This window comes from Enhydra lutris, unplaced genomic scaffold, assembly GCF_002288905.1.
Source record: "Enhydra lutris kenyoni isolate GAN:26980312 unplaced genomic scaffold, ASM228890v2 scaffoldscaffold16, whole genome shotgun sequence".
NCBI classification, from domain to species: Eukaryota; Metazoa; Chordata; class Mammalia; order Carnivora; family Mustelidae; genus Enhydra; species Enhydra lutris.
Window position 1 is genome coordinate 36,125,407 of NW_019154100.1, and position 72,089 is coordinate 36,197,495.

Here is a 72,089-nt window from a genome sequence, read left to right on the forward strand (position 1 = left end):
GTTTAAAGAGAAAGTAAAAAACTAAGATCATGCAGTCCTATTCTCTGGGAATCCGTTAATTTAAGGACAAGGGTATTGAATTGTAGGTCACTCTAAGGGACATGGTGATGCCAGGGCTTTAGGAAATTTTCATGACTTTGGGATTTTAAAGCAGGTGTTGGGCTCCTTGGAAGATAAATCAAAACATCTATTAAAGGTATGTATTTATCACAACCGTAATGTTTTCAGGTCTTCTGTGTTAGCCATTTACATGTATAGCTTGCCCAAGATTGAATGCTTTTAATTTCTTGAGCATATAGACCATAAATATTATGTGAACCTTATGACATGTTAGTCAATGACCTATAATCTCAAATTGAAAACTGTGCTGATCTGGCATGCTGTAAGAAATTTTCATCTCCCTGGTATTATCAAAATCCTGACATGCTTTTAAAAATGTGTTAAAATTAACTACGACACTTGCTTTAGTATACACATTGCCTTATAATTTACAATGTATTTGCCATGCTGAAAGATTGATTTCAGATAGGGCTAGCTTGTCTGGCTGGGGAAAAAAAATTGTCATTCTGTTTTATAGAATAAAACAAGACTCCACAAGACACATTCAGTTAAAATGAAGCAAAATCTGTGTTGTTTGAGAATGGTAATGCCTTGTGTTATCTGGATTTATTGATCAAAATAAAATCAGTGTTCCATTTCAGATCTGCCTGCAGCAGCATGCTCTTTTCAACAGCCGCATTTTTTTTTAAAGCTTCCCACTAAACTCTCCACCCCCCACCTACCTCTTTTCAGCATAAAAGTCTCACAGAATTGCATACTAACTGGAAGATTAATAAGTTGTTTCCTATAGTGTTAAGGTAGAAATAACCTAATGAATTAAAAACCCATAGGGAGGGGAGCTTTTGAAAAGTGCTTTCTTAGCACCTGAAATTACTAGAAGTTTCTATTGAAACCAACAGGTTAGATTTGAATAAAAACCTAATCTTAACATTAAAAAGTATAGCCTGAGAGACTGTGGAAAATATTCTCTTATAAAGTCTTAAAACTTTTTCTTTTGTGAGGAATTAAGTACATAGGGTGTTAATTTTTAACTCAACTAAACAAGAGAGAAAAATCTATTCCTGAGAACTACCCCAAAACTTAATGTCTAAAACAACAATTTTATTTAATCTCAAAATTCTATGGATCTGGAATTCAGGCAGAGCTTGGCTGGGTGATTTTTCCGCTTCTCCATTGTCTTAATGGGGATAACTTAGTGGTACTCAGCTGGCAGTGAACTGGTCAGCAGTTTCCCAGGTGTTTTCACTTGACATCCCTGGTGTGGCTGGTTGGAAGACTGGGCTCCTTGAGTCTCCAACTTTTAATGGAAGTAATTGTAAAAAAAAATTGCAGCAGATTTTAACACAGCAAACTCTGTTTTGGGTCTTTGGAGAAGCCAAGATGGGATTAGATTGGCAGGAGAGTTCTTGAGGGTAAACATCTGTGAAGAATAAAGAGAGAGGGAGCAGAATCATCAGAGCCTTCACACCGCAATGAAGGTCTGACATCTATGAAAGGAAAGAGGGAAAGTAGAAGGATAGTAAAAGGTAGTAGAAGGGTAGTAGAAGGTAGTATAAGACTCAAACTTTGATGGAATCCTGGCAAGTCTCAGCCTGGAGCAAAAGTTGCCCATTGGAGGAGTCCATGGCAGGCGAAAATGAGCTGAGTCTAATAACACATTGTGCTAAGTCGTTGGCTGGAAGCGTACTGAGAAAAATAATTGCCCAGTGAATCCAAAGGGATAATAGCCATACTTCCCACAGTAGGTTCTGTTAAATGGCAATGTAAAACAGCTCCATGGCTCCCATATTGACCCAGGTAAGCATTCCATAAATAAAACTGGGAAGATGTGATATGGAAATAAGTAATTAGGCTTATAAGAATAAGTAAACACCAATGTCTGAGCCATCTCCTAAAGAGTAAATGATCAGAGAACTACCATCTTGATTAGCCGACTTTGAGAAAGTCTGAGGAATTGTGCTTCTCCCTCAACCAAAAAAGAAAATAGCTGTAGTCTGGCTGTAGGCACTCAAGTCTTTGGCCAGGTTTATGTTCTGGGCCATTTCTGATTTATGATAGAACATTCTTCCCTTTTTGTCTTTCTGAGGCCAGTGAGCCTGGGCAGTGGGGTTGAGTGTGGGCTGGAGGCTCTTGGGAAGAGTGTGGTCATCTTCTGTGGACATGGAAGGAGAATAATACTGACTGTGAGCTATGCTTTGAGTCATTATGTAAAATCACTGGAGCCAGAACAATTCTATTTGATTTATGAATTATTTATGCCCAGAAGAAATGTGGAAATAAAGTTTCTGGGAGGTAGAATGTTAATTTTCTGCTTTGGCTCTTCAACTGGAACTGTCTAAATGACTTCCAGGACTGAAACTCCTTTTACATTTACATTTCTTCTGGAACTTTAAGGGAAGCAGGTCAAAGATGGATTATCCTCTGATGTGGTAAGTGGTGACAGAACCTTCTACCTGAGGTCACAATGGGAAGACAATAAGAATATTTTCTTATCCTTATCCTGGAATGGAAACTGATTTCTTTCAGTTCTTGAGAATATCCGGCTTTGGTGGAGTCATTAAGAGTTGGTGTGCATGAGGCTCTTCTAGGTAACTTGCCGATTGATTGATTGATTGATGAAGTATAGTTGACATACAATGTTATATTAGTTTCAGGTGTACAACAAAATAGTGAATTGATGATTCCATACATTACATAATTTTAAAAATTATTTTATTTTATTTTTCAGTGTTTCAACATTCATTGTTTATGCACCACACCCAGTGCTCCATGCAATACGTGCCCTCCTTAATACCCACTACCAGGCTCATCCCACCCCCCCACTGCTCTCCCCTCCAAAACCCTCAGTTTGTTTCTCAGTCCACAGTCTCTCATGGTTCGTCTTCACCTCCAATTTCCCCCAACTCACTTCTCCTCTCCATCTCCCAATGTCCTTCATGTTATTCCCTATGCTCCAAAAGTAAGTGAAACCATATGATAACAGACTCTCTCTGCTTGACTTATCTCACTCAGCATAATCTCCTCCAGTCCTGTCCATATTGATACAAAAGTTGGATATTCATTCTTTTTGATGGAGGCATAATACTCCATTGTGTGTGTGTGTGTGTGTGTGTGTGTGTGTGTATACTATAGCTTCTTTATCCATTCATCTCTTGAAGGGCATCTTGGTTCTTTCCACAGTTTGGCAACTGTGGCCATTGCCACTATGAACATTGGGGTACAGATGGCCCTTCTTTTCACTACATCTGTATCTTTAGGGTAAATACCCAGTAGTGTAATTGCAGGGTCATAGGGAAGCTCTATTTTTAATTTCTTAAGGACTCTCCACACTATTTTCCAAAGTGGCTGCACCAACTTGCATTCCCACCAACTGCGTAAGATGGTTCCTCTTTCTCCACATCCTCTCCAACACTTGTCATTTACTGTCTTGTTAATTTTTGCCATTCTAACTGGTATAAGGTGGTATCTCAATGTGGTTTTGATTTGAATCTCCCCGATGGCTAATGATGATGAACATTCTTCTCGAGTGCACATCCATTCTTTATCCAGAATAGACCACATACTGGGTCACAAATCAGGGCTCAACAGATGCCAAAAGATTGAGATTATTCCCTGCATATTCTCAGACCACAATGCTTTGAAACTGGAAATCGACCACTTGAAAGCTAAAGACCACCCTGCTTAAGAATGTTTGGATCAACTGGTAAATCAAAGAAGAACTTAAACAATTCATGGAGACCAATGAGAATGAAGACACATTGGTCCAAAACCTATGGGATACAGCAAAGGTGGTCCTAAGGGGGAAGTACATAGCCATCCAAGCCTCACTCAAAAAAAAAATTGAAAAAAATCCAGAATACACCAGCTTTTTTTACACCTTAAAGAACTGGAGAATCAATGTTTTTATTTAAGAAGCAGGTATCAGGGCTCCAGCTCTAGAGTTTCTGGCCATAGTAGGTCTAGGATAGGGTTCAAAGCTTCTTTCTGTATTATTTTTTTTTTTAAAGATTTTATTTACTTATTTGACAGATAGAGATCACAAGTAGGCAGAGAGGCAGGCAGAGAGAGAGGAGGAAGCAGGCTCCCCGCTGAGCAGAGAGCCCAATGCGGGGCTTGGTCCCAGAACCCTGAGATCATGACCTGAGCCGAAGGCAGAGGCCCAACCCACTGAGCCACCCAGGTGCCCCCTTTCTGTATTATTAAGAAGCTTCACTGATAAGTCTGATGAACTCTAAAATTTGAGGACCATTACTATCAGACAGAGGTAAAAGAAAGGATGCAGTTATAAGGATAATGCTCAATGTCAGGTTTATTCAAAATCCCACTATTAATTATAGGCATATATATTTTCAAACTGTTACTTTCAAAAAATACTTCATATACATATATGTTGTATTAGGATTTATTCTAGGACACAGGGATGCAAAACGAACGAGACACCATCTTTTCCATAGCTCATAGTTTGGTGAGGGAATAGGTAAACACACATTATATATCAAATATATCATAAATAAAAAATATCTACACCACAAATGTGCATAAAGGGAAGTGGAATGTTCTGGGGCTATAAATAATGCCTCTACAGACAAAGTGATATACAAACTGGGTTTTGAAGGATATACTGGTCTGCGCTAAATAAATTAGGGCAGGAAAAACAATCTAGAAAGAAGTAATGATTTATACATACACACAGGGATGTGCTTGAGTATCTGTAAGTAGTTTAAGTAGGACATAAGATGTAAGAGAAAGAGATGTAAAGGATGAATCTGGAGAGGTAGGTAGGGAACAGTGTATAAAAGTTCTTATATTCCACACTAAATAGTATAGTTTTTTTTTTTTAATATTTTAGGTTTTTATCCATTATGCCAAAAGTGATTTTTGGTTTTGTTTTGTTTTGTTTTGCTTTAGTGGGTCATGGATCCCTCTGGGGTAATCTACCAGAAAGTTTCACATATTTATACATGCAAAAAATTCTACATCAAATTTCAGGGGAGTCATAGTCCAAAGAACCCCTGTTGTAGACGGTGCTTAAAGAAAGTCAGATTGTCAGGTTTGAGCTTTAGATTAATTGCTCTGGTTAGTATCTGTTCAGCAGTTGGACTGGGTGAGAGAAAGCCAGACTACAGGCTGGGAGATGAGTTTGGAGGTAGTGGCAAGAGAAATGAAATGGGGAATCAAAATAGCAGAAATGGGGATTGTTCCTAAAGAGAAAAAAAGTTGAAGACGTCTCCCAGGTTTCTGACTAAGCCTTTGATTGTATGGAAGTGTTGTGCAATTCAATAGGAAAGATGAGAAAAGCTCTTATGGAAGAAGGAATGCAGACAATGACATTGTTTTTGCACGTGTTAAGCATTATATGAGAGCTGGTGTTTTAGAAACAGTTGTATCCCTGGGTCTCTTCCTTAGAGGAGAGATCAGTGTAGCAGATGCAGTTGTTGTCCAACTAAATCTGTAACATCTCACCTCTTTCTTGCTGGTCAAGCTCTGACTTTGTGCCTTCCCCCTCCTCTGTGCAGTTTGGGACGGTAAGACTGACCTCATTCTCAGTAAGGATTTCCTCTCAGCTTGATCATAGAGAAACCATTCCCCCTTGCCATTGATTTGCTTAGGAAATGGCTGGTGATTCAGTTCTGGTCAATGAGAAATAAAGGGATGTCTTTTGGGACCTGCTGGGAGAGTTCCTTAATGCTCATAAGGCCATTGATGTGTGAATGTGCCGCCTTGAGCAAGTGCAACGATCTTTAACCTGTGGAGTGAACTGCCATTATGTGGAGGATGACCTTTCTGCTATTTGTAACCAAAATTATTCTAAATTTGGGATTGAGATTGAGCTCCCTGTCTATCTATTCATCTCTCATGGGAAAAATAGCACAACATAAAATTTGTCATCTCAACCATGCTTACGTATACAGGTCAGTAGTGTTAAGTATAACCACATTGTTGTGAAACAGATCTCCAGAACTTTTCATCTTGCAAATACGGAACTTCATACTCATTAAACAACAACTCTCTCTCCCTTCATCCCCCATCCCCCTGCCCCTGGCCACCATCATGGATTTTGTGAATGAAAAGTTGTTAACTAAAACCATGAGAGAGAATGAAACCTTGTCCAAAGAGAACATAAAACTGGAAAGACTGGTGTGTTAGGAGGAGATGGAGGAAGATAGGTCTACAAAGGAGATGGAGAAAGATGGACAGGAGGTAGAAAGAGAGCTGGCATGCAAGTTCATGAGGCCCATGAGGGAGAGGGGGATGGATTAATGATCATATCCAGTGCTACAGAAAGGTGTATTCAAGTAAGGTCTAAAAATGCCAACACTACTTTGCAATTGGGAATCATGGGTGATGTCGGTAAGATGTGTTTCAGTACAACAGGGTTGGAAGCCGGAGCTGAAGAGGGTCATATGATAATTGAATAGGAGGTTTCACAGCAAGAGAAAAAAACACACAGCGAAATCCCTCCTTTTCTAAACTCACCCATTGAACACCCAGCTAATATTTGCTCTGTTTTCAGCTCTATGATGTAGAGAGCGTTGCCGCAGAGACTGAAACAAAGCAGAAGCTTGAGCTTCAGAGGCCTGGGTTATCCCCCTGCTGCCCAAATGAGCTCGTGTCTTCTAGAACAACTTTGACTGCTGGCCAGCTTTGTGAGCTTGGTTCAGCTCTGTGAACCCTGTGGCTGTATATTGTTTTATACTTACACCACGGTCCGGGAAGAGGTATTGTTTCTTTGAAAGGGTAGAGTTTGCCCAGTGGAGGGATCTCATTTAAACACTGTCCCAGTTTCAGGACTATATGCACCTTAGGAAACATAGTTGGTCCTGTCTAGGACAGCTTCTGGCACAGCCTCATCTGCTTTAAATTTAAAGCAACCTCATTATTATTTCTCCATTTCCCCATAGCACTAGAGGTAGAAAATATATTAGTATTATGCAGTGACAAAGGTCACTTTAATCTCCATATTTTTTTCTCTGTATCTATAAAAATGAACATTTTAATGAAAGGTTGCAATCTGTTTAATTATAACCCCAAGTGGCTGAACTGCCAGGTTAGTGGTCTAATGCCATTCATCCTCTGAAACTCTATAAATTGAAAGAATTTACAGCAGATTCCTGGATATCCTCAGGGCTAACTTTAAACGTGACTAGGTTGTGGATTCCCCAGGCTTGACCAAAATGAATTGTTTTTGTTTTTTCTTTAAGAGATTAGTGGGTAAAATGATCTTAAACACCACAGAATAAGTATATTCAAATAATAAAAGTATACATATTTCTAAGAAAATTATGGTGAACATAAAATGTGGATTTTGCTGAACATCTCGTTTCGTCATTTAATTCCTGTTTGGTGAATGAATCAAGTATTTACTATGTGCAGATTATCTACTCAGTGTCTACTGAGGCATTGTCATGGGTACCATGGAACAAGCTCAAAATATTCTATAAAGTGAACAAGCCTCTTATTTTAAGGCTAAGTTTTTTATGTGCTGAGTTTTATGTGGGTATGAAGATGATACGTATGGTAAAGTGGCTCTACTCAGCTAGAAAATATTTATGTTTCCTCCTCCTATTCCAAATCATTGCTCCTAACATTGCACATGGATATGAGTAATTCTCCTGGTTGTCAGTTAAAATTCAGAAGGTAAATTCAGAGACCCAAAATGTTATTAAGATATTAAAATATGCTGTACTACTCAGTAGAAGTCAGGGTACGAATAGACCCATCTTTGAAATACTGTATGAAAAAGATCTTTTGGCTATACATATTGGTTCACAGAATGCTTGGTGTTTGCAATGAATAAGTTTTGAAAGCAACTTAAGGCAGTAAATATCAATTATGTGCACAAGGATAGACATATGTTTATATGATAAAGAAAAGGTTTTGGAGAACAAACCATCCTGGGCTTCTGAATATTTAAATGGGAATATTTCAATGTTCTGCTAATATATTGGTGCTGAATAAAAAGACAGTGGCTGGGAACAAAGCTCTTTGTTTTTATTTTGCTGCTGTGCAGTTAGGGTATTTGCTGGAATCAAATCTCAGATCTCTGTTTATTCATTGGCCTGATTCCCAAAATGTCTCCAGTGGAAAATTGCTTGTTGGCATTTAGTCCCTGTGGATTCCTACAGATCTGAGGATTTAATTACCTACTTGTTCACTTTATGAAGTGGTCAACCTATGAAACCGGCTCCACGCTGATAATCACCTGGGAGAGAGAACTGCTGGCTTTTACCCTGATGATTTTAATTATCTTTGGTCACTCAAGAAATAGTGAATCTCTTTAAGGTAGTTGTTAACAAGAATTTTGACAGTAGGGAAGACAGGGGATATATTTCAGTGCTAGAAATGCTGGGATGGAAAAGAGATGCTATTCATAAGTGAATGAACTAATGGAGGAGAAGACTGTAATTGGATGTTCTCTCTTGTTCCTCTTTAAATTCCCATAAAAACCAATTTATTCTGGAAAGGCCTTCCCTGGACTATAGGCATTATGCTCTTCATTTCTGATGTTGGCAACTTCTTAAAAAAAAAAAAAATGACACAAAACCAAAAACAAACAGGAAGAGTTTCAAATTCTAGACCTGCTGGTTGATTTCAGCCTATAGGCCACTGATTTGCACCCATTTCTGCTTCAAATCTGGCTTCAATATATATACACGGGAGTGATTTCTTTCTCTTCTAAATTCATATAATAATTATGTCTGTGCTATTCATTTTGAAATTAATCATGAGCTGCCTCATGACATCTTTCCTATTATGTCTTGAGCTATTGTTTAATTTTTTATGGCTCTGAAACTTTTCACTTGCCTTGAGCCTCTAATCAATTGTTAACTTCTTTAGCGCAGAAACTGTGTCTTATATTTCTTTGCATTTCCTCTCTTGCCAGACCCAGTGAAGCCTCAGTGAATTAATGTTGGGTTTGTTCTATTTCATAAGATGCATAATATTCCAAATGTATATTCACCTTTCCTACAAGAGTACTGAAATGACAGAAAATGAGACATAATCAGCTCATATTCATGAAGTGATGTTTATTTCTCCCTGGAAATGCTACAGAATTTGTAAAAAGATACAAATACTTGCAAGGAAACTCAGAAATCAACTCACAGATGCCTCCGATGTGTTACTGGGGAGAAACCCCTGCCCTTCTCTTCTTCCGTGCATTGAAGTGTGGGTACATAAGGATTGGATCGGGGGAGCAGAGGAAGCTATCAAGCATCAGGGGCTTTACCTACCCCTTGCTTGAATTCTCACAATTCCACAGGTAGCAATTACGATCCCATTGTACAGATGAGGAGCTGTGAGGAACTAAGGTAACATAGAAGCTCACAGCATTAGTGTTGGAGCTTGGATTTTTATTCTGGTCTGTTGGATTTGTAAACCTTAGCTGAGCCGCTTCCATTTGCCACCTCGCCACCTCCAGGAAGGCGGTTGGACAGACGTTCAAGATGCAAGGGCTAAGAGACAAGGTCCGCACAGTGCCAAGATGGTGAAGCAGCTTTAGTTTCTCTTTAGCAGCTCCTTCCTCTCTTCTTTCATTTTTCTTCCTTGGCTTCAGTTCCTCTTGCTTCTCCTAGCTATCTGAATTCTGTACTGCTGCTTCTAAGGCAAGCCTTCCCAGGCCAGGCCACCAAACCTGGAATCTCATCTCAATCTTTACTGGGTTGAATTCTTATTAAGGCATTAGTTCCTTCTCGCATGTTCTAGTAAATCAGTTTCTATTTACATATGAATGGCCATTAATGGATCGGTGTTATTCTTCTAGGTAGCATTTAGAAGACAACAGGTGTTAGGAATTTTGGATATGGTAGGAGACATAAAGGGGAAAGTTCCCAAGTAGGAGTTCCTCATTTCCATCTCAAGACAAGTTTTGTGATAGACTCATCTGAAGGGCAGAAGTGTGCTCCTGCATCAAAATCATGGCGGTGCTTTTTAAAAATGCATGTTTCCAGACCCAATGAATCAGAATCTCTAAGATTCTGTATTTTTAAAAAATTTTACCTTAGATTTGTAAGGAGCTCATGGGAAATCTTTTTTTTTTTTTTAACTTAAAGATTTTATTTATTTATTTATTTATTTGAGAGAAAGAGCACATGCACAGGAACAGGGGCAGACGGAGAGGGAGAGGGAGAAGCAGACTCTTACTGAGCGGGACGGCAACGCGGGGCTCAATGCCAGCACCCTGGGATCATGACCTGAGCTGAAGGCAGACGCCTAACTGACTGAGCCACCCAGGCGCCCCGGAAAATCTTTTGTAATCAAAAGAAATCACTTCCTGGAAAAATGCATTTTTTTTTTTTAGTTATTTTTGCTGCTTACAAGTGCCAGATGCATTTGAAGACAGGACTGTTTCACACTAGAGAGATACAGTACCAAAAAAAGTCATCAGGTCACTGGATTACCAATCTTAAAGAGAATCTACACAATTTTCTGGAGGATATTAAGTACAAGTGGAGACTCTGTATGCTAGGTAAAACTAACACAAATGTGTTTCTTTATCCTCCGACGTTTCCCAGGGAGTAGCTGAGATTTTGTAGAAAGAAGGAAAATGTGTGCTGTTCCCAACTATCAAAACAGTCGGCTGTACCATTACTTTGAAGCCCCATTTAAAGGTTGTATTATATCCTAAGGTATTTTTTTCCCCTCTTTTTGGCTCTTCATCTCTTTTCCTAGGTTTTATTTTCATGGGAGGTAGTCCTTTTAGGAAAAGCAGTTGTAGGTGAATTAATTTTTCGAGTAAGGACACCATGCTAAGGATACCACAGTGTTCCTGCTTCTGTCTCCTTACATTGCACAATGATTGGTCCATGCATCAGGAAGAGTATGGTCCTGGCTGTGTGGCTTTGTGAGCTGTACGTCTTGCTAATGTAGCTTTATCTTACCATGCCCTAAGTGTGCCGTCTGTAAAATGAGGAGGCTGGGAGGGCTGATTTCTGAGGTCCCTTTCAGCTGGACCATTGGGAAAGGAGCAGAGGCCCTCTTGGCAGGTGTTTTCCCTATTAGGAGCTGTTAATATTCAAGGGAAGCTTTTCTACTTTCACTGTGAAATAATATGCATATTTCTCCTAAGAGAAGACTAAGAAACAAAACATAAAATGGATCATTTGCATTTAAACTACTTGAGTAAGATGGAAATTACTCACTTATTTAAGTGAATCAGCATTTCCACGTGGAGTTTAGTGTGTCGTTGTACATTTCTTAAGTTAATCACATCAGGAAAATGGCTCTGGAGGTGGGTGGGCCGACATTAGCAAAACAAGGTGGTTTTAAAAGAAACAACAGTCCCATTAATGTGTATGTGTTTGAATTAGTGTTACCTTACAAAATGGGCTTAGTCAGCATTGCAGAACAAATCAACTAGAAATCAACTAGAAATTAAGAAATCGCCATGCTTTTTGTTTCTCTACTGATCTCTTCTTATCCCTTGTTCTGTTCTGGAAGAGTGGCCTCAATATTTTTGAATATGGACACCTATCATTAAAGGAAAATGACCTTGCACTCCTCAAAATGTGTTTATATATTTTTATGTTGTATATACCACCTCTAGTTAATATCTCAGGGAATAACATACAATTACAAGAACCTCATCATTACGGAGAGGAGATCGAAACCTTTCGATAATTTTTTTTAAAGATTTTATTTATTTATTTGACAGACAGAGATCACAAGCAGGCAGAGAGGGGATGGGGGAAGCAGGCTCGCCGCAGAGCAGAGAGCCCGATGGGGGACTCATTGCCAGAACCAGGGACTATGACCTGAGCCAAGGGCAGAGGCCTTAACCCACTGAGCCACCCAGGCACCCCAACCTTTTGATAATTTTAAACCTGGGGGCTGACATAAAGTCTCATGTGATTAGGTCATTTTAATTTTTTTTTTTTAGGTCATTTTAATTTTTATGTACAGCATGGCAAAGAACTCCTATTAAGAGCAGACCTTTAACTCTGCCATTTTATTTTTTTCTATCTGCTTGAACTCACCTCATTAGTTTACCTTCAATCTGCATTTCTTTACAAAGATTTTTTTTTTTTTTTAAGATTTTATTTATTTATTTGACAGGCAGAGATCACAAGTGGGCTGAGAGAGAGAGGAGGAAGCAGGCTCCTGCCGAGCAGAGAGCCTGATGTGGGGCTCCATCCCAGGACCCTGGAATCATGACCCAAGCTGAAAGCAGAGGCTTTAACCCACTGAGCCACCCAGGCGCCCCACAAAGATTGTTTTGAAAGCTCTTTGACCATCTTGAGATTTAGTTTAGTTGGAAACCTTATAAATATAGCCTTAAACCTATCTAATTAGGCACGTACCATCTGTAATGCATTGCAGTATGGTGGAAACCAAGGAACCACTGGGAATGGTGAGCTGGGGAGGTCCTGCCCTTTCCTCAGTCTCCTGTGCAGAGTGCATGTGACATTGAGTCTGACAAATGGACTGAGAGTGGAAACCCAGGTTCAACAGTAACTATTAGTGAAGTTTAATTGCCTTTTTTATTTCTAGACGAGAATAAAGGGAAGCTCAATATTTTCTTCCCACATCCCACTTCAAAAATGACTGCTCTGGTGGCATAGTAACAGGGACAAGCTGTGTGGCAAATGAGAGGTGACTTTTTGAGTCATTATTAGTAGCAAGTCTGTGACTCCTGTGAAGTAGATCGTGTAGGTTCCCCTTCCCACTGTCACGCTCCCCGTAATCAGGTGTGCATCCTCTTAGTAATCATTAAGTTAATATTAATTTAGCTGGAAGAGCAGAAAGGGAGAACATGTCGGTCGTGACCAGCTTTCCTTAATCAGAAGCCACTCTGTGAGTTTGCATTTGTGACTTTCCCTTTCCTGTAGGGTTTGTGGTCTTCTCAATCAGGAAATATCCTCCACTGAAACAGAAACTCTGTGATCTTTGTCCTTAGCCAGGGCTTTAAAGTTAGTTCAACTGCCAGTTGCCCATTTTCTTACAGGGACTATATTCCTTTCCACACAGGGGGAAGATGGGATACCATTGAAATAGAATTTGTTATAAGGCTTTTCAATCACGATTAATATAGTTGCCCAACTGCCTGTTTTGACAGTTGAGAGCCATGCACATTTTCCTTCTGTCTTTTTCGAGTCTCGGTTATTCTCTGGGGCATGTTGTGAGATATATAAAACTAAATTTTGCACACTGATGGTGGGTTTTGCCCTGAATAAACATGTACAGTCTGCCCACATGTTTTTTGTGTAGAATCTCTTGGTGATCTCATGGCTGCTTTTTACTGCTGTACTTAACTTTCTCTAGTGTGAAACATTCTGTCTTCAAATGCGTTTGGCAGTTGCTAGTAGCCGAGTTAACTGAAAATAGTGCATTTTTCCAGGAGATGATTTGCTTTGATCATGAAAGAACATTTCCTGGGATTGCTCTGAAATAGCTTGAAAAGAAAAATGATTATTGCAAACACAGTTTGATGTCCACCTTTAGATACACACTTCATAAATGACTACTGTGTACTTAAAACATGCCCAAGGTACATAAACTCAGGAGAATTTATCTTATTTTTAGAACATGGAAATCTTTGGAGCTAAATAATATAAAGGAAAAGTGTAAGGGTTTGACATTTTGTAACCATCCCATGCTAAAAATGACTACTTACAACCCACTATCCAGTCCTGTCATTTTCAGAGAGGGAGTGGAGGGAATCCTGCCAGTTCAAAAACATTCCGCCATGTTATCTGCGAGAAAGCCAAGGAGGGAAGTTATAAACCCTATGCTTCTAACTGGACTCGTTTATTTAAAATTGATTTTCCATTTAAATTATATAAGGAATGCATTCTTCTTATAAAAAAAAAATGAAATAAAAAAGTAAAGTTTCCCTACCCTTCCCACAGACCATCTGCTTCCCCAACTCCTATCCCCAGACTCTCCCCAAGGATCCATTATTAACATTATTATTATGAATTTCTTACACATGCTTGCAGGCATTTTTTGGATTCATATAAAAGTTCATGTGAGAAAACAGACACCACCACCTCCCCCTCTCCACCCCCCATGGGCTGGTGCTCTCCGAACCACACACAGTTTGACAGAGGATGGGGTGGTGGTCCTGGGGAACTCTTAGTGAGCGAATTGACGCCAAGACAGTGGAAGGCATTATCCCCTCGGAGGTGCCTTTCACGCGCCTGTGGAGCAATTACTTTCCCATGTTTATTTACTCTCTGGGAGATTGCCTCTCTTGCCTCTGGCCACGATTTTCCCCAGCTTTCCATTGATTTCATGCAACTGTTTCCCAATCCTTTCAGATTATGATGATGTTCTGCATGTCCTTCATGTCGAAGCACTTCTGTTAGTTTCTCAGTTGCTGGCTGAGGCTTTCCTTGATTGCTTCTACCATTCTCTCAAAAGCCCTTTGTGCATCACAAAGCTTGCATTTTAAGCAGCAATGTGAACTTTTCCTTTTGTAGTGGGACTAGCACTGACACTGACAAGCCTTTAACAACTGTTATGGATTTAATTTCTTTGCTAGTACATAGATAAATGGCAGAAAGATAGGTCATCGTTCAGCAAATAACGAAAGCTGTGGACCTCCCTTGGTTTATAGCCGTAGACCTCACTGATTCTGTTTGCACTATGGGGAACTCACTGGTTGGAAGTATACAGCATAGTCTGCTAAAAAGATACCATCGTTGTTTGAGAACATACTCAGATCAGGGGAAGAAATATAAATGTATTATTCCAGTCATCTATTGCCTCTTATCGACCTATTGTGTAACAACCCACACACATCGTAATGGCACCAGAGAGCCAGTTTCTAATACTTAAAAACTTTGGGGTCAGAAACTGGACAAAGCAGAGTGTCGATGGCTTGTCTCTGCTCCTTGCAGTCTAGGATCTCTGCTGGGAAGATTGGAAGGCTAGGGCTGATGATGTCAGAGCGGCATATTAGCTGCTGTGTGTGGTAGTTGATGCTGGTTGTTGACGGCCTCAGCTGCTCACGGAGTAGGCTGTGAGCCAGAGGGTGGACCGTTGGCCTAGTCAGAATGCAGACCTATGAACTAGGCTTCCTCAGAGCAGAAGCTGGGTTCAAAAGTGACTATTCCAAGAGGTAGGAAGGGGAAACTGCCAGTTGCTCGGGGCCTGAGCCTGGAGACTGGGTGGTGTCATTTTCACCCTGTCTATTCGCGGAACAGAGACACAGCCCAGATTCTAAGATAGGGAAATAGATCTCATTTCTTTATGGCAGTTAAGTCAACTTGTAGAGCTATTTGTTTTTACAATTCGGTAAGTATGAACAGTGTACACTAATGAGTTGTTTCTGTATTTTCCCTTACATTAGACACGATGAGTATCTCTCAGTGGTATTACATCTAACCACCCTGCCTATAAGTAGTTTATAAACAAGCCTCTCTTTCTCCCCCACCCCCATACTCGGTATCCCATTGAATTTTGCTGTTTGGCAATTTCCTTTTTTTAACCTAACACCTTTCAATATCAATATTCAATTTTAATATAAATTTATCTTTCCTTTTCTCTTGCCTATAAAGCATTCTATTGTATGGATGGATGGACTTACTTAACTGCTGAGTAGATTTGTATTCATTTTATATTTAAATAGCTCTTACCGAGTGCCGAGCACTATTCGGAGCACTTTATGAATAGCCAGTCATTGAGTTTCTATAATAACCTGATGACATGGAGACTCTTATTATCTCTGTTTTACAAATAATGAAACATATAAACACAAAAGTTAAGGAACTTGTGCAAAGTCAAACAGCAGTGAGTAGGGGGGCCTTGACTTCACCTGAGTCCATTTGACTTCGGAATTTACTTTTCATCCGAAAAAGGACATGCTTTGCTGCCTATTGGTAGATATTAATTTTCTTTCCCCTGCATTAGCTGGTATAAGCCATGCTGCAATGGACAGCCTTTTTTTTTTTTTAATACTTCTAGAAATTTACTGCATGTATAAATGCACGTCTGTTTAAAAAGGACAACCTTTAATGGTGTCCTTATTCACACATGTGAGCATTTTTCTTGACAGAGGTGGATTTCCTCTGAATTTAAAGAATCTGAAGCTTCAGGACCCCTCACTTGCATGGCTCTTTAAATGCCAAGAGCTGTGGAGTATTTTTGGTGGAAGGGAAATCAAGATGCAAACAGAAAGCATTTCTAAGTGAGCATTTCTGGTAATTATCCTAAAGACAACTTTAAAAAAAAAGAAAAGACCTGGTTTTCAAGATGTCTTAAATTTGTTTTAATTTCTTTTCTCATTATAAATATTCACTTTTGTAACTAATTTTGAATTCACACTGCTGTATTCTTTTTCTTCAGGAGGGCCTCCCAGATTGCATAAGCTTCTGGCCTCACAATGTCTGCCTCTGTTCCTGGGATAAGTTCCTGTAACTGAAGTTGCTAAGTCAAAGGGCTGCTTGTTTTAAATCTTGATAATAATAGTAATGATCGTAATGACCAACACTTATGTAGAGTTCTGTGTGTGCGTGTATATCAGACACAATCCTAATTACTTCGTATATATTAACTAGTTTATTTCTTACAATATACTATACATATTACTATTATTTCCATTTTCAGTTGAAGAAACCGAGACACAGCATTGTCACAATTTATAAAGACACATATTTCCACATTGCCTTCTTGAAGGTTTCACCAGTTCTTCTAACAAGTTTAAATGAAAGTGACTGCATATTATTAAGTATTTTAATGTTTTAAGAAATATGATTACTGCATTTAAAAAAAATTTTTATTTATTTGACACAGAGAGAGACAGATCACAAGTAGGCAGAGAGGCAGGCAGAGAGAGAAGGGGAAGCAGGCTCCCCGCTGAACGGAGAGCCTGACTCAGGGCTCGATCCCAGAACCCTGAGATCATGACCCAAGCCAAAGGCAGAGGCTTAACCCACTGAGCCACACAGGCACCCCTGATTAATGCATTTTTAAAAGATTTATTTATTTATTTCAGAGAGAGAGGTGGGGGGTGGGCGTGGGAGGGCCTGAGGGTGAGAATCTCAGGCTGCCTTTGTACTGAGCACGGGAGCCTGGAGCCCAATGCAGGGCTGGATCCCACAACCCTGAGATCGTGATACAAGGTGAAACACACTCAACTGACTTTGCCACCCAGGTGTCCCAGCTCATGTGTTTTCATTTACATTTTCTGTTGTGATGGGCATTGAGTCCATATTTATTGTCTAGCTATGCTTTTTTTTTTTCCTATAAATTGTAACTGGTCTGATTTTTGGCTCTCATTTTCACTCAGAATCCTACATGCTTGGAGCTGTTGGATCCCTGTGAGTCCAGAAGGACTCCCGCAGTATTAAACAGGCCACTGGGTCAATTCTGCCTTGGCTGACACACAGATTTCAGGGAGTGGCTGGCAAGGCAGAGATGCTGTGTAGATATACAATGGCAGTCTTCAAGACTTGTGGCTAATGATAGCACTGAGTTAGGCATTTTCTTTGGTATCATCTAGTCTCACTCTGAAAGCCTAATCCTTAGAACAGGTTGAAAATACTGAGAAGGGCTGTGGAAAAATATGGTAACTGTTTGCAAGTGAACGGCGGTTTTTGTATATTCGGCATTTTTAGGTCCAAATTCCAAGATGTCTTGTTTGTTGTGAGACCTGAGAAGCTAAAGAGAGCCTAATGAGACTGAAAGATAGGAAGAGACTGAAGGCTGGGCCCAGAGTGTGTGGTGTGGAAATTTCTCAGCACAGCCCAAGTGGCTGTTAGAAAATGTGACAGCCGAGATGGCTAGTAGAAATCCAGAGTCCTTTGCAGAAGGGCAGAAGCAACTAGTGCTAGCAATTACACTTATACAAGGTCATTGGTAGGGACCCTGGTGGACATACCCATCAGACTGAGAGGATGGAGAAGGGGCCTTGGCTTTGAAGAGAGAACCCTCAGTGGGGTCAGAAGGTGGTGTAGCTTCCCCATGTGGGCACCCTGCAGTCCTCTGCTGTCAGTCAAGGCCCAAACCACTCTGTGCCAAATGCAGCAGATTAAATAACCATAGAATTTCCCAAGCAGACACAGGCATTTCCAAGCCTCTTGTGCAATTCAGTGCAATTTTGTAATTACAAAAAGACAGAGGTAGAAGCAACATGAAAACTAGTGGTAGCAGAAGAATAGAAACAGAGGTAGCAACAGTAGCAATTAAGGCAGACAGGTTTATATATTCCTAATTGGAATTTGGTGAATTCAAAAGAAACCTACAGCCAGGACAAAGCTGGAGATAGTCGCTTCAAATCTCCCTCTCCTTTTATTTTTAACAAAAAAAAGCTGTAATTTATTAATTCAAACATAAATAGACAAATACTGCCCAAATCTATGTTGTAAAACAAATGAAGTAATGTAATCAACAAAAGAAGTGTTTCAGCACTCAAAAGTTGATATCAAAGATAACTTTTTTTTTTTAATACTGAGCCTCTATTTTGCTTACTTGTGGTTAGAAGATATCAGAAATTTGACGTTAAATGAGAATACACCCCTTGTCATACAGAATCCATCAAGTATCTAGTAAAATTAGGGGTGGTTCTCCCATATTATTATATCAGTTTATAATTTCTTTATTTGTTTACAAAAATTTCCATACCAAAAAGTCATACAGGTAAAGAAGTAAAAACAGCTGAATTAGGTGGGCCCTCTAAAATTTCAGTTTTTCATTTCCTTCTTGTGTTGTGGGAGGAGATAGCTATCTTCTAGACTCACAGAAGTAGCAGTTGTAAAACTGACCTTTGAAGAGACTGCTTTGTAGATGTGAATATTGCCATGTAACCTAGATTTGACTTGGACATTATGAAGCATTTCATCATCATAACAGGTTCATAGGATTCTGGAAATCTCCTAATAGTGTATCATCTGCTATGTCTGTGGCCTGAAAATTATTATTAGGATTAAAACTATTCAGTTTCCATTTTCTGGGCTACCCTATGCTTGTTGCCAAAGAAGTAAATAAAATATGTGAAATGGAAGAAACCCAAATTTAAAATGATCATCCTGAAATTATTACCATTAAAACTATTTCCCTAAACAAACAAACAAACAAAAAAAAACCAAAACAAACTATTTCCCAATGTGAGCTATTTCAACTCTCTATAATACTACTGAAGAATATTAATTTTCTCACCTTAATGTCTTACCAGTGGACTCCTAAACTCTTAACTGTTTATGCAAATTATCTTCTGTACTCCATTTCCCAAAACGGTTCTGTATTTCTTCAAAAGTAGCTGTTTATTTATCTCTAGTACAGTTGTAGATTTTATATAATTAAAAGCTAAGTTATTATGTAACTATTTGAACTTTAAATGACTTACTATAATTTAACCCATGAAAACTATCTCCACATTTTATTTATTTTTTTATTTCTTGGTTGACTCTATTCCAATATGGAAAGCAGACAATTCTTTCAGCTTTATTAATATGTATGGCCTTCGCTGGGTAGGTTTAGTTTCCTCAAATTTATGGCAGTAGCTGGCATTAGGAATGGAATAAACAGGTCTGCTTAGCTCTGCAGAAAATAAAATAAAGTGTAATTTCATCAACTTTCTCTTTAGTTGTCAGCTCTAAATGCAACTCTCATGTTACAAGGTTAGTGTAGGGCTGACATTAAATCATCATCTAGGGCCATAGCTGAAATACGTTGAATTATGTATTTAAATGTGCTCACACATTATCTCCACATAGAATAAAACAAAGTAATCAGATTTCCATTTTATTTCTCTGCCAGAACCTACAGTATTATTTTGCACTCGCTGGAGGGAATCTGGCAATGTGTTATTCTCCTCAGGCCTGTTTTTGCACGATAGCAATTCGACTGAAGTGCAGTGTAAAAGTATTTATTAAAAGCTATTCCCCTCTGGCACTTGGAAATGAAAGACAATAGGAGGGTGCTGTTTTGCTCTCTGGGAAGGGTTCACATTCTGTGAGTTTGATGAAAAAGTTTAGTGTATCACACCCTTAAATAAATATCTGTGCTTGCCCCTAGGGAGAAAAGTAGCAAGAGTTTTCAAAAGTTCTTAAAAACCTCGAAAAAACAATGCCCCGGACTGTTTAGCAAGACTGAAGACAGTTTGGGTGCCCAGTCTTGACCAGCCCTTTCAGATTTGAGCCTTGCCTCTCTCTACCTCTAAAGGCTCAGTCCTTGTCACTGACCCATCATCGTTTCCCATTCCTGCCTCTGAGCGTCTAAGACAGTCCTGTGTTTTGGATTTGTTTTCATAGTCTGCCCACTTGGCCTTTGGAATCAGGAGTTGGTCTTGCTGACAGAAGGAAAATACTAAGGATACCTGTTAGAAGTCACGAGCACATGTATGTCCACTGAACTGCTGTCTCCCTCCAGCCCCCGAGGCCATTATGAATCATGAGGCCATCTGATTGGTCTTTGGCTTACGTTTCTCTGGCTAGTTCTTCCCTGAGCCTTTGCCAAGTCCTTCCCACAACAAGAAGCCACTGGGTTCCCCATGCCCTGACTACTGAAGGTACTCTGGAAATCGGCTCAGCTTTGATCTGCATGTGCTATGGTTTTCTGCTGTGGTACTCCTCTTGTTAGCCTGGTCTGCAAAGTCCACCTGAACCAGGGTGCTTCTGCCCAGCGCTGAGATGGGGAGCATCAGGTCAAAGGTCATCTTCAGCAGACAGCCCTACACCGGAGTCAGCAGCTGTGGGCTCCAGTACCTCTATTTTCCCGTCCTAGTTTGTTCCTCCTCTCAACCAGCCTGCATTCCTTTGGTTCCCAAATGCCCATTAGTTGAGCCCACTCTGTGACTGGCTCAGTGAGTTCTTGCTGAATGATTCATGCAATGGACATGTCCATTTTGTGGTGGTTTAGCATGTTCGATGCACGAGTAGCTTCAAGATCTACTGAATGCTCAGTTAAAACCAGTGATTAAAAAGAGCGCTCGTTTGTCATGTTTTTATCAGCACCACGTTCTAACCAACTGAGCTAACCAGCCACTTTCATTTATCATATTTTTAAACTAATAATTACTGATCTCTCTTCTCCCTTCTCTTTTGTAAAAAATTTTTTGCTTCGTCAGAACAAAAATTGCTCCAGACAGAGCTAAGCAGGTAAAGAAGACCTTGCTGAAGGCTGTTGCAATAGGGGTGAAAGACCAGAACTCAGTCTGAACTCAGCTCCCCAGAAATAGAAGATGTGAAGGTTTTTAAACACTGAGGTGAGAGGGAGAACTCGAATCATCAGTGTTTGTTAGTTGGTTTTACCCCAAAGGAAAAGTAAATGCTCTTGTATCTTTGTGACAGAAGGTAGTTTAAAAACTTGGAGCAAAACAGGCCCTCAGTAGGAAGTCTCCTGGCCTCCCCCAGAAGTAGGTAGATGGGGGTGCTATCTTCTCGGACCCTCACATTGTACAGAAATGGTTCTTCCCTGGATTTGAAATCATTAAGAGGTTTTTGGAAAGATTTTCATATGTCTGAAGGGGGCAGGGAAGGAGCTTACAATGAAAAGTTTTCTAGAGTAAATGCCTGAAGAAAAGGAAAGCCAGGAGGAAACTTGTCTGAAGTTACGGCATGTTGATGGCTCCCCTCTGCTACCCACCCCCTCATCCACTCCCTATTTCCTACCTCTTTCTTTTTTTTCCTTTTCTGTTCTTAGCCCTTGTCTGTTACCTCTTATTTAGCATTTTATTTATTTATTTATTTATTTATTTATTTATTTATTTATTTTTTAAAGATTTTATTCATTTATCTGACAAAGAGAGAGATCACAAGTAGGCAGAGAGGCAGGCAGAGAGAGAAGGGGAAGCAGGCTCCCCGCTCGAGCAGAGAGCCCAACGCGGGGCTCGATCCCAGGCTCCCGAGACCATGACCTGAGCCGAAGGCAGAGGCCCAACCCACTGAGCCACCCAGGTGCCCCTTATGTAGCATTTTATACCAGATTTATTTTTTTAACTTTCTCCTATCATTATCTTTTGATTTTTCAAAGTTGTCTGTGGACTACTTAATAGTGCAAAAGAAGTGGTTAAAATATCCTATATATCTCCAGGCCTGCTTGTTCATCACGATAAATACTTTATTTACTTATTTATTTATATGAGAGAGAGGGAGAGCTTGAGCAGGAGCAGGAGGGAGAAGGGACAGAGGGAGAGGGAGAGTCTTAAGCAGGCTATACGCTCAGCATAGAGCCTGAAGCAGAGCTCGATTTTATGACCCTGAGATCATGACGTGAGGTGAAACTGAGAGTCAGACCTGTAACTGACTGAGCCACTCAGCGGCCCCTCAATACATAATTGTCAGGTCATGTTTTAAGAAACTAGTTATTCCTTTCCATGGACACACTTTATAGCTATGATTATGTTACAAAACTATCTTCCCAGAGAAAAATCACCAAGATGTGTGGATTGGGTTTAAGAACCTTGGAGTTCTTATACTACCTCACTTTGAGAATCATTTCTGTAGGGAAAACATTTAATTTTTTTAAAGGAAGTTGTTTAAAACAACTAAAATATGCACATATTCACTTAACTTATTTGCCCACTCACTCATCCACTCATGAGACAGGTACTGACCACCCTTTGCTTTTTGTCTGCTTCTCATGCCTTCTACTATAACTTGGCTTTTATTCCAGGGTTCTTTGTCTCTTGTTCTTTGCAAATACCTCTTGTCCTCATGGAGCTGTGACTCCCCAGCTGTCTTAACAGTCCTCTAGCGCTCCTGCCTCCCCTTGTGTATCTGGCACTCTGTTTTGGGGCAGCCCTTTCATTTTTACTCAGGTTCCCCAGGGCTAAGAATGCTTTCAAATTATGCCCAGTTAAATCCTGTGTATTACATTTACCTTGTCTGTTTGAAGTTGTCCTTTTTATTTGTAGAATACCAGTTCACTTATTCATTTATTTTTGCCCAATTCTGCAAAATTTCTCCATGGCTTATTAGGTAAGAAACTCCTTGCATTTTTTCCCCCAAGCTTTCAAGTTTGGACTTTATAATACGAGTTATGAATTGTCAAACTTGCCACATTTTTAAATACTCTTTAAAGACCTATCATCTGTTGGATTAATTTTTTGTCACTAATACCTCTTCCAAGAAGTTGTTTTCTTAATGTTAATATCAGGTTATATGAATATACTATGAATAGAATATCCCCTGTATGAATTTACTATTCACTTTATGACTATGCTATTCCTTAAATACTGAATAATGAATAGTGGAAAATAGGGAAGACATAGCTGAAGACACCTAATTATTGAACTAGTTTTATGAATGGCTTTGTGAAGTCATTCCAGTCCTTATTTTCATTAGTAATAGGTGGTGGGAATACAGGAGAGAACAAAGCGTTTCCCTTAGTGGAGTGCCTTACTCTCTATGCATCTTGAGGGATGGAGTAGACAACCCACTAGTAACAAGTCATATGGTATCTTGCTCATTCTCTCTGGTAACGTTTTGCGTGTGACTCATTTTAAAAATCTTGTCAGAAATCTGAAGTCATGATAAAAATATGAAATAGTTGGAACTTAGAGTGAGGAATAACCTTGGTCTTTTGAAGTCCTCATGAAGCACATCATCTACCGGGTTTGGCAAGGAATGAAATTTTCTAGAAGTTGGGTGCATTCATTCTTTGACTAGTAAGGATGTTTTATTTCTGATGAATGACTGTATGAATAACTAGTTATTAAGTTAATTTACATTAGAAGTACCTCATGCATTTAATCATAGGGGTGAAACTTGAAGGCATTACTTTTTTAAACTAAAAAGAACATATTTTAAGATAATGTTAATTCCAAGGGAGTATAGTTACCAATTGCCTCATGCAGTAGCATATTTATAACCCTTGCCATACTCATCTCTTCTACTTCCTTCTGGATGTTTTGACTTCTCTCCTTGAACCCCCTCAGCCTCCTGATGTTTCATCTAATTTCCAAGTTCTGTTATCATCTTTTCCCTTCATTTCACTTCTGAGGCTCAGTTCCTGTGTTTTCTTTTGATGTAAAGAATAATAATGGGCTGTTGGTTGAATATTTTTCAGGTTTATTAATATGTATTATGCCTTTTGTTACCTTTTTTTTTTTTTTCTGTTGTTCCTTGAAATTTATTTTTGTAGCTGCCTTCTGGCAGGCATAGAAAGAGACAGCATGGTTACCCAGGCTTTAAAATGAGAACAAGTGGATGGGGAAGAAAACAGCAATAAAAATATTTCTAAATTGGACCACTAAATTTTTTTTCACAATTTATTCCTATTACTCCAGAGTATCAACATGATTCACAGCCATGTTAAAATGGAAGAAAAAAGATTTAAAGATAATGATCCTAAACTAGCAGAAATAACATTAAAAGAAAGACATCTTTACAGCACGGATTGACTCAGAACATGGAAATATTTGGAGGAGATTGTCAAGGAAGAGAGCAGCATCTCCTGAGAACAGGAAGAAGTTGAAGCACAAGTGTGGCCTAGAGGAGGGAAATATTGGGGCCTCATGTGACTCATCAGTTGATGAGGGACCCTTCAAGTGTGCTTCTTATTTCTTGAAAATAGTTACTGTAAAAACATAGGTAATAAATGAGAAGTGTGAGAAAGGCATACACCCAGGACAGCACTACTGAGAAAATAGTTCTAACCTCACTGGAGAGAGAGCTGTTTGGATGAGCAAGGGATAGTTGGAAAGAACAGTACTGTTTACTAGGCTGTGTTACTTGGACCTAATGTCTAGCTCTGTTTTAAGAAACAGTGACAAAACCTTGGGTTTGCTTAACTAAATTTCTCATGTTTCCAGGTGAAGAAGAAACGTTTGAGGAATATTGTATATCTTGGGTTTTCTCTCAACATCCCTTGGTTCACTCAGTCATCCAGTTGTTCAGTCATCTGTTGGGTCCCTACTATGTGTTAGACACTAAAAGAAATGGTTCACGACTAAGACCTTGACAAAAAGAATAGCCTTGAGAATGTGTTCTAGAATGAACTGAGATCTTTCTAAAGGCCAAATATTGGGTAATGATTTTAGAGGTAAGCTGTTTTGGGAAAACCTAGTTTGTTTAATGAAGGAAATAAGATTAGTGTCCTTGATTTAATCATGATGCCGTGATGGTTAGTTATCTTTATCATTTTTATACATTCTGTTCTTTAGTTAAGCTTTAGACTCCTTAAGAATAGGTATCATGTTTTAAACCTCCCTGGAAATCAAATACTTAGTAACGTTCAGGGACACACTAAAGGTCAACAAGTGTTTTTGTTAAATGACCAAGTCCAAGTTCAGGATGCATTGTTAGTTAGGAAACAAGTTGTGACTTAGTCCTTCTCAGAAGTATAGTGGTTGTTGGTTTTCCTTTTACCTACATCCATCAATGGAATTCTAGTAAATGTGAATGTTTCCTTTATTCTGCAGAAGGCTTGTAACACTATATTGGAACTGAGGAGTAAGGGAAAAAGCACTGCAACTTCAAAAGAAAAAAAGGCTTTAAACATTACCTTAATAATTAATAATTAAATTATTAAATAAATAAATAATTAAATTAATGATTAAATCTGAGTCTTGATTTTATATCTTTAAATCACTGTAGGCAATAGTATAATAAAGTTAAAGGGGAGTAGACCGAAGCATTTAAAACTATAAACATACCACATTTCCCTAAAGAATTAGGAGGAATAAAACACTAAAAGCAGATGTATATTTTTAAGGATAAAGTATCTTCCGTATTATCTCCAGATTTCACAATTCGCTACCAAAGTATTTTCTCCTAATGTTAATTCATGGGATAGACAGAAATGTAAATGGCTCTAAAAATAACAAGAGTAAGATTTTTAAGACAAAAATAAAATACTCTCATGTTTGCTCCAGTTTAGAGATATTTTTGCTGATAAAAGGGGTGATTTACCATGAGATGATTTTTCTCTCTCTGTTAATTTATAGAATAAATGATGTGGCTCTAACAGTTTTTTTCAGCATTTCATTTATCAGCCAAAGAAGCTAATGAAAGTTTGCCTAAACTCTCCATATTTAATGGGTAGATTTAAACTTCTCTCATATTAATACAAATTAGATGACTTTTGTCCTTGCCTGCAGTGACAATGTCAATGTCTGATGCTTACATCTTTCATGACTGTCGGCTCATTAGAATGCAGGACAGCTTTAAAGTTCTCATCTCTAATCCGCCATTCTGGATTACATCCACTGTTAGCACTCCTGTCAATCAGCAGGGCCCCCGAGCTCTACTTCCTACAACCTGTGATAAGCATGGTCTCCACGAGAATCAACAGCAGGAGGTAAAAAAAAAAAAGCTAGCTCTTTGTGTATCAGAATGTAAAATAAACTTGATAATCATACCACTGTAGAGTCCTCAACCCACTGCTGCTGCACAGATACCATCTTCCTTAGAATTGAAAGTTTGTCAAAGAAGTACTCTTGCTGATTCTTGTTTACATACATGTGCAGAACTAGGAAGTATGTGGTTTTTTTGGTTATTGGGTTGTTGTTTTTTTTTTTTTTTCAGAGACAAGTATTTTTTTTTTTGTCGTGATTTCTACCATGTCTTGGGAATACACTGACCTTATTTCTGGCCCCAATTGCTGGCCACCAGCCCTTCCCCCTTTGGTCCTGGCTCTCTCCGTCCTTGTTGGTGGGGTGATAGCCACTGTCGGAGTTTTTCCTCTTTCATTGCACTACCTTTCTCCAGCCGTCCTCTGTTGACCTCCCTCCAGACTTTTTGCCCTGCATTCTGATTTCTTCACACTTTGATCCTTTTCATTGATTTTTGCTTCCTACCGTCTTATTTAATTGGAATTTATTAGTAAACTCAGGTTGTTTATGAAACTCATTTGAAAAGCTTCAACAGGGGATTGCATGTTCTCCCACCTCCTAAGTCTTAGAAATGGGGGGTCAGTATTTTCCAGACACTTTTTATGGATATGGATAGAAATCTACCCCTTCAGACAGTCTCTCTTTAACACCCTTCAGTAACGACTAGGTCTTTCTTCTTCAGATGCACGGAAGAATTTGATACTTGGCCACCGTTTTCCTCTGGACTTCAACTGTCCTCTTCCTTTGTGGCTTAAATGTGTCTAGGGAGGACCCGTTACACACCCCAAGCACTTTTCAAATGATGCTCACTGCTGCTTGCTTGATTCAGTAGGTCATGCCCAGAGCTTCTCCCTGGGCTCCTGTCATCCTCTACTGTGAACCCATTTCAGAAAACAGAAACCTTGAATCTCCACAGCTTCACTTCTTTCTGTGGTTTCTGGGGCCTTCCTGTGTGGCATTTTGACATCTTTGAGACCTCCATGTTCTCTTTTGCTACTCAAAATGAGTTCCATGGACCAGCAGCCATGACATTGGCCTCTGACATTGGGAGCTGCTTGGAAGTGTCCTGGCCCTTCCCCAAACCCCAAACCTACTGCAATTTGACAAGATCCTCAGGGGCTGGCTTTGTATGCACATACAAATTTGAAAAGGACTGCTCTAATACTTTCAGATTTTCCTAACAGCCTTTTTTTTTAAATGAAAGTTGTTTTTTTTTTTTTTTTAAGATTTTATTTATTTATTTGAGAGACAGAGAGAGAGCAAGCATGAGCAGGAGGAGGCATAGAGGGAGAGGGACAATCAGACTCTTCTGTGAGTGAAGAGCCAACGTGGGGCTGGGTCCTAGGGCTCTGAGATCATGACCTGAGCCAAAGTCAGATACTTACTTAACCAACTGAGCCACTCAGGCCCACCCCCTGCCCCCACCCCAACAGTTTTCACTCACCTTGTTTCCTGCCTAGCCTGCATGTCTGGGTCACACATTGCAGTTTGTTCCTCACCAGGATGCTTATCTGTCATGACCAGTCTCCTTCTTGGATCAATCACACCAGCATCTTTTCCTGCTGCTATGCCCATGCTGTACTGAAGAGTGCCAGAGGAAATGACCTAACTAGACTGGGGCCAATGCTTAGTCACAGTTTGTGACTGCCGCTGGATCCCAAGACTGCCTAGTGCTCTGTTCCTGAGCGTAATTCTCCCACTGTCTGACGCTGCATAGCTCTTTTCTCCAGACTTCCCTCTTTCTCCCTCCCTTTCCCAACCCTGCTTTGCTTATAAAACTCTTACGTCATATTTAGAGTGAATGGGATTCTTTTGCCACAAACAATTCTGACATCTTACCTACATGCCTATGAACATCTGTATTCATGCCTAAGGAATTAAAAAAAAAAAAAATCTAAGGTTTCAGGGGCACCTGGGTGTCTCAGTGAGTTAAAGCCTCTGCCTTCGGCTCGGGTCGGTCATGATTTCAGGGTCCTGGGATTGAGCCCTGCTTCGGGATCTCTGCTTGGCACAGAGCCTGCTTCCCTCTCTCTCTCTGCCTGCCTCTCTGCCTACTTGTGATCTCTCTGTGTCAAAATAAATAAATAAAATCTTTTTTAAAAAATAAATAAAATAAAATTTAAAAATAAATAAAATAAAATTTAAAAATATCTAAGGTTTCACCATCATACTGCTTCCCATTAAACATTACCCTCTCCCCTTTGTGAATAAATGTTTTATTGTGGAATAATTTTATATTTACAGAAAAGTTGCAAGATTGTTCCGAGATTTCTCATATACCCCTGGAGTGGTTTGGAGAGTAACCCAACAATATGACCGAATCATAGCCTCAGTACTTGTGAATGGGGCCTTATTTGGAAATGGGGTCTTTGCAGATATAATTGTCATGAGAAGAGATCCTAGTGGATATAGATAGGCCCTACATCCAATGACAAGTATCCTTATAAGGGACAGAAGAAGGAAGAGAAAGAGGGAGGAAGCTAGGTAAGATTCGACTCTACAAACCAAGAAACACCAAAGATTGCCCGAAGCCTCCAGAAATTAGGATAGAGGCATGCAATGGAATCTTCCTCAGAACCTCCAAAAGGAGCCAGTCCTACTGACACTTTGATTTCAGCCAGCTAGCTTTTAGACATGTGAGAGAATATACTTCAGTTGATTTAAGTTTGCACTAATTGTTCATGGCAGCCTAGGAAGCCAGTACCACTCCCCATGTGGTTTCCTGTAATGTTCCATCTTCCTTTCCCATCTTCCATTTATCAAAGCTAGGAAACCAATGCTCATATAATATTAGCTAAACTCTAGTCTCAATTTAGACTGCTCTAGTTTTTTATTTGTTTTAAGATTTATTCATTTATTGGGTGCCTGGGTGGCTCAGTCATTAAGCGGCTGCCTTCAGCTCAGGTCATGATCCCGAGGTCCTAGGATGGAGCCCTTCATCAGGATGCCCGCTCCGTGGGGAACCTGCTTCTCCCTCTCCCTCTACCTCCTGATCCTCCTGCTTGCGTGTACATGCTCTCTCTCTCTCTCTGTCAAATAAGTAAATAAAATCTTTTTAAAATATATTCATTTATTTTAGAGGGAGTGAGAGAGAGCATGTGTGCATGAGCAGGGGGAAGGGCAAAGGGAGAGAGAGAATCTCAAGCATACTCCCCACTGAGCAAGGAGCCTGACCCAGGGATTGACACCAGGACCCTGAGATCATGACTTGAGCTGAAACCAAGAGTCAGCTGCTTGAACCACTGAGCCATTCAGGCCTCCCCAGACTTCCCTAGTTTTTTACACTAACTTAACATCCTATTTCTATTCGAGGATTCAATCTAACATAACACATTGCATTTAGTTTTCATGTCTCCTTAGCTATCCCCAATAGAGGACAGTTTTTCTTTCTTATTTATTTATTTTTTTAAATGGCTTTGACAGTTTTGAGGTGTACTGATCAACTATTTCCTAGGATGTCTCTCAGTTTGTGTTTATCTGATGTTTTTCTCCTGATTAAGCTAGAGTCATAGATTTCGGGGAGGAATACCACATAGATGAAGGCCCTTTCTCTTCAAATCATATTAGGAGGTACGGGAGATCAATGCACATCACCAGTGGTGTTAACCTTGATCACTTGGTTAAGGTCTTGCTTGCTGGATTTCTTTGTTGTCAACTTATTTTTCCCTTTTCATCTTCTAGTGTCCGGACATGAGTAATTAATTCCAGCCTACACTCAAGGGAAGAGGACTATATACATGTATTACTAGCAATATTTCTGTAAGGAGGATTCATCTGTTCTCCCTCATTTATTTGTGTAGTCAGTCATTTAATCTTCTCAGTGCAGATTCATGACCAATGCCCAGTGAACGTGTAGCTTTTTATGTTCCATTTCCCATTCCAAATAAAATCTCTTCTGTCTCTGCTCTGTTCTTCCCTTCTAGCAGTAGTGTTCCCCCCAACATCATTCTCGCCTTCATTCTTTCATTTATTCAACATTCATTGAAAACCAGACACTGTCTGTATCTTAAGGATAAGATGATAAATAATTTAGAGTTCATTTGCTCCAGAAGTTCACAGACTGGAAAGTTCTGCTGTGTGTCATTTATCTTGCTAGGTCCTGAGGAGGGAGAGGTATTTTGGCAGCATCCAGAAAAAGACGCTATTAGACTTCTTGACAATCGCTCTTTCCAGGTTCTTGTCTGCATTTTACTCCCCAACCCATTTCACTGATTGACAGATTTTCTTACACTGCTTGCTGTCTTGCCAGGGACTCCACATTATTTGCAGTTTCAACTTTAATTCTATGCTGATATTCCTGAACTATCCACGTCTGCAGCTCAGGACTCTCTCCTGAGTTCCAGACTTTTTTTTTTCTGCTGGGATGTGCAAGAGTCCAGAGTCATTTCAAATGACACCCAAATATTTTCTTCCTCTTTCAAGTTCAAACATTACTAATGACGCTGTCACTATTGCCAAAGGTAGAAATTGGGGTTCCTTCCGAGAAACTCCTTACTATCTTCTAAATCCAATTAGGAACCAAGCCTGTAAAACTACATTCTAGAGATCCCTCAAATAATTCACCACACTTTGTTTTCGGTGTCTCTGTCTCTATCCATCCTCTCTCCATTAAACTCCAATCTACAGTCTACAATCTTCCGGAGCTGGCACACTAAAAGATAAGTCAGATCATATTCCCTTCTTATTTAGTAAGTATTCTCAGCATGTATTGTCCCCAGTGTAAGACCCAAACACACCACATGCTGTAAGATCTGATCTTTATCTTGTCAGTGACATGGTCCAACATTCCCTTGGTGCAGTTAGAGTAAGCAAGTTGCCAGTCTTCAGGTTCATGTGACTTTGCACATGTTCTTCCCTATTCCTGGATGCCTCTCCCTTCATTTTCCATAAACTCCCACTCTTTCTTTGTGACACCTCAATTATTTTCTCCTCTGTGACTCCTTCCCCAAACTCTGCAGAGGTAGCTAGTTTGCTTTGCCTCCTTCACATGCAAATACCTATTAGACAGTTTTTTTACATTATATTTTCATTGTTTAGTTATAGAAATTTCCTTGACCAGACTGAGTTCCAAGAAAATAGTGACAGTGTTTTATTTACCTTTGTATACGCATTGACAAGCACACACTGATTTTCAGTGCACATTTGCTCAAAGAATTAAGAAATACAAACTTGCAAGCATCTTACGTCTTGGCTTGCCAGCCAGATGCTAGTGTCAGGGTATCTTATATTTCATACATAAATACTAAATTATCATACTACATACATACTAAATTATCGTCACTTCAACTTTGATTTCCTTTCTTGACTAAGAAGAAAGCTGTGGTCGAAGGCTTAGACTATAGAAAAGGGCCTCTGTCAGTTACTTGTTGAGATATTTGTATTAACTCTACCATCGCTGAATAGTTTACTTTATGCCATGCAGCTGGACAAACAGGGACAGACATATTATAAGACCTCCCACTTCCCTTGCCATGCCACACTCCAGATTCCAGGTGTTCTCTCTCCTTTGCCTGTCAGCCGTCCAGTGTTGTCATGCTCCTTACCCACTTCTCTACACATTTCTTCCAACTTCCCCATTTTCATCTCCTCCACCAGCTCCCTTACTCTCAAAGCTGAAATTTCCTTAATACACTTTATTTGTAGGAAAGTCATATACTTTCATCTCTAATGTTTGTATGATACCTTACAGTTTAACAACACTTTTCCCTACATTTCTCATTTGCTCTTACTTCACAGGGTTATTATTATCCCCATTTTTCAAATAGCTGAAATTCACAGAACTTATGCTTTCCAAAATAGTCCCCAGATACAATGTGGAAGAGCTGGCCTGAGAATCCTGCCTTGATTTAAAATCCTATGTACTTCCCCACTCAGAAACTGGGTCCTGAGGACATCATTTGAACTCTGGAAAAGTAGTATCTAAACTAAAATTACATAAAATACTTCAGTTATAAGAGCCAATATTTTTTCAGGAACTAGTTTAAAGTCAAGTTTTCTGTCTGTAGAAGATATCATTGCAACCAAAATATTCTGATTACATGTAACTTTTATGGGTTTTGATTTTGTGGTTGATGAATATTCACAAGCGCGATTTATAAAGAATCTAAATATATATGTTGTGTGGTTGTTGGAGGAGAGGAAAATACAGAATCATTGTCACGCATTTCATTGTCTACTCTGAAAGAAAAAAATCAACCATGAAATGAAAGTGTTCCTTTTCAATAGAAGTGTCTCTGCATTCATATTTTTCTTCAGTGCTGTTTTTGTTTTGTTTTGTTTAAAATCAACTTAAGATGTTGAATGAAAAATACTCTTTTTTTAAAAAAATCACATCCTGATCACCACTGAAATTAGAGTGTTGAGGAACAACCAAGCCAAGACAAGCCCTCCCTTTTTCTTTCTCAGAGCAATTGATACTATTCCTAGTGGCCAATTATGTGTCCCTGAGCAGTTGGAGAGGATATGGGTGAGTGAGTGCCTCAGCAAAATGATAGTAACATGCCTAAGGAGAGTCTTTTGATTCCTCAGCGGTTTAGCTCACTCACTGAATTTCTTATTCCATTCATTACAGGAAAGCTGCTGAATCAATACAATGGTGGTCTGATAGAGAACCCTTGGGTTTGGGCCACAGATTATCTTCATCATGGAGTCTATATGGCTTGATTTAACCTAAGTAATTTAGAGGTAATCTAGACTCTTTGAATTTTATTGCTTGTTTTGTTTTATTTGTTTTCAGAGGGAGGGAAATTTACATTCTAATCCTCAGAAATTTTTTTGTCTGAAACATGTTTTCCCCTCTAAAACAGGGAATAAACTTTTTTGTTTTGTTTTGTTTTGTTTTTTAAATTTTATTTTAAATGCATTCTGGTATTTTCTGGGGCTTACAATGACTCTCGGAATGTCCTTATGTGACACAAGGAGGTCAGAGTTTTGGGTATTGTTCTCCAGGGTCTCTCTTGTGTAAGCGATCTTCCTGCTTTGGCCACCTGAGCAGTCTTCTCAGAAAGCCTACCAAACCATGGTTTTTGGTTGGAGCTGATGTTCTTAGTTTTCAGTTTTTCAAGTCTCACTGCAAAATGAGTTCACTTATTTTGTAGAACAGAATTCACACCACTGATAGAGCCCATATACTAAAATCTTTTCAGCTTCTAAAAATGCTAACTATAGTAGAATACTAAAGAAGTAAAAGTCCCAAGTATCATTTTAAAATGTTGCCCACATACACTGATTTTGCAAGAATAAATCAAAATAGCATTTTTAACAAAACTAATTTTTCAGTCTTCAGTATTCTGAAATGTCATCAATGAAACAGTGATTTAAATGCAAATTTAAACATGTAAACTGAATAAATGCTACTAAAAACATGATGGGCTAAAGTAGAAGGCCCAGCAGTTTTGAATTTAGATTTATGTGGCTTTAGATACCAACATTATCACTTCCTGGCTCTGTTTCCTTCAAGAAATTAAATTTATGTGAAAAGGATTTCATATATAAAAAATGAAGAAAATGATACGTATCAGCAGGGTTGTTGTGAGGTTCAGAATAATATATGTAAAATGCATGACACACCTAGGGACTCAATAAATGTAATTATTATTACTACAATGACTTTAAATGCTCTCTGGTTTTTTGCCTTGTAACTGAAATTGTGTTAAGTGACCCTGTTGTGTACATCATCAAGTGAATTCATAACACTTTTGCCCATAAATATGTTTATGGTACAAAGAAACATATTAATATAATGAAGATTTATAAGGGCATATGAACATACTAATAGTGTTGTAAGTTAAGCGTGTACAATAGCATTTCCCAGTCCCAGACACCATAATAGGAATATACTTAGCAGAAGATAGCAAAATATGATTACATACATTTTCAAGAGATATTTCAGTCTTTGTCACAAGTGAATTTTTAATGGAGAAACAATCTGTTTTCTTAGGTAGGTCCCCTAGCAGGTGTGGTCTTCCCTATAGGACACCCTTTTATTCATTTTAATATAAATAAACATTAAAGACAAATCAGTATTTTTTTTTTTTAATGATTCAAATTGATTGCATTTAATACCTGTTTTGGGTGAAAAACTTTTTCCACTTTTGAATTTAATTTTGTCATTTGAGTCCTGATTGGCTCTCAGTGAATTCCCTTCCAGAAAAAGAAAAGAAAAGAAAAGAAAAAAGCAAAAGCACATCAGACTAGTTTAGAGAGCAGTTCTGCTTCAGAAATCAATAGGATAGCCACCATTAGGATACCATGTAAAATTTCTATTATTTATTAATAATAATTTGTAAGGATTATATGAATTGTCTGTAATTATTGATATTGCTGGCAGAGACTTTTGGAATTATCACTCTGGGTCACAGAGAGTTTAACTTAGCAAGATAATGTCAACTTTAATTGGGTTGCAGCTTTTGTCTGATATGTTCTCAGTGGACAAGATTTAGTAGTAAATTCTAATTTTGATATGTTTATTCTAAAAGCCACTTTATGTCCAATATTTGTTACCTTTTCTTCAGGTTGCATTTTCTAGTACTCTTACATTATTTAAAAATTCAGTTTCCAGGGGCGCCTGGGTGTCTCAGTCATTAAGCATCTGCCTTTGGCTCAGGTCATGATCCCAGGGTCCTGGGATCGAGCTTCACATCGAGCCCCACATGGGCTCCCTGCTCGACAGGAAGCCTGCTTCTTCCTCTTTCACTGCTGCTCCCCTGCTTGTGTTCCCTCTTTTGCTGTGTCTCTCTCTGTCAAATAAATAAATAAAATCTTAAAAAAAAAAAATTCAGTTTCCAAGTCTTTAAGTATTTTTAGTTTTCTCTAAACCTTTTATGATGTTTGACCGAAAGTCTCTTTTGAGGAAACTTAAAAGTCTCTGAATCTCATCTTTGCTACCTACTCATCTGTGTTCTCAGGGCTTGTTTGAGTTCTTCTGGCTCATTTTCCTTTCACTTGTGGATCCATTTCCTGTCCATGTTTGTTCTTCTTTGATTCTTGGGAAAACCATTATATTTGAATCAAAGTGTTAGCAGATGAAGTTCAATTCATAGATAATTCAGATTTCCTACAGTCAAGGGGATACAGAAAGCACAAAGCAGAATGGTGGTTGTTCCCTGATTGCGTTGGTCAGGAAGCATGCTTGGTCTGCTGACTTACAATACTCATCTAGAACACGGTACTGCCTTCTAGAAAGCACTTGACCTTTATTGAAGGAAAAGGCACCATTTTACTTGTGTAAATACAGCTTGAGATAGTACGCATGCACTAGTATTTTTTTCTCACAAGTCACTTAAAGCTGTACTGCTATTGTTCAGGCTTCATTTGAGAAGAGTAAAAGTGAGTAATATATTTAACAACAAATTTAACAATGTTCTTTATCTATACCCTTCATCTAACTCCTCAGAAATGTATGATGGCTGTTTCCCCATGTTCTTTCTATCTTTCTGATCTCTCCTTGCATAGCTCCCAGGGTAGCTTCTCAACTTCATACCTTGGAACATCACTGCTGATTCAAAATTTGAAATTTTAAGGAATGTTCTACTGCACTTCCATTTGTTTTGGGTTTTGACTCTAATTGTGTTCTTAGTTTTTAGATGTCGTAAGCCATGTTAGTTTGTACCTTCAAAATATATCCAGAATCCATCCTCTCTTCATCCCCTCATTGCTATCATCCTAGTCCAAGCCACCATCGTGTCTCATCTGGATTACTGCAATAACACCAAATAGGTATCCTTCTAGTATACTTTCCCCACAACTGTCATTCTCTGCATAGCAACGAGTATGAGCCTCTAACAGATAAGCCAGATCCTGTTACTCCTTTGCTCAAACCCCCCCAATATTATTTCATTCCAGCCTGGGAAATGCAAAGGTCCATGTGATTGCTTACGATGCCCTTTTTCCACCAGCTCCTCTCTGACACCATTTACTACTCCATCCATTCCCTTCACTCCGGCCACACGGATCTCTTTTCTCTTAACCAAGTGTGTCAGGCACTGTCCTCTGTCAAAGTCTTTACATGGCTTTCCTGTCTGCCAAGGTATCTGCAGGACTCATTTCATCACCTCTCCTGGGTGTCTGTGCACGTATCAGTGGGTCTTCCCAGGCAACTCTAAGCAAAAGTACAGTATTCCTTACCCTTCCCGCGCCAAATCCTTGCTTTATTTTACATCACAGAATTTATCACCAAATGATATCCTATGTATTTTCCCTTTGGTTGGTGCCCATTACCCCCATGGGATGTAGGCTCCATGAGAACAGGAGTATTTGTATGCTTTGTTCACTGCTACCTACAGCACTTTGCACGTAGAGGCAGTCTGAATATGAAATATAACTATCTTTCATGTTGGTACTCCATGTATGTGAGTGTTATCTGCTGGGTAGAAGGCATTCAGTGAGAGAGTGATGGTCAATGAGGAAGAACCAGGCATATTCTTCACAAAAGTTTAAATTAGCAATGACAACGGGAATCACATTTTTCCCAAGAATGGACACATTTTGATCCTCTATGTTTATATGAAATATTTAAAATATAATGGCTTACATATTTTGATGTTTTGACAATTTCTAAGGATAAGCTTTTTCAACCAAACGCTAGTTGTAAAAATAAATGCAGAGTCACAAGAATTCTAAGCTATTCCTCTATCTGTCATTATGTAGGTCAATTAAAAGAGCATCTCAATAACAGATATGTTTTAGAAATTGCGAGAGGATGGAAACCAGTTTAGTGAGGTCTGATTCAACTATTTTTCTAGGTCCTAGTGAGAATAAAATATGGGCATTTGGAGGTCATTCCAGTCCTCAGTGAGAGAGATTACTTGGGGAAGTCATTCTTGGTCCTGAGAGGTTCCTGAGTGTCAAGAACACATCTGGGGTAGGTGGAGATGGTGATGATGATGACGGTGATAGTGATAAAGATAACAAGAGCTGATGGCTGATACTTCCTGAAGCTCACTGTGTGCAGGCACTGTTCTAAGTGGTTGCTTGTAGGAACTTACTTAATCTTTACAACCTTAGAAAGTCGGCATTATTATTCCCATTTTACGAATGAGGAATTTAAGGTATGAAGAGGTTGAATAAATAGCCAAAGTCACACAAAAATCATAAGTGGCAGAGATGGAGTTTAAATGTGTGGCTTCAGAGAACCCTCTCTCTCTTGACCTCTCTGCGAACATGCCGAACTCCTGCCTAGAGTATAAGTGGGACTCCAAAAAGTGTGTGTGCGTGCTCACGTGGGTGCGTTTGTGCAAGGGTGAGCATGTGCACACTTATTTGTGCGTGTGTGTGCTTGTGTGTTGAGTTGGTGGGGATGATAAGACTGTGTTAAAATTGAGAGTGAAGTGATACAGCTCTGAAGAGCGCAAAGGTAGGAGGAAGTAAATACTGTTGTTAAGCTTTATACTGTTATTTCACTTAATCTCCATAGCAGCCCTTAGGAGGAAATATTTTTGCCTTTTTTTAAATAGATGAGGTATCAGAGGATCACTTGGACAAGGCTCTGTCCAGGCAGTGGTGACGAGAGTAGAAGGAAAATTTCTTCTTGCTCCTCAAGGGTAAAGCCCACAGCTCTCCTGGAGGCACGAGGTAGACCCTCCAACTTCCCTGCAGGGATCCTCTGATCTTTAATCTTCCGCAGCTGGGAGGGGACACCTGCCAAGAAAGACACTGGGTCATTATAGGACTATGTAGTCTGGGGCTAATGTTGCCAAATATTTCTGAGACAAACTTACATTAAAGTTAGTGATTTGAAATTCAAATTTCACTGGGTGTTCTGTTTTCATTTTTTGTTCGTTTATTTGTTTGTTTTGTTCAGTCTCACAACTCTACTCATGGCTTGTCTACCTCTGTCAGGAATGCTGAGCAGATCACAAGAGCAGAGAAGGGCATTACCTTGGCCTTTGTGAATTCCCATGTGGACTCATCAATGGCTCATTTACTCACACATCATTGGTGGAAAGTGGCTGCCTACCAGAGCCGGCATGCTGGGTTCTGAAGGAGGCTTTGTGAATGTTCACTCCTAGAGCTCTAGGACTTACATTACTGAGTAGCTCTGTAAGCTACAGTGGCTAGTATACAGAGGTCCTCAAATTTATTGTATAGTAGGATCACCTGGGACACTTTTTTTTAAAAATGCTGATTCTTGGCTGTCACCCCAGAGATTGTGATTCTAGGAGCAGAACCCTGAAATCTGTGTTTTTAATGAAACTCTGGGTGACCTTGAAGTGAGTGGTTCCAGGAGCATTCTTTTTTTTTTTTTTAAAGATTTTATTTATCTATTTGACAGAGATCACAAGTAGGCAGAGAGGCAGGCAGAGAGAGAGGAAGGGAAGCAGGCTCCCTGCTGAGCAGAGAGCCCCATGCGGGCCTTGATCCCAGGACTCTGGGATCACGACCGGAGCTGAAGGCAGAGGTTTTAACCCACTGAGCCACCCAGGCACCCTCCAGGAGCATTCTGTGATAAGTTCGGGTCTGGTGGATGAAAGAGACTTGATCCAGAAATCACAAGAATCAATAAGAAATACTTCTCATTGAGACTGGGACATTGGGTGTTTTGAGTTTCTCTAAGATGTTAATGCAGAGTATGGAATATTATTGTAGGATAAATATTACTCTTTCTTTTCTTTTTGCTAAAATATAGCTTAGTGTGCAGGCAAGTGGGAATTGGCATGCTGCAATGGCATGCTCTTCCTAAGTGCATTTTCCCCCAGATTCTGATCAGATTCTTGAGTCAAGTGAAGTGTCACACTCTTCCAAAGTAGCTTAGACCTCTTGAGCCACAGTTGGTTCTACACCAGGGTTATTTATGAAAGCCTTGTTTCTGGAAGAAAAAGATTTACTGTGTTTCATAGGGTTAAAAGCAAGGACCTACAATTTTTCAAACCAATTCTATATTTCAGCCTAATGTTTGTGGTACTGATAGGGGATGTGGAGGCATTTGTGTATTAGTTGTTGAACACCCGGACTGCTGAATCCTCTGCAAAGTCAAGTCAAAGCAGTGAGCATTCTGGGAGGGATGCCAACAACAAATTGTAGTAATCCAGCCTTGTTGTTAGAAAAGCATGAATCAAAAGCTCAGCATCTTGCTGAGACAGCAATCATCTTAACCTTGTTATACTCCTGAGATGGTAATATGAGGTCTTATCAATATGGTTGATATGGCTCTCAAAGGAAAGCTGAGGGTCAAAAATGGCTGAAATTTATCATGGAGAATATTGCTTTGCGGGATGTCCAGCTGTAGAATTGTGACTACCTATTAAATCCTCTGTGAAGTGAGAAATCTATGGTCCACTGCCTGTAGCATAAGAGAAGGGGAAGGAAGTGGAATCAAAAGTGAAATAAAACTGGTCAAATGAGATGAAAGTCTGATATCTTAATTTTCAGCCATAGGCATCAGTTTTTGAGATTACCCCTTAGGCAGCTTCTGATTGACTGGGGATAGTTCCATGGTGGGGAAGATTAAAGGCTCTCTGGGTGGCCATATTTTAAATGGTGAAATCTTTTCAAAGAGGGTTTGTTTTTGTAATCAAATCTAAGCTGTGTTCAAGTCCTAAGTGACCCAGACAATTAATAGCACTTCAAATGAATATACAGAGCAAGGATGCTTTGATCTATGGTCTCTCGCCCTCTCTCTTTTTTCTTTTTGAGCTTTATATCTAGCAACTTTCTTAGACAGGTGTCAAAGCAAGATTTATGCCAAGAAGACAGAGCTTTCTTTAGGAGTTGTCATTAGTATTCAGTTTCAACCTCATGGCCTCCAGGGGGAAGGGCAATATGCAGAGTGTTCAGAAGCCTGGGCTTTGAAGTGAGAAAGACCTGGACGTGAATCACAACTTTTGTCGTTTCTAAGTTGTGAGACCTTGGCCAAGTGACTTAACCTCTCTGTGCTTTAGTTGTATGAGCTATAAAATTAGGTGATGGTAGTACTTGTCTCATAAAGTCTTTGTGAAAATGAAATGACAAATCATATGTAAAATGCTTTCTACAGTACCTGGTGCATAATATGCCCTTTATAAATATCAACATTTGAGAATTCGAGACCCACTCCTCCTCTCTAAAAGAAATTGCTCTTCTCAAGGCACCTGGGTGGCTCAGTCGGTTAAATGTCTGCCTTCAGCTCAGGTCATGATCCCGGGGTTCTGGGATTGACCTCCGCATCAGGCTCCCTGTTCAGCGGGGAGTCTGCTTCTCCCTCTTCCTGGGCCCCTCCCCCGTCATGTTCTCTCTCTCTCTCTCTCTCTCAAATGAATAAATAAAATCTTTTAAAATTAAAAAAAAAATTGCACTTCCCTTTTCCACCCGCATTCTGAATAAATTGAGAATTTTAGGAAAAATAAAGACACCGGTAAAATAGCTCCTTATTAATGATGGAGAAAGTCTGGAGAATGCAATTTAGTTTGACAGACAAATTGGCCTGTTGAGTGTATGTAATGCCCCAAATTAGGCAGACTCACCCTACCTGTTACAGCAGCACCACCTGGCCCAGCCCTCCCATGGAAAAAGGAAGAAGAGCAGAATATGCTCGTCCCTATAAGAAGCTTTTTTTTTTTTTCAAGCAGAACTGGGCTGAGCATGCACAGATAGTCTTTCCAAATTCACCAGAGACATGATTCTATATTATCAGGGTCTGAGTGAATAAAGGGTCAGGAGAGAGAAGGGTGTGATAGATACAGTCTTCCTCACAGAAATCAAAACCAGGAGATGAAGTTCCCATCTAATGCAATGTTATCATTGTCATCAATAATTCATTCCCTTATGCTTTATTTCGTTATTTAATTTGGCATTACCTTCCACCTTTATCTCTTCAATCATACCATGACTATTACTGTGACAAATTACCACATACTTAATGGCCGAAACAATACTTGTGTAAGTCAGAAGTCCATAATCAGTCTTGATGGGCAGAAGTCAAGGTATGATGGGCAGAAGAGAAGGCTGATTGTCTCTGAAGGCTGTGAGGGAAGAATCACTTCTTTGCCTCTTTCACCTTATAGAGGCTGCCTGCTTCTGGTCCTTTCCATGTATCATTCCATCTGTTTGCTTTCTTTATCTGTCTCCTGCTACTGTCTTTGACCATCTTGTCTCCCTCTCATAAGGACTTTTGGGATTCTACTCTGCCTACTCATACAGTCCAGGAAAATCTCTTGTCTCAAGGTTCTTAATCACATCTGCAAAGGCAGTGTTACCGTGTAAGGTAATAGAGTCACAGATTTAAGGGATGAGAATGTGGATGTCTTTGGGTAGCCATTATTCAGCTGACCAAATGACATTTTGATTGTCTGAGTTTGTTTGTCTTGTAGCTATTTTTCATGTTATTTTGTATAGCATTTAAAAAAAATATTTCCCGAGTCAGGTTATAAATTCCTTAAGAGTAGATATCAGATCTTCCATGTTTTTACATTTATTCTGCTTTAATATCTCACATGTTAAGGCACACTAATGGTCATAATAGGCACTCAGTAAAGCTATTGGTTTAAACGCTCCAGATATCACAGTGTTGAGAATGGAGGCCTGTGTCTGGTTTAGTTATGTTCAAGAGAAGCAAAATCCCAGCTTTGACTTCAGATTCTGCCAATATTCAGACCACGTAAGAAACAGTGTAGTTGGGGTGAAGCATTAGAATGTGACTTGTTTCCCAGAATTCTCACTTGTTGGAATGTAGAGAGGCTTTGGGACAGTCAATTAAGTGTTAAGATTTACCAGAAATCTAAGGGATTATTTCTGCCACACTCTCCTTCCCTCAGATAAAGAAGAGAAATGCTGCAGGTTTTGTGAGTGGATGTGAAAATTTACACTGCACAATTTAACCTGCTCTCACCATTAAACTTAGGAGAGATGGATTATTATACTACAGAATTTGATACTGACTTTAGCTACAATGGTTGATAAGAAGTGTACCGTGACTTGAAATAAATACACACAAAATAATCCCTTCTCTAATATGTAGGTGCATAGCAAATGCATGATTGTTCCTCACTTAGGGGTTGGATTAGAAAATTATGGAGGCCAGTATGTAATCTTAAGGTATTCGATTTACATTAATAGATATCTAAATGAACCATAGAATTAGCTTTAAAACACATAGCCCAATTCATATCCATTATTTTAAAAGTTAGTGATGCCATACAGTAGCTTTGCTTATAATATTTTGTTATATAATTAAGATGAAAAAAAAAAAAGATTCTTTGTCATTAGCCCTGCAAATTTGCAGTTGCCCTTAGGTACTTCATCTGTCCTACCTTCACATCCTCCCCCTCCCTTCTTGACTTTTCCTCTCTAGAATGGTAGAAACTGAATTGTGGGGCTAGAAAGAACCCTAGAGGTCATCTTGTCAATTTGGACATTTTACAACTGAGAACATAACTCCAGAGACATTACTGACTTGCTTAATGTCACATAACTATTGACAGAGTTTTATTAAAAACACAAGTCTCCTAAGTCTCTGTAAAGACACCCACACCCCCCCCCATTTAGGTAAGGGAATTTAAGAGTAGAGAGCAATAAGAAAAATTATCAAGGAGTAAAGCGATGAAGGATGAGAGAAGTCTGGAAATACTGTGGCCTAAAGGAGGCACGAGTCACAGTCACCTGCTTTCTTATCTGACAGAGTTTATCATCTATTAGAAGAAAGATGTGCCTGCCCTGGGGTTTGAAAATAAGACCACTGGTGAAGGTTTAATTCTGATGGACAGTGCTGGTGGGCACCGTCTTCCCTCTGGGTGAGCAGAATACCTGAGAACCTAGGTCACAGGACCTAGAGAAATGATTATGATATAGGGATGAGTAGAGAGATACAAGGAAATGGCAAAAATTGAAAAAAAGAAAGAAAAAAAAAACAGGAATGGCAATAGCAGGAACAACGTTAATAGTAGGAAAAAAGGTATGTAGAATTAAAAGTATTATTTAAGCTAGACAGAGGGTCGTTTTGTAGTAATAAAGTGACTAAACGAACTTTATGAAAATTCTGAAACACCAAACAAAAGTACCCAAGATCATGTAATAACTAAATGTAGAGAGCAGTATCTATTCGATACATAAGGATAAGTCACAAAACTGCAATTATAATGGGAGCCCTTAATACCCATTTTTAGAATAATATACAGGGGAATTGAACAGTGATGCCAATACATTTTCTTATGGAGAGAGATCAAAACAAAAAGAAAAAATCAGAAACATATACCCCATGAATATAGAATATAAATTATCTTCTGTGTCCATGGAATTTAAGAAAATGGATTATGTAACCACAAAACAGATCTTGTTAAAATTTTAAAAGCACAATATTGGGGCATCTGGGTGGCTCAGTCAATTGAATGTATAACTCTTCATTTTGGCTCAGGTTATGACTCCAGGGCTGTGAGATCTATGCTTGCTTAGTGGGGAGTCTTCTTAAGATTCTCTCTCACCCTCTCCATGTGCCTCTCCCCCTGCTCTCTCTCTCTCTCTCTCAAATAAATAAATAAATCTTTTTTAAAAAAGCATAATATTTACTGACTACTCTCTTTGACCATATTTTAAAAATTAGATTAAAAATTAGAAATAATGAAATGATCATCTTTTTTCTCTTTAATGCCCAAATAAATAGTAACTACTTGGAAAATACAAATGCGTTCCTGGTTAGCTCATAGATCGAAACCACATGAAAACTGAAATTAGACTACCTGAAAACAGTAAAACAGGGTGAATATCAAATTCCATGGAACACAGGAAAAAGAAAATTTACTTTTAAATCCTTTTGATAAGTGGTACAGTAAAAGGGAAAGAGAATGAGATGTATTTGAAAATCCCCCTCCCCCCAAATTGATTTCTCAGCAAAGCAAACATCACCAAAATTGATAACAAAGTACAGAACTATAATAGAATGCTTAGGACCAAAGAAGTGAGAAAGGTGATCCCATAAAAAAGAGACAATGTGAAGCCTTACTTTGCTAGTGGAAATGTACAATGATGTAGGAACTGTGGAAAACAGCTTGATGTTTTATATATTAATTAGACATAAACCATATGATCCAGAAATCCCACTCCAAGGTCTATACCCCAAAGAACTGGAAGCAAGAACTCAAACAGATACTTGTACGCTGGTGTTCATAGCAGCATTCTTCAAAAGAGCCAAAAGGTGGAAGCAACCCATATGTCATCAACAGATCAGTGGATCAACGAAAGGAAATGAGTTCTGACACTTGCTGCTATATTAGCAACATTATGCTAAGTTAAATAAGCCAGCCATAAAAGATAAATATTGTGTGATTTTCCTTGTATGAGTTACCTAGATTAGACAAAGAGACAGAAAGTAAACTACAAGTTACCTGGGGATTGAGAAAAGGTGGAAGGTGGGGTTACTATTTAATGGGTTCAGAGTGACTGTTTGGGCTAATGACAAATTTCTGGAAATGGCCAATGATGATGGTTGCACAATATTGTCAATGTACTCAGTGCTGTGGAAATGCACACTTAAAAATGGTTAAAATTGTAGATTTTGTGTTATATTGTATATGCATATTTTCTCATACTAAGAAGAAACATCGTGACCAGATATTTTCCTGAGTTCTAAATAATCTTGAAAGAATAGATCTCTCTCATGTTAATCAATTTACACAATAGAAAAAGATGAAAAGTTCCTCAAATTGTTTTTGAAGTTGGTATAACCTTAATTCCCAAATCTGGTAAAGGTATTTTAGTCTGGCATGGTATCAAAAGAAGATTTATTAGGCCACCTAAAATTTATACAGAAATTCAAAGGTGGTTCAATATCAAAATCTCATAATTTGCTTAATTAACAAAGTAAAGGAGAAAAAAAGCTTATAATTTCAGGAGAAACTGAAAACATGTTAGACAAAATTTCAGAGGATATCCTAAGTAAAATATGAATAGGATGAACTTTTAAAACCTTAAAATTGGGGTTCCTGGGTGGCTCAGTCAGTTAGGTGTCCAACTCTTGGTTTCAGCTCAGGTCATGATCTTAGGGTCCTGAGATGGAGCCCCACTTCAGGATCCTTGCTCAATGCTCTCTCTCTCTCTCTCTCATTCCAAAAAAAAAAAAAAAAAATTCTTGTAACTTTGACTCCTCCAAAATACTACTAATAACCTACTGTTGACTGGAAGCCTTACCAATAACACCTAATTAACATATATTTTTATGTGTATTATATACTGTATTCTTCCAATTAAGTAAGCTAGAGAGAAAATGTTAAAATCATATGGGACAGAAAATACATTTACAGTACTGTGCTCTCAAAAATTCGCATAGAAGTGGACCCATGCAGCTCAAAACTGTGTTGTTCAAGGGTCCACTGTAGTAATAAAATCATCAGCTTATAAAAGTCTATGTACAAAATCATGTATTACAGAATTTCTCAGACAGGCAAAGATACTGAAAGCTGGAAATATACTAAATGTCCATATACAGGGAAGGCTTTAAATAAGCACTTGTTTGTCGATGACACTGTGGAGTATCTTGCTACTGTGCATCCGTTAAACATACAAGAAAGTACCAGTTGTACTCAAGGCATTTTTAAGTGAGAAAAGTAAGATACAGAGGAGTGTGCCTAATATGATGCAAGTTTTATAATCAGTCCCAGACTCCCTATCAATGCAGATGTACAGGTATGTGCATGTGTGTCTGTACCTGTAAGATTACATGAGACTGAAATAAAGCCCAGAACGAGAAGCGCAGGGTTATTAATATAGGTTATCAGATTGGTTGGGAGAAGGGACAGTAAATATGAATGAGTTGGAGAGAAATGTCGGAAAGGTGACTTTGGAGGGAAGCAGATAATTAGCTTTTTCTCTGTATGTCTTTGTATGTGTTGTTTATTGCAATGAGCATGTGTTAGTCCATATTTGAAAAAATGTAGATAAAAAGACCCAAAGTTGAGTGGAATGTCTGCCTCCCGAAAGACGTGTCCATTCAGAACATGTGAATGTGATCTTATTTGGAAAAACCATCATTGCAGATGAAATTTATTTAAGATCTCCATATGGGATCATCTTGGGCTAGTGTGGACCCGAAATCCATGATGAGTGATTTTATAAGGGAAAACAAGGGCAGAAGATGCGTGAAGACGAGAAGGCCATGTGAAGCCTGAGGTAGGCACCGGACTAAGAAGCCACAAGACACGAAATGCCCAGGAGCCACCAAAAGCTGAAAGAGGCAAGGGACAGAACCTCCCTAAAAGCTGCTGGAGGGAGTACATACAGTCCTACCCACATCTTGACTTCACGCTTCAGATCTCTAGAACCGAGGGAAGAATTTTCAGTTGTTTTAAGCCATTACGTTTGTGTTTATGATGGCAGCTCTGGGAAACAGAGAGATGTTAAGCCTTTATTTCTATGGAAATTTTCTGCAAATTCCAATATGTAAAGAAAATTAGATCTATTCTGGTTCAGGAAAGTGACCTCTGCTCCACACTCTCCATCTCGGCGTCGCCATGGAAACACTAGGTAGGTTTGGTGCACAGCTTGTAGATCACTGATTGAGTCCAGTCCCTTCTGTACAGATAACACGAGGCTTGAAGAGCATTTCCCACTTCTTGGCAAGCCCAGCAAGCCTCGTCTCCTTTCTTATCTTATCCCTGTGAAGGCTTGGGGTCACAGTGAGTCCTTTATCATAGCTGGGCAGAGTTAAGTCAGCCCTTCTGTCTGCAGGACTTGGAGAGTGCTATTTTTTAACTTTTCCCAAATCTAGTTCACTGCTCCATAATCCCTTCTGTAAAGTTTTTAGTAACTTTTACAATTTTTTTCTGTGTTTCATTTGGAAAGGATTTTGCATAAACCACTGGTTTCTTGCTGAAGATCTTTAGTTATGCAATTTTCACTTGAAATATGTATGTCCCTCATGGATTCTTAATTTTGTGTCTCCGATTCATCATATGACAGAACTAAGTTGAGAATTTCCTTCACATCACTGCATGCAAAAAGTCCCAGGATATGAAAATGCTTGAGAAGTCAGGATGCTGGGGGGTGTAGAAAGAGTGAGTGCAGCTAGTGTGAAGTCAGGGAAGAGGGGAAAAATTGCTGAGAAAATGCAGGTAAGGCTCTATGTCTCCCAGTATGCCATAGGATTCCTGTAGGATGAAGCAGACATTTTCCTCAACCCACGTTTTTTATTCCTGCCAAATTCCATTTTTATTTCTATGAAAGGAACTTTCCATCTTCTCCAAAGCATCATTGCAAGGTAGTTTAAGCTGAAAAGGCTCTGATGAGCTCGACGAGGTGTGAAGATGTGAGAGGACCATTTTTGGGTGACATCACAACCATCACTTTATAAAACTTACATGGGTGTCTTTGGGTATTTCAGATCAAGGTATGTTTTGTGCATTGAAGAAGAGGTAACTGGAGCTGAAGAAGTAGTTTATAGACCTTCTACTTGACTCTTTAGCAATCACACATAGATACGGTGAAAATTTTGGAAAGTAGCTTTAGAAAACCATGAGTGGTTACAAAATGACATAGGGCCCATGGAAAGCAAAGGGTGAAGAAACAATGCAAAATCAGGATGACCAAAACAGAAATAAACACAAAAATGAATGGGATGGAGCTTTTTCTATTTATCACAACTAAGGATTTTGTGTATTTATAATGATAAGGGATCCAGATGATATAATGACCCTGAGTAATAGATGTAGTTTTAGAGATCTATATCACATTTGATATAGATCACATATTGAGATAGATCACATAGAGATCTATATCACTGTTTATAATTTTTATTCCATTCCATTAGGTTGATTCAATCTCTCTTGTTAGATTTCCTGGTAGGATCAATATGCCCCCCATATTGCATACTTACACTTACACTAAAAATCATTTTTTTAAAATTTATCTGAATTTCACACTTAACGGGGTGTCCTGTGTTTTTATTTGTTAAATCTGGCAAATAGTGTTCTATTTTAAAGACAGAGGACTTTCCTACTTTTCATTACCTAAATGAAACTGGTGTCAAACTCACCAACTCTAGTCTCTGGAAGCCTCAAGGGGTCTTCCAAATTTTTGGCAAATTTGTAGAGAACTTGCATTTGTAGGTCTCTCCGAGTCTGTGTTTCTGTCTGTACTCTTGCGTACTCTGTCTCACAGGTCCTCAGACTGCTATGGCATTCAGCCCTTACTTCAGTTTTCATGAACACCCCCAGCACACACTGCCACACACGCATACCAAGAATTTAGTGTGTGTGATTCGTAGTGATTTGGTGCATCATGGCGAGACGCAGTAACACCTTCAAGCCTTGCTTTCCTCCTCTTCTTTTATCTGTTGTGCTCAAACCCCTTTTTCTGAGCAGCCCTCAAAGAGCCACATGCTTCACTGTAACTTTGGGGTCAGCTTTTTCTTAGAGCTGGATGGTGGGAATTGGGGAGAGAAGCGCCCAGCTTTTCCTCCAAAGAATCAAAACATTTTTCCCAAGAGAGGTCGATTTCTCCTGAGGAAGAATTCTAGTGCCAACTGTGAAAGTAATGCATTTTCTCCATTTATTACATATTTATTAAAAGCATAAAAGCAAGTCTACAAGAAAAGTTGGGTCAGTATATGTTACATTGGAAAAATCAGTGTGAATTCATGTCCTTAAAAGACTTACTTTCTAGCTCTATCATTATCATAAATGGTGTAACAGCAGGGGCAATACTCTAATTCATTACCAACCCTCATGTTCACCCTTCGCTCACAAATTCTGTTCCCTGGAGGGTAGTTGCCTCTAAGTTTAGTACAAAGACAAAATGAGATGGATCCACAGCAATCTGTTAACCAGAAATCAAAGCTTCCTCTTGAAACACCAGGGGTAGCGCTTCAATGACAAAAGAGCCAGCAAATAATAATAAGAGTATTAACACTAATGGCTAAATTGGAACAAGGGAGGCCTGCAAAAAGCCACGCGCTCATAGTCATACTCAAAAGAAAAAACACGAAGTGTGCCACGAGGTACTTCTAATACAACAAAAGAATTATTCCAGTAGGATCTTTATATCTTTATTGATTTAAATAAGGAGAAAAGTGATGACATATGACATTTTATTCTCTTTGTTTAGTATTTGCTTCCATATGTCTAGTGGATATGGATACAGTCTTGTGTAAGAAAGAGGAATTAAAATACATGAATGAACCAATATGACACAGGAGTTCCACACAATGAGGTGAACGTTTGTCTTAATATAGAAATGACCAGAAGAGGGGACATACTAAATGCTAAAGGACTTACCAGAATTAATGGCCTTATACAATAATGACTCACAGTTTATTAAAGTTGATTATAGCTATGGCATACAGGCATACACAACGATCATTACAAAACAGGATGTTCCAAAATTATAAATGATCCAACTGCTCTGAAAAGAAAAGTGTAGAGGTTTAAGCCCTCATCTCCAAGGAGATGAAGCCTTTACTCATTATGAATAAACTATGAATTTTAATGTGCTAATAAGGAATATACATATTTTCATAATTGAAACAAACCAGGTCAATGTAGGCATCAGCATAAGTACTTCCAGCTGTAAGAAAGGAAAGACAAGTTTTCAAAAATTAAAATTTGTATTAAAGGCAGGGATACATGGATCTCTCAGTATATAGTGAGTTAAAGTTTTTTGTTTTTTTCTGAGGGAGAGTGAGAGTGGTCTCTCAGATATAAGGGCAGAGAGAGAATCTTTTTTTTTTTTTTAAGATTTTATTTATTTATTTGACAGACAGAGATCACAAGTAGGCTGAGAGGCAGGCAGAGAGAGAGAGGTGGAAGCAGGCTCCCCACTGAGCAGAAAGCCCGATGCGGGGCTCGATCCCAGGACCCTGGGATCATGACCTGAGCCGAAGGCAGAGGCTTTAATCCACTGAGCCACCCAGGCGCCCCCAGAGAGAGAATCTTAAGCAGACTCCATGCCCAGCACAGAACCCGACGCAGGGCTTGATCTCACAACCTGAAATCATGACCTGAGCCCAGTTGGATGCTTAATCAAGTGAGCCACCCAGGCTCGTGCATGAAAGTCTTATATGAAAAGGCAATTGGTCTATTGAAGAGACATAAGCTTGCTTTACCTTGGACCATATTACCAAGTGTCACACCACAAACAAATGAACCGGCCAAAAACCTGAATTCCGGTATTTTATTTTGGCATTGCTTTTCAGTTAGATCTGGAAAAAAAATTTAATTCCCTGAAAAGGTTTTAAACATTGGTATGGAAAGCTTAAGAAGGCATAAAAATTAGAACCTTGTAAAGATGTAAAAGTAAGAATTAAAATAAAGTTTCATTCATGCTACTTAGCACTTTGGCTACCAGGATGATTCTAAGGTATTGAACAGTTATGGAATCGTTGACTCATTATGTTTGTGTATGTTTTATTTGCTATTTAGGGTATTTAAAGTTTTCAAAAGAATCAGTCACAGTGAATTGCTAATTGCCATCTAAATTGCTTAAAGGAATTTAATTAATCAACTTTACAGTTAATACCTAAATGTCCACAAAAATCGATCTCCCAAGTTTTGCTTTTCAGTTATGTGGATTTAATGAATTAAGCATTGAGCAAAAGGAATCATTACATTGAACCAAAATGACTCCCAAGATGTAATCATAAAACAATTATGTTTGTCTTCTGCTGTTTTTTTCTTTTTTTAATCTCTAATATAGGGCCAGTTCTTCTTTTGTCTCTGTTGAAAACAGGGCCAAGTCTGTGGTTCTTCAACTTGTGATTGCCTTAAGTTCAGACACAGTGCCTAGTTAATAATTAAAATGTTCATTCCCGTGTACTAATCAAAATTCTAAACTTAAATTTAAGTTTTGTACCTATTCCTAACTTGAGCCAGCTGCGGGCTGGAATCCTAAATTGGGAAAAGATGTGGCTGGTTGGCTTTCTAGCACTTCCACTTTTCATCTCCATCTCCTTCTTGTGATCTAGCTAACCGTATTTGTGTCCACTTTGCAGCCAGGGTATAGGAAGGAAGGAGAAGAATGAAGGGAGAAGAGTTCTTAACTGACTGGTACTATTATTAGCTGTACATACTCTCGGGGACTATTAGAAAATTAAAACGGGCTCCTTCCTTTTATTTTAGAAACAGTTCCCTGGCCCAATTATGTTCATTCAGGAAATCTTACCTAAGTTTTGTCAAGTGCATCTCTATTTTGGATAGTTGTTCACTGCTTTCTCAGCCCTTTAAATTTTCTTGATACCTTCACATTTTCTGTCACTGTCAACTACTATGTGATTCTTTTGGGTGAGACTTGAGATGACCCCACGTTAGGTATCTCTTGTGTGTTCCCCACCTCTGGTCTACGCAAAGTAAGCATGCATTCTTTGCACTGATTCTGGATGTATAAGCCAGTGCCAACTCTTTTAGTCGGTTATCAAAACAGCAAGCTGCCCTCTCTCTCACCCTTCAGATTTCTTAAGTGTGAGGCAGACGCTTGCCCACTGTGTCTCTAAATTGGGTGTGACATGTATAAAACTCTCCCAGTAGTCTGCACCCATCAGATTCTCAATAACCCTCCCAAGTGATGTATGGGTCTTGTAACACAGTCTCCCCAGAGAAATCTCTCTCCACATGCTCTTCAAATATGTAAATCTTAATCTGTTTAAATTCTTCTAGTGAACTCGTGCTTAAACCACATGTGAATAGTTTCCAGAAACCTCCTTTTTGAATTCTGTATATGGTCTATTGCCTCCTATGGAATCCCTATGGGATTTGGCTTCTGCCAGACTCTGGTTTTAATATCTAGTAATTAATATAAAGTAGAAATTTGGTGAGTGTTCTTCCTACATAAAATCCCCTCTTCATCAGAGAGTCTTGGAACATTTGTAAAGGACGCTTTGGATACCACTGACATCTGTCAATAGCCACATAAACTGGGTGGATATCCGAAATGAGAACTAGGGTTAAGACTAGGGAACATCAAGCAATTTAACAGCTCTACTTAGTGAGCAGTGCTTGAATAAGACTTTTTCCTAATGTTCCATTAGCATGGTCTTTTATGTTTCCAATTAAGTTAGTGCTGGGAGATCAAGTCAGAGCTACTTAAGAGCCTTTCATTGGTGGGGAGATCATAGGTCTTTGGTTGTTAATTAACAGCCCAGGAGTATTCTTGTCTCAGGTCTGTAATGGAAATATCGGCTTGAAGCCTTAGCACCTTTACTATTAGAAAGGAACCCTGAGGTAACAGGTGATTTTTTTTTCAATATTCAAAAGCATTTATGGGCACCAATTAGATTTTTTTCCTTGAAGATGACATTAAGTCAGTATTTAATAATCTTTATTTCAGAATCACCTGTGTTTTTTTTATTAAAATGAAGATTTTATTCTTCACCCCACACAAATATGATTTGGGGAAACAGGCTCCCTGCTGAGCAGAGAGCCCGATCCCAGGACCCTGAGATCATGACCTGAGCCGAAGGCAGAGGCTTTAACCCATTGAGCCACCCAGGCGCCCTGAGGTGTCAGCATTTTAAATAAGGATTACAGCAGGTCTAAGAAACACACTTTGACCTAGAATTCTTTCATGGACAGTCCATTAACCTCAAGAATTTAGAGAAACCACCTCTCATCCCCCTGGTCACAAGTACATGAGACTGACTGAAAAATAACGTATACTTGCTCAGTATAACTCTATCCAGACAGTAATTTGTCACTGAAACCACTTTTTGCTGGTTCAGTGTTAGAGGCATGGAGCAGAAATCAGCCCCAAGGCATTGATTCTCAAAGTGCCCCTGCATAAAACACCTCTTTAAGTAATTCTCTCTGGGCAATTGGAAAAAGAAGATAAGTTTTAGAAAATCGTTTTTCATCTCTTCTGACTTTACTCTCAGATTTCATTGACGTTTCTGTCTTGTTTAATATTAGCCATGACAGGTAAGTTTTGCAGATATAATTGTTTATAGCGCCTGTGTTGATGTCCACAGTATCATGGGGAAAAAGACTGGATACATCAGCCATTACCTGTTTTCCTTTAGTCTGAAGTGGAATCAGTGGTATGTGAATCCCACAATGTCTTTATCTTCTGGAACGCAGATGCTAGTAGCTTTGACTTACTTTCTATCACTTTGACGGTCTGCCATGGACCGTCACCTGGACTGTGTGGCAACTTTCAGCTCTATGATGTCAAACAGAAACTGCTGAGAATTGGAGTGACTTAGTGTAATCTGGTATCAAGTCCATGTAAAAAAAACCCATCCTGTTGCCATAGAATGACTTCTCTATTTGGGCATCCTCCCGTGTATGTTTCCTGCTTTTGCCTTCTAGTCTCACCCATGACTTTATCCACCACACGTGGATGCATGACGCTCTTCCTCACATTTCCCAGGCATTGCCTCCAGCTTCTCTTCCACCTCAGTCCCTTCCTCTTTGGACAGAAGGTAAGGTCCACTCACTTCCGTCCCTGAGACGGGGGGTCAGTCTGTTGGTCAGTCACTTACCCTGGGAGAGCTGGGCCCTTCTACTTGGCCACACTTACAACCAGGATGGCCTGCCAAGTCAACCGGACACGTGAGCAATGTTTCCGGCTCCTCCTATCATTCCCGGACTTGGTGAAACACCAAGCTACCAGGGTAGGCTCTGACATTCTGGGCAGCTGTGGAAGGGGCTGCCAGAAAATAGTCCCAGAGTGCACAGGAGCTGATGCCCCAAGAGGTGACCGTTGGGAAGCAAATCAGGAGGGAGCAGGCAAATAAATTTCTTCACTTCCTTACCTTCAACTACTGTCAATTACTTCAAGGCACAGTTTCTCTTTGCATCTGGTCCAGAGAAGACTCATGGCCTGCGTGGCTGGACCTGTGGATCCTGCCGCCCTCTCTCTCTGGCTTATGGGGAAGTGAAAGCAACAGGGAAAGCCTCACCTGCCATTGCTTTGTAGCCTTTCTTGCCCCACTTCTCTTTATCATCATTGCTATCTTATTTTGTACCTGTCAAGTAAAGCATCAGCACTTAATTTCTTGCATCAAGCTCCACTTTCTAGAGAACCTTGGCTACTTGGCAAGTATAATAGCCTGGGTCTTTGGAGTGGATTAAATACTTTTCACAGTGCTTAGGGTGTTTTCTGATTTACAGCCCAATTAAGCAAAGGCAAACCTTTGAATGTTTACTTTATCTTTAAACAAAACAAAACAAAGCACAACTTAGGGCTAACTGTAATATGTATGCCTGTGCCCACGTGTGTGTGTGCGTGCACACACACACACACACACACGAATTTATTTCTAATCATAAAATGCACTGACTTAAGCACTTAGTTTCTTTTAAAAAAATACTTACTTTCTTGATTATCATTAGTTGTAAGGAGGGAATTGTGTCCCCTAAATGGTAAATATCATAAGGTCCTTTATTTGTGTATCAGTATTTCATTTCCAGCAAATGATTTTGTCATATTCTTATGCTGTCCCCCTTGCTACTCTCAGTGCCATAGAAAGGTACAGGTAGTTACCTCCTGGCTCTCTTTTCTTCTCCTGATTGAAATCTCACATAAAATGTTCTCCTTTGTATTGGAAATAAGGGTAATTGAGCAACCAACAAGTAATAAACCTAAATTTCTACTTAAATAGAACTTTGGGCTTTTTAGAATTGCAACTGATGACTGATGAACCTAACAGAATACAATAGCAGCTTTCAAAAGAATATATTTTTTCTGAAGGGACTCCAGAGCATAAGAAATCAAGTGACCTTTTACCAAAAGCAAAGTGATTTTTTTTTTAGGCAAAAGGTCCAAGGCTGAGGAGAGGGGTAATTCTGTGTTGAAGCTATTTACATCAAACCTGACATGTAGCTATAAGATTACACTTAGGAATTATGTCTTTTCTACTTCTCTTTAAAACTTACAAACATTTGCCATTTTTAAGTAAATTACATTCTCATCCCCACTGAGAATCAATGAAAATATGCATGTTGATTTACTATAATGGTTGAATTTGTTCTATTTTATAATCATTCCAATAATAGTGTTTTCAGAGAAAACAGTCTTGAAGCTGAAACAGGCCAATAGAAAGGAAAGTGACAGAATTTGACAGGGTTTGCACATTTCAACTTTTAAATTATCACAGACAACAAGAGCAGGGCCTCTTCTGGCCTTGTATGCACTATCATAGACACACAGAGACACACACGTACATTTGTCCTTACAGAAACATGTCACCTGTCATTTTTATAAATCTCCCAAAAGGGAAAAAACCTAGTTGGAGGTACTAAACTAATTGGACCCCCAGGGCTTTCCTAGATCCCTTTCCTGGTATATTGATGGCTACATTTTTGTTTGCTTTCTGAAAATTGAAAACCTGGGTTAGGTTTTTACCTGCTTACTTTTTAAAAATTTTGTTATGCTAGACAAAGAATTTGGTTTTTGTATTTTAGGAAATAAATTTATTTTGCATGAGGATGTTTTTCTTGAAGAAGTAAATTTAGTTCTTGAGTAGGAGAGATAATATCCAGCACTAGCATGATCTGCCAAATTTGCCCATCTCTAAAATGGCTGCCCGCCTCATAGGGAGCTCCCTCTATTTAAATAAACAATTCAAATAATTGGAAAACATGGGAGAGAAACTAAAACTATCATGTTTTTTAAATTTATGTACATCCCATTTCATAAGACAAGGCCAATTTCTGAAGTAAGACTGGAGGAAGGTATTGTATTAAAAGTTTGAAAGTTGGCTCTGCTATGAGGACAATATTTTTTAATAAAACTAAAAGAATGGTGTGAAAAATATGCTACCCAAAGAAAGACATGGTATATGAGACAGAGATTATCTCCTTTTATTACTGGTTTCTGCTAGAGAAAACTTTAATAAAGGAGATGTTTACCTCCCTGAAAATGGGATGAATCACTGCAACTAACTAATATTAAAAAAAAGAAAAAAAAAAAAGAGGCAGTGACTGTTATTATATTTCTTCTTAGTGCAGAAAATCTTGCCCTTTGATTATTTTTAGGTAAGGAGATTTGAAACCTTGGATCATGGAGCATTCTGTCCATGGGTGATTTTTGTCCATAGATGATTCTCTAGTAAGCTCTTTGGAAAATATTTGTAGGGACCATCTTCTTCATATCACTAAGATCAGAAAGAAGTCACTACATTTTAGACATGATAGTCTCATAAATTCGTATCTTGTATTATATCAAGGGGCACCTGGGTGGCTCAGTGGGTTAAGCCTCTGCCTTTGGCTTCGGTCATGATCTCAGGGTCCTGGAATCAAGCCCCACATCAGGCTCTCTGCTCAGCAGGGAGCCTGCTTCCCTCCCCTCTCTCTGCCTGCTGCTCTGTCTACTTGTGGTCTCTCTCTGTCAAATAAATAAATAAAATCTTTAAAAAAAAAAAAAGAAAATATATCTAAAATCTAAGCTATTTATTTGATAACATAAATGAGATGGAAAAAAATGTCCCAAGATGAAGTTAGAGCTGCGTTCTAAGTTCATGTGTTTATTACACAAATACGGGCATGATTTTATGGTGGAAGATTAACAAATTGAGTGACATTTTTAAGAGGCTGCAGCATGGTATGCTACCATTTTGAATGTCCAAGGTATGTTATTTATTAATTGCTTACAATTAATGAATTATCATTAAACTAAGTAATTGTGAACATACTTAGGTAAGCTACTTTTTGGCAAGCCCCTCTCAATGTGCAGTGTCATTTTCACCAATTAAATGGAAACTTCTTAGCTGCTTGAAAATCAATTTTATTAAAAAGGATCAAGTAATTAATTGTTTTTATTTGCTGTTAATGTATTAATAGACTCTGAACTCAGATAATTAATGAGGTTCATTTGATATGCTTTATTTATTTTTTTTTCTTTTTAAAGATTTTATTTATTTATTTGACAGACAGAGATCACAAGTAGGCAGAGAGGCAGGCAGAGAGAGAGAGAAGGGGAAGCAGGCTCCCCGCTGCCTAGAGAGCCCGATGTGGGGCTCGATCCCAGGACCCTGGGATCATGACCTGAGTTGAAGGCAGAGGCTTTAACCCACTGAGCCACCCAGGCGCCCCTATTATTTTTTTTACTTAAATTGAATTAGCCAACATATAATACACCACTAGTTTCAGATGTAGAGTTAAATAATTCATCATTTATATAATACCCAGTGGTCATCACATCATGTGCTCTCCTTACTGCCATCACCCAATCACCCAATGCCCCCACCCACCTCCCCTCCAGCAGCCTTCAGTTTTTTTCCTAGAGTTAAGAGTCTCTCATGGTCTGTCTCCCTCTCTGATGAATTCCCATTCAATTTTCCCTCCCTTCCCCTATGATCCTCTGTACTTTTTCTTATATTCCACATGAGTTAAAAAATATGATAATTTCCTTTCTCTGATTGACATATTTCACTCAGCATAATACCCTCCAGTTCCATCCACAGTGATGTAAATGGTAAGTATTCATCCTTTCTGATGGCTGAATAATATTCTGTTGTGTATACACCACATCTTCTTTATCAATTCATCTCTTGATGGACGTCTCAGCTCTTACCACAGTTAAGCTATTGTAGACATTGCTGCTATAAATACTGGGGTGCAGGTGCCTCTTGGATCATGACATTTGTATCTTTGGGGTAAATACATAGTAGTGCAATTGCTGAGTCATAGGGTAGCTGTATTTTTACCTTCTTGAGGAACCTCCACACTGTTTTCCGGAATGGCTGCACCAGCTCGCATTCCCACCAACAGTGTAAGAGTGTTCCCCTTTCTCTGCATCTGCACCAACATTTGTTGTTTCCTGACCTGTTAATTTTAGCCATTTTGACTGGTGTGAGGTGGTATCTCATTGCGGTTTTGATTTGTATTTCCTTGATGCCAAGTGATGTTGAGCATTTTTTCAGGTTTCTTTTGGCCACTTGTACGTCTTCTTTGGGGAAATGTCTGTTTATGTCTCCTGCCCATTTCTTGACTGCATTATTTGGGTTTTTTTGGATGTTGAGCTTGATAAGTTCTTTATAGATCTTCGATGCTAGCCCTATATCTTTATGTAATTTGCAAATATCTTCTCCCATTCCATAGGTTGCCTTTTAGTTTTGTTGACTGTTTCCTCTGCTGTGCAAAAGGTTTGTATCTTGATGAAGCCCCAGCAGTTCATTTTTGCTTTTGTTTCCCTTGTCCTTGGAAACATTTGTAGCAAGAAGTTGCTGTGGCCGAGGTCACAGAAGTTGCTGCCTATGTTCTCCTCTAGGATTTTGATGGATTCCTGTCTCACATTTAGGTCTTTCATCCATTTGGAGTCTATTTTTATGTGTGGTGTAAGAAAGCGATCCAGTTTCATTTTGCATGTGGCTAATTTTCCCAACATCATTTGTTGAAGAGACTGTCTTTTTTCCATTGGATATTCTTTCCTGCTTTGTCGAAGATTAGTTGACCATAGAGTTGAGGGTCCACTTTTGGGTTTTCTCTTCTGTTCTGTTGATCTATGTGTCTGTTTTTGTGCCAGTACCATATTGTTTTGATGATTACAGCTTTGTAATAGAGCTTGAAGTCTGGTGTTGTGATGCCAGCAGCTTTGGTTTTCTTTTTGATCATTCTTTTGGCTATTCAGGGTCTTTTCTGGTTCCATACAAATTTTAGGATTATTTGTTCCAGCTCTGTGAAAAAATGTTGATGGTGTTTTGATAGGGATTACATTGAATGCATAGATTGCTCTGGGTAACATAAACATTTTAACAATATTTATTCTTCCAATCCATGGACATGAGAGGTTTTTACATTTCTTTTTGTCTTTCTCATTTCTTTCATAAGTGTTCTGTAGTTTCTAGAGTATAGATCCTTTACCTCTTTGGTTAGTTTTAATCCTAGGTATCTTATACTTTTTGGTGCTATTATAAATGGAATTAATTCTTTAATTTCTCTTTCTTCTGTCTCATTGTTAGTGTATAGAAATGCAACTGATTTCTGTGCATTGATTTTATATCCTGCTGTGTTGCTGTATTCCTGTATGAGTTCTAGCAATTTTGGGGTGAAGTCTTTTGGCTATTCCACATAAAGTATATCATCTGTGAAGAGTGAGAGTTTTGACTTCTTTGCCAATTTGAATGACTTAGATTTCTTTTTGTTGTCTGATTGCTGAGGCTAGGACTTCTAGTACTGTGTTGAACAACAGTTCTGAGAATGGGCAACCCTGTCCTCTTCTTGACCTTCGGGGAAAAGCTCTCAGTTTTTCCCTATTGAAAAAGATGTTCACTGTGGGCTTTTTGTATATGGCTTTTATGATACCGAGGTATGTTCCCTCTATCCTTACACTGTGAAGAGTTTTAATCAAGAAAGGATGCTGTATTTCTGTCAAATGCTTTTCCTGCATCAATTGAGAGGAATATATGGTTCTTGTCCTTTGTTTTTTTAATGCGATGTATCATGTTAATTGATTTGGGAATGTTTTTAAAAAAGGCTCTGATGTTAAATATCTAGTGGTTGGAATATTTTGCTTAAATTCTGGTAGTAACATTCTCTTTCCACTCCTTTTTCCTCTATCAGCCATTTAAATAATGGAAATATTGGGTAGAGTGAGCAAAAATTAGCTGGATATTCATATTCTGATGTTTTTAATATATATATTGCTCCAGTTGTTACTACTTCCACCATTTTGTGTATGTATATAAACTGCTGTACTTGCAAAAGAATATGAGGACACACTATATTTGACATAATTTAGACTTCTATGTTACTTACTTTTGAAACATTCAAATGTCTAAAATAAACATTTGCTATTTACATTTTTTGGTTGAGGTGATACACATATGTAGGGTAAATGTTACCAATCTTTCAAAACATTTAATGTTCCAAATCTGAATATATGTTGTCTTTTGAACTACCAGATGTAGTTCATTACCACTAAATGTAGTTCATTACCTTTAAATCATAATGGTTGAAGTAATGATGTTATTCAAAACAAGAATATAAAATCCGCACAAATGAATACAAGGTCCTTTGAAAATAATTTGAGGCATATTTAATATCAATATGGTAAAAGAGTTACCTCCAGTTCTCTGGAAAGGGAGGGACTCTTCAGCAATGATATGTGAACAACTGATTAATTACTTGTTTAAAAAAAAAAGAGTGATGGGATCCTGCCTTGGTATTCTATACCACTATAAATTAAACATTTCAACATAAAAATGAAATTAACAAGTAGAAGAAAATGGAATTGAATATGTTATCTGACTCATATCTGAAAAGGCACTTCTATGCATAACACCAAAAAAACAAGTAAAACTAGAAAACTTTTCTATAAGCTTTATAAACGATGTTAAAAATACAAAACAAAAAAGGGGAAATTAGCCAATAGATGTAAGACAAACACTAAATTTCTTGAATGTGTGAACAGCTCTTATGTATCATTAAGAACAGGGGTGCCTGTGTGGCTCAATTGGTTAAGGGTTCGACTCTTGATTTTGGCTCAGGTTATGATCTCAGGGTCCTGATAGAGAGCCCTGCATGGGCCTCTATGCTCAGTGTGCAGTCGGCTGGAGATTTTCTGTCCCTTTCACTCTGTCCCTCTCCCTCTCTGTGTGGGCACTTGCACATGTGTGCTCTCTTTCTCCCAGATAAATAAATAAATAAATAAATAATAAAAAGTAAATCATTAAGAATAACAAAAAAACCGTATTAGAAAAATGGCAAAGAGTATGGAGAATAGTTGAGGAAAAGAAATGTAAGACTCCAATTAAGTTATGTAAATAAGTCCAAGTTCTCTAATGGTCAAAGAAAGGCAAATTAAAATGATCAAATGTCATTATTTCTTACTAAATTTGCAAAACCCCTCCACCTACTTTTTTTTTTTTTTTAACAAGTTTCACTACTGGTGGGAGTATAAATAGGTATCACATTCCCAATGGGCGATTTGACTTTATCTTAAAAAACAACAATATCAGGGTGCCTGGGTGGCTCAGTGGCTTAAAGCCTCTGCCTTCAGCTCAGATCATGATCTCAGGGTCCTGGGATCGAGTCCCGCATCAGGCTCTCTGCTCAGCAGGGAGCCTGCTTCCTCCCCTCTCTCTCACTCTCTCTGCCTGCCTTTCTGCCTAATTGTGATCTCTGTCTGTCAAATAAATAAATAAATCTTTAAAAAAAAAAAACCAATGTCATTTAAGTGAAAATAGAAACTATATCTATTAGGTTCATTGTATTTAACTGGTATACATATTAATTAACAGATGATCTTCATATTTTTATGTATTTCCAAAACTTTTACAATGAATATGTTTTATGTTTATAATGGGCAAAGAAACATTAATATTTAAGGTATTTTAAAAGATCATAAATAGCTTCCATGTCAGAATCCCCAGATTTTATAAATACATCAATTTCCTTTCTGACATAATTTTAAATTGTCTCTCTAGATCTTGATACACAGATCCGTTGAAAGGTAAAACAAATATTCTGGATAAAAATATATGGGTGCTTTTGGATCTATTTGACACACCTAGGTAGACAAGAAAATGTTTCTGATAAGGACTTGAGGTATAAAGTACAATGTGTTGCCTTACAAAGTCTGCTACCTAATGTATTCCGTCTTTCAGTTGTTCAAATTAGGTTAAATATTTTGTGAAATTTTTAAAATCCTGTCAACCTCCAGGCTGTTACTCTCCCTGGTTCAGTTTTATGCATCTGGCGCCTGAAAAATATCTCCTTATAGGTTAAATCCAGCTGGTATATCCTCTTATTTAAGATGTATCCTCTCACTCAACTTGAATTGGCTACCCCGTCTCCTTGTACTTTATAGTTTACATGAGAGTCTCCTACTAAATGGTAAGTTCAGAGAAGACATGAAATATATTAAATTCATCACTCTTGCCCCAGCAACTGGCATAATGTCTGGTAGAGGGCCAAATAAATATTGGTTGAATGAGTTAAAAAAATAAAAATCAAGCTCACATTTAGGGATTTTGAAGTCTGTTGTTTGGATTAGTAGAATATGAGAAATGATTAGAAGGCAATTACAAATTTACAGTTCTTTCATTTGGTAATTTCCTCTAGAATATCAGAAATATCTTAGATAAGTTATAAGTTCAGGAGTAGGAATTAATAATCAAAATCTTATAGGAAACTTTGAATCACATGGAAACAGATTATGATTAAAGTTTATTAAATGGCAGCATAAGTAAGACATGTTAAGATTTAAAGCAAAGAAGAAATGAAGTAAGAATGGATTTAAAGCCTACATTCTGTCAGATCAAAAGTGCCTATCTGTAGACCACTGCTTCCTTCATTGTTCTCTTTTAGAAATTAGACAGTAAATTTTATTGTTCTGGTAGTCCTGGCTCTTAGTACATTTTTCCAATTACTGAGCTTAATGATGAGCTTCTGAGTGTTCTGATTTATAATCCTTCGATTTTTGCTAACCACCTCCCCAGACTTGTCATATTTAATTTGCAGTATTAAATTATAAGAAACTAGCACCGTTTCTTAATGAATTCACTGGTCTAAATTATACTAACAGAATCACCAAAAATTATATCAATGTGCCAGAAGAATGCCACATTTGCCGACTTAATTCTCATGTTTTAATCAAACCTCACTGGACTTGCCTTAAAATGGATACCTAATAATGGGAAGTAATGTTCATTTCATTCTTTCATTTATTCATATCTACTGTTTCAGTCCTCATAAGTTATCATAGTAAAATACCATGGGCTATATGGCTTAAACAACAGAAATTTATTTTCTCATGGTTCTGGAGGCTAAAAGTCAAGATTAAGATGTTTGTAAGGTTGGTGTCTGGTGGGTCCTCTATTCCTGGCTGACTTCCTACTGTGTCTTCATGGCCTTTTCTTTGTGTGTGAGCTCTTCTGTCTCTTCCTCTTCTTATAAAGATACTATTACTATTGGATTAGGGCCTAGCTCTTACAACCTTATTTAACCTTAATTACCTCCTTAATGGCCCTGTCTCCAAATACTTGGAGTTATGCATTCAACATCTGAATCTGGGGGAGACAATTCTGTCCATAACACATGCTGACCAAGAAAGCCTTAATGTGTTTCTCAGTTTGACTTAAGACAGACTTCTTGTCTTCAGGCCTTGAACTCCCTTTTCTTAAAGGATTTACTTTAGAAACTTGTGATTTTATAAATGTTTCTCTAGCTCTTTGAGATATACGTCTCTTAAAAAGCCTCTTGCCAGTTTTATGGACCCAGGAGTGTCTTTCTCAAGGCCCTGGGAGCCATCCCCTTGAAATATAATCATCAAGGAGGACAGTGTCTTTATCTCCCAGTTTCTGTGGGAAAGTAGGAGCCTAACTTCAGTGGGTACCTTTGCTCCAAGTTGTAAATTTACCTCTTACTGTGAAGAAGCGAGAAAGTTTACTTTTCCTTTGGGTAAAACCAACTCACAAGCATAGATATCCTACAATCTACCCTTGCCCCACCCCACCATTCCTGTAGGCATGTTTCTAAATGTTTAGGAGGAGCACCTCTAAGTCAGTAGTTTGCTTACGTTTTATCAATGGTTACCATTATTTTTATTCATTGCTTGCTTTTTTGGCATCTTTAACTTCTAGCAGATATTCTTCCATCCTAAATATAGTCTTTAAAACTTCCTTTAGTGAGGGTGGTAAACAATTTCAGCTTTTGCTTGTCTGAGAGTGTTTTCATTTATCCTCATTCTTAAAAGAGTGTTCTGTTGGATGCAGAATTCTATGCCAACAATTATTTTTGTCTCAGCCTCTCAGTTGGCTAAATTTATGGGTGTCTGCTCTTGGGCTCTTTATTTTGTTCTATTGATCTATTTGTTTCTTCTTACACCAGTGCCACATTGTCTTGATCACTATAGCTTTATATACCATCTTGAGATCTAACTTTGTTCTTTCCAATACTGTGTTGGATATTTTGGGTCTTTTGCTCCTCCATATAAACTTTAGAATTAGTTTGTCAATATCACATAAATAACTTTCTGGGAGTTTGGTTGGGATTGTATTGGATATATGTAGATCAAGGTGGAGAGAATATCATGATGATATTAAGTGTTGCTATCCATGAACATGGAATTTCTCTCCACTTATTTAGTTCTTTCTAAAATTTCAGTTATCAGAGTTTTATAACTTTTTTTCATATAGATCTTATACACTTTTTTATATCTAAGTATTCCATTTTTATGGTGCTAATATAAATGATATTGGCTTTTAATTTCAGATTCCACTTGTTCATTACCAATGTGTAGAATACTGATTGGCTTTTATATATTAACCTTGTATTCTGTGACCTTGTCATAAACACTTAAGAGTTCCAGGAAATTTTTGTCAAATCTTTCAGATTTTCTACATAGGTGATCATGTCCTCTATGAACAAAGTTCATAGAGTTTTATTTTTTATTTTTTTTCCCTTTCCAATATCTATAGCATGTATTTCCTTCTTATCTCATTGTATTAGCTAAGACTTTCAGGAGTGTTGAGATGTTGAAAAGGAGTGGTGAGATGGAACATTCTTGCCTTGTTCTTGATCTTGGTGGAAAGCTTCTAGTTTCTCACAGTTAAATATGATGCTAGCCATAGATTATTTGAGGATATTCTTTATCAAGTTGAAAAAGCTCCCCTCTATTCCTAGTTTACTGGGAGTTTTCATTATGGATGTAAGCTTTCAAGATACTAAATCTATGTCCTCTAAATGGTAGTTATATATGGGAGTATCAAATTTAGATTTACTCTTGGAAATCATTAGCAAATAGATAACATTGAGAATCAAGACTGTAAATGTAATCATCTAGAAAAATGGATCTAGAGCTGTGAATGAGAACCATAGGGTAGTGTTTAAGAGCTCTATATTAGTAAAAGTAGAAAAGACTATGTGAGATAATAAATGACTTTTCCAATTAAAATTTCAAGTTTAGCTCTCATTTAATACAAAGTCTTTTTAGGTTGATGGGTACTTTCCTCCATCTGATAACTCTGGGATCTGGCCCTTCTCCAACTTGTAGACACTGCCATCTCATAGGTGGCTTCCAACTCACTATAATAGAGGAAGATAAGAATGGAGGAGATACATTAGATCTTAACTGACTCATCCTGGAAATGACCCATGTTCTTTAGACTGATAGCTAAATGGTAAGGAAGTCATACAACTCCATTCTCATTTTTCCAGCAAAATAGTCTAAAGATTACAAGGGAGCACTTCTAATAATTGAAGGGCACTCTCTGTCTCTATCCAAAGAATGAGCTCTGGAGTCAGTGTCAAGAGTCTAAATCCTCCTTCCATTATGCATTTGCTGCATTACATTAGACTAGTTACTTAACAGGACTTTGCCTTAGTTTTCTTTGTGAAATGGGGGAAACAATAGTACTTTCATTATTGAGGTGTTATGAAATTTAAATGAGTGTGTGTATATATATATATGTACATATATATATATATATAAAATTTTTTTTTCTTTGAACAGTGTGAGGCACATAACAAACACCAGTAATGTTACTGTTCTCATTGTTGTTGTTATTCTAGTTACAGGGGAATAAACTGGAGAAGCTCACAATTCAGATGATAGCTGAGAGAGAAAAAAGAACTATCAACAGAAAATTCTACAGTTTCTTTTTCTTACCACCATATGCCATGTTTCTCAGAATCAGATCACTTTGGAATTATTAAACTCTTTCTAAACGGTAGTATGTGACTACTACCTCCAGCCACAAAAATCTTCTTGCTGGTATATACTTATTCCTTGTGTTCTTTGTTAGAGGTTGTCTAAAGCAGCCTCAAAATCCTAACTTTGATTCCCCAAATTCTGGCACTGCCATAAGTCATATAGTGCCAGAAAACTCGAATCACATTGTCTTTTATGTAAATGTGCCTCCTGGAATTGTGCAAAACATCGGTGATGCCTCTAGGCTCTATTTCTGAACAAAGGTGGGTGGACCTCCATCCAGTTCTGAACATTTCTTAGCTTTCTTAAATTCACAAGAGAAAACCAACTCTGCCACTGGGGTTGCTTGTTTCCAAAGCATAAACGAGAAAAAGAGAGTATCATGTCTCTTACAGCAATTCAAACTTAAATCTCACTTTTAGTTTTACAAGCAAAGCTTGATGCAAGCAGACATTATTTGCCTTCTAGAATCCCCTTTCCTGCACCTTCTCATATTTCTGGGTTAAGCCCTTTGCTTCTATCAGTGGCCACTATAACAGATAACTGTAAGGGATTAAGAGTACTCTTTCCTTGATGAGCACTGAGTGATGTATAGAATTGTTGAATCACAATTTTATATACCTGAAACTGATATAGCGCTGTATGTTAATTAACTGGAATTAAAGAAAGAAAGAAACGCCTGAGAAACTATCACATGAAGAAGAACTTAAGGAGACCTAAATGTAATTTAGTATCCTGGATAGGCTCCTATGAGAAAAAGGACCTTGGGTAAAAACTAAGGACATCTGGATAAAGTATGGCATTTAGTTATGATAATGTATCAGTATTTTTCCCTAATTGCAACAAATGCACCTTACAAATATAGGATATTAATAACTCAGGAAACCGAGGAACTCAGGAAAAAGTTTGGTTTATAGGGAACACTTTGTGCTATCTTTGCAAATTTTCTATAAGTCTCAAGCTATTCTTAACAATAGCTTCTTTTTTTTTTAAATGTGTTTTTTAATCTACATTTATTTATTTATTTATTTATTTTAACATATAATGTATTATTGGCCCCCGGGGTACAGGTCTGTGAATCATCAGTCTTACACATTTTACAGCACTCATCATTGCACATACCCTCCCCAATGTTCATAACCCAGCCACCCTATCCCTACCCCCTCAACCCCCGGCAGCTCTGTTTGTTTCGTGAGATTAAGAGTCTCTTATGGTTTGTCTCCTTCCTGATCCCATCTTGTTTCGTTTTTTCCCTCTAGCTTCTTAATAAGAAAAAGAGGCAAAATTAATACAAAGAAAGAAATAACCATAGCAAATATATTCTAACATTTGTTGTAACACAAAAGTATGTTCACATTCTTTTTTTTTTTTTTAATTATTTATTTATTTGAGGGAGGGAGTGGGACAGAGGGAGAGAGAATCCCAAGCAGACCTATGCTCAGTGCAGAGCCTGATGTGGTGCTCGATCTCATGACCCTGAAATCATGACCTGACCAAAAACCAAGAGTCTGACACTTAACCTACCCAGTTCACATTTAACATGAAAACCTTCTCTGTTACGTTTCTTGGTATCCTCTACATGAAATTCTACATGAACACATTGTTTTAAAGTTACTGAAGAAAAGTTGCCTTGAGGAATTGACTGCTTTTCCTTCTCTTCCTGGCTGTCAGGAACTTCAGAACCAAATATGAGGCTTAATCACAGCACCTATGGTTATTGCTTCTGAGAGGAGTGTTTGTATTATTCTTCCTTTTTATTTTTTACTTGTGCTTATTATTTTATTGATTCCAAACTGGGTTGAGTCCTTTGAAGAAAGATATAGGAAGTGAATAAATCACCTTTTTTTTTTTTTTTGGGTCCTCATCTTTTTCATGAACATTTTTTTTCCATAAACATTTTAATAGCTCTATTAGCAGCTGGTTTGATTTTATATCAGTCCTGTTATCTCATACTAGCCAGAAGTCCGTATTTTATGTCTTCTTCTTTTTTTTAATATTTAAAAATCTGTCAGGAGGGGAGCCTGGGTGTCTCAGTGGGTTAAAGCCTCTGCCTTCAGCTCAGGTCATGGTCTCAGGGTCTTGGGATCAAGCCTGCATAGGGCTCTCTGCTCAGCAGGGAGCCTGCTTCCTCCCTCTCTCTCTGCCTGCCTCTCTGACTACTTATGATCTCTCTCTGTCAAATAAATAAATAAAATATTTTAAAAAAATATTTCAGGAGACTGGCATGGCAAAACCTTGATTATACTGATACTGTAGAAGATAATATTGTAAACATTTGTCAAAGGAAAAATTGCACTGGACAAAGTTACCTGGCAAGGAAGACTTTCTTCAAGGCCAAAATGATAGGAGAAATAAGAACAGAGTGTGAGTTCAGCTTCACTAGAACAAAGAGTGGGAAAGTCTTTCTAAGACATGTATGAGGAAGTGGGGTCTAGGCCATCTGTTTTTTGTTTTTCTTTTCTTTTTTTTTTCTTTTAAGATTTTATTTATTTGACAGAGAAAGACACAGCGAGAGAGGAAACACAAGCAGGGGGAGTAGGAGAGGGAGACACAGGCTTCCAGTTGAACAGGGAGCCTGATGCCGGGGTCGATCCCAGGACCCCGGGATCATGACCTGATCTGAAGGCAGACACTCAACGCTCAACAACTGAGCCACCCAGGCACCCCACCATCTGGGTTTTTTAATCAACTTTACCCAAAGGAAAAGTAATCTTCATGACAGAAGGTAATTTTGTAACTCGGAGCAAGGTGCCCACCAAAGTTAGCCTCCTACTCTCTCAAAGAGTCAAAGAGACTGGAAAGTAGGGGCACTGGCTTCCTGGGTGTTTCCATTTCAAAGAGAGGGCTCCCACATCCTTGAGAAAGACATTCCTGAATTGTGAGACTGGTGAGAAGCCTTTTTTTTTTTTTTTTTTAATTTACATCTTAAAGGGGCAAAGAAAGAATTTATAATTTTATAAAGTAAATGCTCTTAAAAAAAGAAAAAGAAAGAAAAGGGAGGTCAGGGCCTGTAGTCTGGAAAAAGAATGTCTAAGTTTAGTCAAAGTAAGGGAAAGGTTAGGGCCTCTTTACTGAGTAAGATTAGGAACAGTCAAGGGAGTATTAAAATCACTTGTTGGGGCGCCTGCGTGGCTCAGTCAGTTAAGCGGCTCCCTTAGGCTCAGGTCATGATCTTGGGGTCCTGGGATAGAGCCCTGTATTGGGCTCCCTGCTCACAGGAGGCCTGCTTCTCTTTCTCTTCCCTGCTTGTGCTCTCTCTTGCTATGTCTCTTCTCAACAAAAATGAAGGTCTAAATCCTTGTTCCTTTGGCTATGAAACTGCCAAATACTTGGCAGTTTGGATCACCTGCTTTTATCACATTTCAAAGTCATTCAGTGATGGTACTGCAATAAATGGTATTTAATAGGAATTCTGTAAAGATGTAGCCTATATTTTGATGGAAGGGGAAGTGCTCAGTAACTCTACTAAAAAAGATTCCGGTATTTTACAATCGAATACGACTAGTTCCTCATATAATAATAAACTGTCAAAAATAAATGTCTCACTCAGGCTGAAAGCAAATGAAAGGAGACAGCAAGAACCAGTAGCTGCAGGAATGAAATATTTACTATTTCACTGAGTGATCACTTCAGGTAGAAATACCGGCTGGTAGTGATTCTTGTGGTATTTGGGTGGTTTTGCCTTTTGAGGAAACCAATACGAAGATGGCGGGCCTTTGGGAGCTAAAATGATACCAAACTTGATGTCTCTTTTCATTTTTTGTTGTTGATTTTTGTAGGCAAAATGACAGCTAGAGTTATTTAAACAAAGACCAGATGTGAGTATTTTGGAAGGCAAAAGTAATTTTTTCATGATTCATCATTGTTGTTTCTACTTTGAAGAAATCTCAGAAAATAAGAAGAAAAGAAAACAAAAGTTTCAGAAAAACTGTTGGGTGCAGTTTGCCAAGGGACTAATGGTATCTGGTGCAGAGACTAGGTTTTGGAGGTTGCATTAAAATGTATAAAAATAAATAAATAAAATACGGAACTATTATTATTATTATCATTATTATTATTGTGGTATGATTATTAAAGCCAGTTTTCCTCCTAAATAAATGGTTCATTTTAGCGAAACCATATTTAGACTCAGGTCAGAATTATTTTTTTCACTTAATTGCTTCATATAGCCGTAAGAGACATCATTTGAAAAACTGGTGAAACAGATTTGCCCCAGATGCAGCCCTAAACTCCTTCGTCAAAACTCAGGAGTCGGATTTCACCTGATGTAGATTAGAGTTATACTCCAGTCTACACAGGGGGCTGGTACTAGAAGGTGGAAAGAACATTTTGTGTCATTTTTCCCCTGGTAGGAAATATCCTTTTTTAGATTTTCCTATCTCATTTTTTTCCCCATCTGAGTGCAAGGCTCCACTCAGATATATGGACAATAAAGAAATGAATAATAATAGATTACCTAGCAGTGTCTCATCCTCTGCCTGGTGGAGTAGGGCCTCTGCTCAGACTTCTGGCTCCTTCCGACTTTGTAAATGAAACGGCACTTCGGATCATCAACAAGTTTTGGAAAAAGGCCAAATTTCCTCTGATAATTAACCATTTGGCTCTTAGCAGCACTGAAGAAGGTCTTTGAAGTGACATTTGTTCTCTGAGAACTCAAAGTTGTCTCTGATGTCCTATTAACGGAATAGTGTCCTGGTTTCCGCCCGCCCCTTACATGCGGAGACTGTAAGGACTCACAGTGTCCTTCTCATTTCAGCCCCCCCCCCTTTTTGTTCCTTCCTTTTGGTTACCATTTGATGGGTTTTCTGTGGCCTTTGGCAGGTCAGCAACTAGAGCACCTACCCCGGGTTTACTCGGAAGTTGCTTCCAAATCTAGGATTGTGAGTTCTTCCTAAAGTTAACTTCAAAATTCAACAGGTTATTCATTACAGGGTAGCTACTGAATGATCCTTTAGCCAGAGGCCTTGTTCAGACAGTCTGTGTCCCTGGGACCGCTCCTTCTTCCCAGCCACTGTTCACCAGCTGCCCTTCATTAAGTCACAACACAAGCTTACTTTGGTATTTCTGAGGTTCACACAAACCTCGCACACTCATCCACCCTACGATTCCTTAATGGCAAATTCGGGAATGAACTTCTTAGTTGTAGATTCAGCCCTGTCTAAATGAAAAACTGATCATTTCATTGAGAAAACAAGATGGGGAGGAATAGAGTCTATAAAATAAGCAAATGGCCAGTAGTAATTGGAGAAATACTTGTTTCCTCTTTCTCTAATTATTCATATAGTGTAACTGCGATAAAACCAGGGAAGGCAAACAAAAAACTAGCTATGTGCATCATAAATTATTTGTCTTAAAGCCACTACATAGGAAACAATCTTTAGTACAGACTTCCTTTTAAAAACCCTTTTTCATTTATTTTTGTTCAGGATGATAACTGGGTTCAAGGAAGCTGAAATAACATGGCATTGCATGTGATACCTGTAATCACACTAGCACATGTTTTTATTTTTGTTTTGTCTTTTTAGTAGAGGAGGAGTAGGTTTGCAGCTCTGATCAAATATCAAAACATTTTCTGAGATTTCTGTGATTCTCAGCATCAGATACCAATTTTCTACTCTGTTTTCAGGGGACTTCATAAGGTGGCCAACTGAGCATAACTGACCTACCTAGCGATAACCAAAGTGTGACAAAACTCCTCTCCAGGATGAGCATATTTGCTCTGTTACGTCGCTACATGAAAGGAAGCCCCATGGCAGTTCTAGTCCTTGCCTGCTAGTTTTAAATGGCCTTAGGTCAGACACAAAGGCAAAGAGATTTGACCCCACAGTGCAGACATCAAATGAGGGAGTATCATGCTGAACAGAGATAGAGAAAGAAGTAAGGATCTCTTTCCTCTAAAGCTCCAAAACTTGGGCTCCAACTTTGTGTCCTGTAAGTGTGTGGATTTGGCTCAATGAAGCTGAAATTCAGTTAGCTATTGGACAGCGCTGGACATTGATTGTGTAAAACATCACAGAATCATGCTGTAATCCTTGATTTGGTGGATAAAAGGTGCAGAAGAAGCAATGACTAGAGACAATCTAAGCATTTTGCAGGTGGAAATGATCCACATTCCAAGGGCAACGCGTAGGATCTCATGTAATCATGGCTTTCATTTACTTGCATTTTCCTTTCTATTAAGCCCCCTGTGATTCTTGAGCCTCTTCTGTGTGCCAGCTGGAATCTAAAAGACACATTTCTCTGAACAGATTATTTCGTGGCTGAAAAGGACTTTGTTCAATAAATTAATGGGGAAAACTAAAAATTAGGTATCAAGTATTAGGTTATGGTGTAAGGA